Source organism: Giraffa tippelskirchi, chromosome 5, assembly GCF_054371585.1.
Source record: "Giraffa tippelskirchi isolate mGirTip1 chromosome 5, T2T-mGirTip1v1.2.pri, whole genome shotgun sequence".
In the NCBI taxonomy this organism is placed as follows: domain Eukaryota; kingdom Metazoa; phylum Chordata; class Mammalia; order Artiodactyla; family Giraffidae; genus Giraffa; species Giraffa tippelskirchi.
The window spans coordinates 25,623,208-25,686,154 of NC_137279.1; the positions used below are offsets into that span (position 1 = coordinate 25,623,208).

At 41.4% G+C, this 62,947-nt stretch overlaps 3 long non-coding RNA genes across 3 annotated transcripts; 1 reads left to right on the plus strand and 2 right to left on the minus strand.

The window, feature by feature from the left end:
- Nucleotides 1–3,810: 3,810 nt before the first annotated feature.
- Nucleotides 3,811–19,925, minus strand: LOC145504553 (uncharacterized). Its single transcript, XR_014052295.1, has 5 exons — nt 16,758–19,925; nt 7,993–8,038; nt 7,352–7,512; nt 4,921–5,031; nt 3,811–4,114 (listed from the first exon to the last, which is right to left on the minus strand). It is a non-coding gene; the product is annotated as an uncharacterized LOC145504553 (long non-coding RNA).
- A 6,446-nt stretch (nt 19,926–26,371) lies between these two features.
- LOC145504554 (uncharacterized) lies at nt 26,372–34,644 on the minus strand. The gene is made up of 4 exons (XR_014052296.1): nt 34,536–34,644; nt 28,187–28,624; nt 27,955–28,068; nt 26,372–27,677 (listed from the first exon to the last, which is right to left on the minus strand). It is a non-coding gene; the product is annotated as an uncharacterized LOC145504554 (long non-coding RNA).
- Nucleotides 34,645–34,728: 84 nt separating this feature from the next.
- LOC145504555 (uncharacterized) lies at nt 34,729–42,646 on the plus strand. Its single transcript, XR_014052297.1, has 2 exons — nt 34,729–34,835; nt 41,190–42,646. It is a non-coding gene; the product is annotated as an uncharacterized LOC145504555 (long non-coding RNA).
- The last annotated feature ends 20,301 nt before the right edge of the window (nt 42,647–62,947 follow it).

Consider the following 62,947-nt stretch of genomic DNA (forward strand, 5'->3'; position numbering starts at 1 on the left):
CACAATACTCAGTTTTTTTTAAGGCAGGGTTGTTGAATTTGCTAAATGTCTGGAATCCTGACTGCCTGTTTCTAAGTGGTAAAACTAACAGGAGAGGACTTGAAACTATCCATTTTCTAGCAGTAAACTAACCACATCCACCTAGTCCCACAGACTCCCAGGCCATCCACTATGTCAAGTGTCAATTTATACATGCAACCCGCAGGAGACTATTGGGACCAAACAGACTGCCAAGAGCACTGGAACTTTAAGGAAGCAACTCCATCCTCTCTTCCCTTAGAGATGCTTGGGGACCAAGCAGTGCTGAAGTTAACTGTTTGTGAGGTAGCAAAGCATTGTTTGGGCTTCCCTGGTGGCTCAGACGGTAAAGAATCTGCCTGCAATTCAGGATACCTGGGTTTGATCCCTGGGTCAGGAAGATCCCCCTGGAGAAGGAAATGGCTACTTGCTCCAGTATTCTTGCCTGGAGAATTCCACAGACAGAAGAGTCTGGCTGGATGGGGTTGCACAGAGTCAGACACGACTTAGCAACTAGCACACACATAAAGTGTCGTCTTAACCCTTTTTTTTCTTTCAACCTGGGAGAACCTAAAAACAAGACTTAGTTCTGCTTTAATGAACAAAGAATGAGTAACTTAACCTCTTACTCTTTCCATCTTTATTTTAATTCATATTGATTTAGTATCCAGGGTTACTCCTGACAAGTGCTTTGATGGGGCATAATGCATATTCTGACATAAAAACTTTGCTGATCTGAAGTCCAGTGGAAGTAGAATTTCTCTGAAATGAGCTGGATCTTAGCACATACAGTTGGAGCACACAGTTATCTACCTGTGAGCATCAGAAAACTTGGTGTTCCCTGACAGTAAGCGTTTCTCTTTGCTCTTCCCCAAAGCTTGAAGCTAGGTTAGATGTAAATATACCTTGTGACATCATTACCACAATCAAGCTAATTAACATGTCTATCACCTCACATGTTACTTTTTCATGTGCACGGCAAGATTACTCACTGCCTTGGTAAATTTCAAGTGTTCAATGCAGTATTATTAACTATGGGCTTCCCAGGTGGCACAGTGGTAAAGAATCCACCTGCCAATGCAGGAGACGCAAGAGACATGTATTCCATCCTTGGGTTAGGAAGATCCTCTGAAGTAGGAAATGGCAACCCACTCTAGTATTGCCTGGAGAATTTCATAGACAGGAACCTTATAGTCACCATAGTGCACATTTGATCTTAAGAATTTATTCATCTTGCATAACTGAAACTTTGTACCCTTAGACCAGCATCTTATATCAAAACATGTTGTACACTTTAAATTTATACAATTTTTACTTCTCAATTATACTTCAATAATGTTGAGGGGGAAAACCAGGTTAGGATGTATAGTAGATCCATGGGCTTTTTATTTAATAAATACACAGGATGTAACCACAGTTCATGAGTAATAAGCAGGATAAGTGTAAAATCTCTTGGAGAAGAACAAGGCTGGTGTAAGGAATGTAAGATTTTGGCCCATTGGCCCAGCACACATGATTCAGGCAAAATGCCAACCTGGATTCACCAGCCATTAATCCTCAGCACTTTTCATCCTGGGGGTCATATTATCAGACACAGGCACAAAGCACCCAATGTTTTCCTGCACCCAAGGGCTCTAGGCCACCACACAGAGTCCCATGCATCTTCCTGAAACCTTGTTCCTCCCATGTTCTTTCCTACCCCCTTCCCTCCTACCGCCTTTAATTTTTACAGATGGGGAATTAATTTTCCAGTCACAAGGGGAATGTTCCTGAAGGGATGGTGACCCTCCGGATGCTACCTGAGAGGTTGTCTCAAATAAGTGCTTGAATACAACCTAAACCACAACAGCACCCTGTGGGTAAACTCAGGAAGGCAAAAGATGTGCCGAGTGAAGGGAAAGCTTGAGCCTTCCTTTTCCTTCCCTTCCCAGCCTTCCACAGAGCATCTGGACATGAGACTGAGGCTGTGTACAGGGCTGGTTGGGCAGGGATTGTGGGGTGTGGATGTTTGCCCAGCAAGACCCAGGGACAAAGGACACTGACGGGCTAACAGGGTGTTTGGGGTTGCTGGAGAGATACACCCTCTTGGGACAGAAATAATCTGCTCATTCCTTCATTGCAATAAACATATATTGTCAGACCTTGCTCTGGGTCCTGGGGATACATAGCAAGTAAAATCAACAAAAATCCTAACCTGCTGGAACTTTAACTCTAGCATGGGAGACAGACAGCGCCCAAAATAAACAGATAAATCATAGTGTGTGTAGGAAATTAGGGGGTGGAAGAGGCAAAGGAGAAAAGCAGCAGGGGAAGGGAAGAGGAAGAGCAGGGCAGAGGGACCACAGAGTTGCTTTGGTTAGGCAAGGAAGACCCCACTGGGGTTTGAGCAAAGCCCTAGAAGAGGCAAGAGAGGGATGCCAAGTGAGCATCCGAAGGAAAACATTCCAGGCAAAAAGGAAATATCAAAGGCCCAAGTTAGGAGCATGTTTGGGGTGTGGTGGGGAAGCAGAGAAGCTCAGAATGACGGAGCAGAGTGAGCAGGGAGGAGAACGGTAGGAGGTGAGGCCGGAGAGGTGTTGGGGCCCATCTAAACAGAAGCCATTGGAAGGTCCTGAGCAGAGGAGTGGCATAGTCTGAATTATATTTCAAGACACTCACTCTTATTTCTGGTTGGGAACTGGCCAGATAAAAAGCCAGTGTGATCATCCATGCAAGAGCTGATACTGTTTTACTGTTTTACTGTTTTACTGTTTTCCTCTGTCCATGGGATTTCCCAGGCAAGAATCCTGGAGTGGGTTGCCATTTCCTACTCCAGGGGATATTCCCAACCCAAGGATCAAACTCGTGTCTCCTGCATTGGCAGGCAGATTCTTGTATACATCCCAATCCCAATCTCCCAATTCATTCCACCCAGGCATCCAATTCTCCTCCTTACACAGCACTTCTGTTGTAAGTCTTAACTGTAATGGTACCTCCATGACCTCCCACAATCTAGCTTCCACCCATCCCATTGATTTGCTCTGATTTGCAGCTTCCCCCATTTGTCAATCAATGCCAGCGGCCTCTACTTGGTCTTGTCCTAGGCAACGAGCCCCAGCAGTCAGCCCTGTGGACCTCCTTCTTGCTCTTGGTTTGCCCACCATGTTACCAAACCAGTTGCCCCTCTGGCCCTCTGCTTGCTGCTCCACTGGTTCTTTTCTTGTCTTTGTTTCACCCTCTTCCTCACAGTCATATCTAAGCCTCACTATTCGCTTCTCCCTTGGAAAGCTTATCTACTCTCACAGCTTCAATAACCAGAAGCTCCAGGAGGGCAGGAGTCTGTTAGGTTCTCTGCTACGTCTTTGGCCCCTGGAGCAGTGCCTCGCACATAGCCAGTGAACAATTCTGTCACCCTTTATGTACACACTGCCACACTTCTCAAGATCCTTGAGCAGAACCTTATCATTATCACAAAGTTAAACATCTGCTTTCCATCTCTCCCTGCTCTTACCTGATCTGTATTCCATGATTGGGACCTTCCCAAGGCATCTTTTTGCACATTTAACCACTACATTCTAAATCTGCCCCAGTGGCTTCCCACAAAATAACGATATTCAGAGCTTCTACACGTTTTCAGGGGGATGCTATCACATTTGTACAGCCACTTTTGTGGAGTGGAAAGAGCTGGAATTTAGACCCAGATTCTAGTGGCTTTGGTTCCAGGCTCTCCCATTTCCACCATGGAGGAAATGCATTAATACTTTTATCTTTCTAGGCTCTTTTGATTGCAAGGAACAGAGACTCACCCAGGTGTCTTCATGCATTGCTTCATATTCTATGGCTACTTGTGAAAGCAAGGGTGAAAAACCCTAGGGGACCCCCCAAGCAGTAGCAAAGCACAACCACAAGGAAGTGAGAGTGTTCTCAACAGTGCTGGGTTCTGCATTATCTTGACACTTCCATCACTGCACTGGACGGTTTTCATTTGTTGCTCTGAGTCTATTCTCCATCTTTCCTCACCTGGCTCTGTGACCAGGCAGGCCGACCTGAATGGACCAGTTCTCTTGCTTTCCTGGTTCTGGTTGGGTTTGGCTAGTGGGAGGCACTGAGAGGTGATCTGGGAAGCAACAGAAGAGACAGGTTGGGGTACTTATTCCTCCAGCTCCTTCCTTGTCAGATCAACATGTTACTGGTAGTTGTATTTCTTTACCAAAAGCCACAGCTCCTGGGACTTGCCTGGTGGTCCACTGGTTAAGACTCCATGCTCTCCAATGCAGGGAACACAGGTTCAATCCCTGGTTGGAGAACCAAGATCCCATATGCCACATGGCTCGGCCAAAAATTAAATAAATAAATAAATTTTAAAGTCACAGCTCCTGTTGAATAAAGCTATAGGTCTGGCCAGGTTCCAGTACCAAATCCCTCCTCTTGCCTAATTAGGACTGTGGGACTCCCATGGTTGTTAATCCCAGGAGCCTCACTGTTCCTTGGTTTCCTTAACTCTGTGTCACCGTTGGTAAATTATCCCTTTATCCAACTCTTCTCCATCCTTCTTTTGAGGGTACCATATGTTTCCAGCTGGGACCCTGACTGGTACAGCCACATGGGTGTTTGTCAGTGTACAAATATGAGGGTGATTTAACCCCTCGTTTTCCCTGCCACTACCAACCAACAAACCAATTCTATCTTCTGGGCGTCTATTCTACGCTTCCTGGCTTCTGCTTATTTACAACTTGTTCTGACTCACAACTCCCGTGACACACGGTCCAGTGGTGTCCCCTTGAACACACCTGCCTCCCCCCACTTTGACCTCCTGTCTCTGTGTGTCCTCTCAGCTTTGATTCCTGCCACTAATAGTCTGATTCACTCTCTATTTCCAAGACCTATAATGTCCAAAGAAATCTGCACAGCCTGGTTATTCACCATTATCTTGGTTGGTCAGAACTTCCTGTGCCAGGTCACAGGTGGGTCACAGACCACTGTAGGTCCTCCATCTCCTAGTCATTGCCTCTTCCTGGTTGGCAGAAGTTGGTTCTGGAAGAAAGAGCATGGGAAAACCATATGTTTCAGAGCTTTACTGTTTTTTATGTAAAAATAATACTTATATCCTAGAGTTGTTATCAGCCTTAAAGGAAATAATGAATGTTTAGGGCCTGTCTGAAAACACAGCTACTGCTCAATCACTAGCAGCAATTATTCCAAAGATCACTTCTTACTTCTATTACCATAGCCTCATTTACTCTTACAACATCCCTGTGAAGTAGGCAAGACAGAGATTATCCCCATTTTACAGATGACAAAACTAAGGTTCAAGCAGTTGCCTAAAATTATAGAGTTACAAAATGCCTGAAGCATCGGCAATGAGCAGGTGTCTCTGGCCCTCCATTGTTTAAAGTAAAAGTGAAAGTCACTCCATCATGTCTAACTCTTTGCAACCCCATGGGCTATACAGTCCATGGAATTCTCCAGGCCAAAATACTGGAGTAAGTAGCCTTTCTCTTCTCCAGGGGATCTTCCCAATCTGGGAATTGAACCGGGGTCTCCTGTATTGCAGGCAGATTCTTTACCAACTGAGCTAAAAGGGACAACCTTTTAAAATCAATGCCTTTTATCGGCTCAACAGTAGTATATTTTGAAAACACAGTTTCTTCAGTTAGTAGAAAATACAGAACTTATTTCTTTTTAATTTGGAAATGTTTTTAACATACAGAAAAATACAGAGATATACACATTTCCCAATGAAATGCACCCAATTCAGGAGAATGGTCCCTCTGGGAAGAGAAGAAGGAAGAAACTGATGTCAGGAGGGTACCTGACAAATTTTTATTTCTCAAAAAAAATTGTATAATAAATATGAGAAAATGCTAGGGTTTGCTAAAGCTGAGTGGTAGGTATATGGGGCTTTGTTATTACTCTCTGTATTTTTAGCAAACCCTAGCATTTTCTCAATGAATTAATTTGGGGGATATTTAAATATGCAGACTTGACTAAGAATTACTTGGCATCTTTCTTATAAGTGTGATACTCATAGAAAGAAGGTCTAAAGTAATTGGAATTAGTGGCCAATAACTTTACAGTAATTCTTTGTCTCTACCCATCCATTTTCCTTCAAATAACCATCTGATTTTTTTTCTATATGAAAATATTGGAAGGAAATACATTTATTATTTTCAAAATGATAGAAATATTTTGCCTACATTTCATGAAAACATTTTTGGAGCTACTTAATTACTTCCAATAAAAATACAACAGTGAGATTCAGAGTCAGCATTTTTTCTAAGTACAAAGTGATATATCAGATGTTGGAAGAGATTTTCTAACTTGCAGAAGAAAAAGAATTTAAAAATATGAAGTTGGCTCCTGAGAAAGATCCTTCTGGTAATCCACAGTCCAAAATATTTATGAAGCAAATGTCAAAAATGAAAAGATTCCATAATAGCTATGTTCTCTGAAATGAAAAAGAACTGCTATGCACACAAAAATTAAATTCAACATTTCCCTCTTTTAAACAAAAAGTAAGGAGTTCTTGATGTTGATTGAGAATTTCTCCACACATCATTTTTTCAGTGCCATTTTCAGAAAGTTGAGGCTTTCTTGCCTGTCCAATGGTTAGGACTTTGCCTTCCAGTGCAGGGGATACAGGTTCGGTCACTGGTTGGGGATCTAAGGTCCCACATGCCTCAGGGCCAGAAAATCAAAACATGAACAGAAGCAATATTGTAACAAATTCAATAAAAACTTTAAAAATGGTCCACATTGAAAAAAAATCTTAAAAAAAAAAAGTAACACTCCAACCTCACCTGTAGTGGGTTCAACTGTGGCCCCCAAAAGATATGCCCAAGCCCTGTACCTCCATCCCTGTGCAGGTGACCTTACTTGGAAAAAGGGCTTTTGCAGACATAATTAAGTTAAAGCTCTATCTCAAGATGAGATCTTTCTGATTAACTGGATGGGCCTTAAATCCAGTAACAAGTGTTCTTAGAAGAAGAGGAAAACACAGACAGAAGCGGTAAAGCATAATGGAGGGCATAGGAAGATGGAGGTGGAGGTCAGAGTTGATGCAGCCACCAGCCTAGCCACACCAGGGAGCCTTAGAAATAGGAGGAGGCTGGAAATCTCCCCTCGAGCCTCCAGAGTGAGATTCACCTGCAGACTCCTTCATTTGAGACTTGTGGCCTCCGAAACTGTGAGAAAAAGAACTTCTGTTGTTTTAAGCCACCCATTTTGTGGTCATTTGTTACAGCTGCCCTAGGAAATACAATACATCCCCCCACCATCCCCGCCGAGTAACCCATCTGCAAGGGCAGCTCCCCTCTGCCCATCCAGCCCATCCCAGATGGAAAGTGACACACACCTCTTCCACTCTGACCTTGAGCCATTCCCTTGATTCTTCCAAACAATGGTTTGGCAGCCACCACGCTTCCTCTGGGACAGACAGATGTTACTAAACCTCCCCATACTGTCATTCCAATTTTGCACTCACATTGGAAGAATCCATGGTGAAAGAAATGTGACCTAAAACAATAGGCAAAGTCAACCCTTGCAGGATGAGTGGAACACAAAGGCAAGTCCAGCTGTACTCACCTCACCACCCTTTGTGGTGACTAACCCAGAAAGGCTTCAATGAAAATAAAACCCCTAAGTCTATTGAGTGAGCATTCAACAAATATTCACCCAGCACCTCTTATGAGTCAGGCACTGCCATCGATGCTAACAAGGAGATGGAATTATTCTAATGACTCATCAAACGTGCCAATGATAATAATCCTTTGGGTCTGGTGGCTACAGGAGAAACTGTTTGGGGTCTGAGAGGCTCTCTTCAGTCATAGACCTCCAACTTACAATGGCAATGGTTTTCGCAAGTTGTTGTTAGACAGTGGTCACACGGCTACACAATACCAGAGATGGTTGTGACAAAATTAAGAACTTGTCCGTGCCCGCTCACCTCCCTCCTCTTCATCTACTCCTCCCCCTACCCCAGGCTCTTAGTCTTGCCTCCATTTCCATAGGCCTGTCCTCAGTAGACTGCTAACAGATCCACCTAAAAGGAAAAAAAATAGAGTAGAAAGAACCACCCTCAAGATCAAGGATGGGAAAATCTGGGACTCCCCCAGCTGTCCAATGGTTAAGACTTCACCTTCCAATGCATAGGATTCGGGTTTGATCCCTGGTCAGGGAGCTGAGATCTCACATCCCTAGTAGCCAAAAAACCAAAAAACATAAAACAGAAACAATATTGTAACAGATTCATAAAGACTTTAAAAGTGGTCCACATCAAAAAAAAAAAAAAATCTTAAAGAAAGGATGGGAAAACCAGACTTGCAGTTTACTCTGTAAAAATTAAAATAACACAGTCCACCCCAGCTCATAACACTGCATCTGAGGAAAATAGATAGTATGTGTGGGAGTGTTTTATAAATTATAAAGCAATATCAAACAGTCAAAGGTGTTGTTATTTATTAGGCAACCATAGCATCCAAGCACATGCTAGATTCTCTTACATGAATGCATCTAGTCCTTCCAATAACCACGAAATATATCACTGTTGCCCTTTCTTAGGGCTTCTCTGGTGGCTCAGACAGTAAAGAATTGGAATGCGGAAGAATCTGCAATGCGGAAGACCTGGCTTCAATCCCTGGGTCAGGAAGATTCCCTGGAAAAGGGAATGGCTACCTACTCCAGTATTCTTGCCTGGAGAATTCCATAGACAGAGGAGCCTCAGGGCTGCAGTCCATGATGTCGCAGAGTTGGACACAATTGAGCAACTAACACTTTTTTTAGGTGGGAAGCCAAAAGTTGGAATGATTGAAATTGCCCAAGGCCAAGTCATAGTGGGTGAAGGAGCTGCAGCCCCACATCCATGGCTTTTTCACTATAGGCCACTGGGCTCTAGTATAAGGTATTATATCTATAGAAGCTCACTCAGATGAATTTTTATGTTTCATCTAGAGAAATAATGGGGCTTCCATGGTGGCTCATATGGTAAAGCATCTGCCTGCAATGCGGGAGACCCAGGTTCAATCCCTCAGTTGGGAAGATTCCCTGGAGAAGGAAATGGCAATCCACTCCAGTACTCTTGCCTGAAAAATTCCATGGACAGAAGAGCCTGGTGGGTTACAGTCCATGGGGTTGCAAAGAGTCGGACACGACTAAGTGACTTCACACTAGAGAAATAAATTGTTTTCAAAATCTAGGAATATCAAAGGAGTAACACTGATGGTGGAAATTCAGGCACTGGGACAGGGAGTAAGATGTGGAGCCCTACACCAAGGTCATAGGTGTGGAGCCTTGTACCAAGGTCACAGGACAAAAATTTCTGAAATTAATGCAGCCCCATAGCAACTGTTGCCATGAGCCTCCTGACGTGAACTGGCCAGTTCTCTGACCCCATGTTAGGTAAAATACCCACCCTATTCACTACCCTATAGCATCCTAACCAACCACCTAATGCCACTCTTCCGGTAGGAATTTTCTGTCATGAGGCTATAAATTGGCTACTAGCCTGTGAAAGGGGTCTACTCTCCCTTGAGCCAGCCCACTCTTTTAACAGAGTCTTATGCTCTAATAAACTCTATTGTCTTCTCATTCCACATCATGACTGGAAATTTTTTTCTAACCCACGCAGGGACCACAACATGAGAGATCTTTTGAATGGAGACCCTCCGAGGGTGCCTGAAGTCATACCATGGAAGCCACCACCTGCTTCCTGCACACACCTCCATGTTTATGTCACAACCTGGGATCTGGCTTCATAAAATCTTACTCTTTGGTGTAACCCAACTCATGGGGCACCTCTCCTGCTGAGGAAGGTCAAATCATTGCTCCTGTGAGTTCTGCAGCCATGAAGCCACGGCAGGAGCACACACACTGATGGCCCTGCTCTCCACTCACACCCCACCCAGAGAGCCACCCAAAACTCAGGTGTGAGGCAAGTGGAGCTCTGGAGGCCTTTGATATGACCCCATTCTCCAGGTAGTTCAGGTGGTGAAGAATCTACCTGCAATGCTGGAGACCTGGGATCGATCCCTGTGTCAAGAAGATCCCCAGCAGAAGGGAATGCCAATCCACTCCAGTATTCTTACTTGAAGAATTCCATAGACAGAGGAGCCTGGCTGGCTATAATCCATGGGGTCACAAAGAGTCAGACACGACTGAGAGACTAGCAACATCCTCCGGGGAAGGACCTGACAGAGGAGGTGGGGGCTAGGAGTGAGAGAGGGGAAAGGCAGAGAAGGAGGTTCTGGGAAGGAAATCTCACTTTCCTAGGTTTGGGCTCAAATTCCACACTTCACAGCCCCATGTCCCAAATTACAATTCTCATACTTCCCACTCCAAGAGGCATGCCTGGAGCAAAATGCAAGCTAATCAAGCTTCTTCGTTGCCCCTGGCTGTACTGACATGGGGTCAAGGCTAGGTGTTCCAGAGAGACTACAGCCATTAAAAGCTTGATGTCCCAACTCCAGGGCTTAAGATCTGATTTGGAGAAGCAATTACAGGGTAAAGCAGTACTGGTTTGACAGTGTGGTCAAAACCTTTTGATCCGTAGCAGTAAAAAATGTGAGTGCTCACTCCCAGTGTAGTATTAGATTCATTCACATGAAACTGTCATTTTTGTAGGATTAAAAAAAAAAGTTCAATGTCTTTGTGTAACCCAATATATGTTTATAAATTGCATACATTGGGTTGGCCAAAAAGTTCATTCTGGTTATTTGAAGGATGTTAAAAAACCTGAATAAAACCTTTTGGCCAACCATGGACCTCTGCCAGATTTCATAACAAATGTTAGAAAGGATTCATTTCTTTCTTTTTTGAAGAGACAGATTGAATAAAAAGAAGAGTTCTCAAACCTTCCTTTTGTATCCCAAATGATCTTGGTATGCCCCTCACCCTCCACCCCCGACTCTGTAGATCACTGTTGCAGACAAAGAGGTCTCACCTCAATCCCCAGAGGGACTTCCAGATGTGATCATTTTAGCATGCAAACCTTTAACATCCTGCTGTCCCTCTCCCCTAGGGCCCCATGTACAAAGCACTACCGTCTACAGGGAGAAAGTTCTGGGCCCTCAGGTCAGACCACCCTCAGTGACCCAAGACCTGAAAACAGTTCCCAGCTAATCCCAGCCCAGCCTGGGTCACCATCTCGGGGTGGGTATGAAAGGTAGCCACCGTGAGCAACTAGATGGAGGACACAAAACCCAGGGGGTCACCAGAAGAGCAACACAGGTCTGAGTCACAGCCTGTTCAGCCCTCCAGCTGTGGTCTGAGTCCACTCAGTAAACAAGCCAGGGTCAACGATAGCTATGGGCCTCTTTGTCTGCATCTGTAGGTTTAGGCATCAGACCAAACCCACAGACTCCTCCCAGTGACAAACAGTTGGGTGAACATACAAATATCTCCATTCAACTCCTTGCTTGCTAATTTCTCTGAGTTGAGGAGCACAACACTTAAAAACCCCTGTGCAAGGGACTTCCCTGGCGGTCCAGAGGCTAAGATTCTGAGCTCCCAATGCAGGGGGCCCGGGTTCAATCCCTGGCTTGGGAACTAGATCCCATATGCTGCAACTAAGAGTTTGCACACAGCAACTAGAACCCAGAGCAATCAAATAAATAAAATTACAAAAAAACCCACCAGAACCCTGTGCAAATCAATTCTGAGCTGTTTTAACAGGCTAGGCCCTTTGTATTTTCATATAGTTTCTGGTGTAATATCCAGCATCCAGGGGGTTCATACCCATCACTTCTGGTCTGGAGGATCTTGGACCTGGTAACTGAGTGTCCTGGACACAGAGTAGGAAGGAGCATGGGGGAGGGGAGCTGGTGATTGTTATTTAATCAGGGAGGGGGATGGTCCGCGGCATTCAGCAAAGAGGTAAAACATTTAGAATCAATCCCTGTGATTCTTGAATCCAGAGTATCTCATCCTCTTCAATGGGTCCATCAGACACCTTGAGAGAGGCCATGGAAACCAAAGATCTTCTGGAAAGAAGGCCCCAACATCCTTTGAGACTTCCAAGATCTCTTTACAGTAATCAGAGGGAAGCCCTGCCAGCCACTGCCCAGGCCTGGGCTTCAAATTAGAAATAACATCTGAATATTACTTCAGGCAGAAGTCCTCATACAAACAGCTGGTTTCATATTCATGATGAGTCCTAAAAGGAGAGGCTTCCCTGGTGGCTCATACGGTAAAAACAAAAAGATACACACAGTCCAGTGTTGACTTATATGTGGAAGAAATTCAGTAAAAGCCAATGATTACAGGAAAGAATAGACTCTTTGACGGCTTCAAGAAAGACTCAAAATTATGTTTAAAACATTACACACATATGGCAGAATCTGTTTTAAATAGAAATGAGAGAAAACACAAATTTGCATCCAAATACCATAGTCCAGGGAAGCATCTCAAAATTTCTTTTGATGGCACCTAATTTATTCCGACACATCACTGAAGCTTAAACTTTGTTCTCTGGGGTCTCTGGCTAATACTTTTACACCAGAGTTATAGTGCCTCCTTATTTAAGAAGAAGACCAAAGTCTTGACCTGAACCCTGCAAGTCAGGACATGCATTGCAGATCTCTCCAGAGGATGCAATTTTGTGTGAAGAGACAAGCTCAGGGTACTTATTTTATTTAAAATAAAACAAATGATGCTCAATTTTCAGAATTTATATTCAATCCGTCATCAATCGCCATTTATCCTGAAAAGCCACAATTGCGCTTGAGTAATTTTTCAATGGAAGAAATGGAATCTGAATTTTACAAGTACTTGGATCATAGCTGACAAACTAATTTTGAAATGTCCTTCATTTTAAGAAAAGGGGACTCTCCTACACTGTTGGTAAGAAGGTAAAAGAGTGTAGCCACTGCGGAAAATAGTATGGAATTTCCTCAAAAACTAAAAATAGAGTCTCTATATAATCCAGCAATCCCACTCCTAGGTATATATCTGGACAAAACTCTAATTCAAAAAGATACATGCACCCTTATGTTCATAGAAACACTATTCACAATAGTCAAGACGTGGATACAACCTGAACATTTGTCAACAGATGAATGGATAAAGAAGATGTACACAGTGAAATGTATATACACAGTGAAATGTCAGCCATAAAAAATAATGAAATAATGCCATTTGTAGCAACACAGATGGACCTAGAGATTATCATACTAAGTGAAGTAAGTCAGAAAGAGAAAGGCAAATACCATATGATATCAATTGCATATGGAATCTAAGACACAAATCAACCTATCTATGAAGCAGAAACAGACTCACAGATATAGAGAACAGACTTATGGCTGCCAAGGGGTAGGGTGAGTGGTGGAGGAATGGAGTGGGAGTCTGGGGTTATCAGAAGTGAATTATTTATATAGAATGAATGGACAACAAGGTCCTACTGTATAGCACAGGGAAATATATTCTTACCTTGATAAACCAGAATGGAAAAGAATATAAAAAAGAATGTATGTATGTATATAACTGAATCCTTGTGTTGTATAGCAGAAATTAACACAATATTGTAAATAAACTATACTTCAAATAAATAAATAAAATACCCTCTATTTTAAAGAGGTCTGACTGTAGACAACTGGTTTGTAGCACATGTCATACTGGGTTCGCCATACAGGTTCAACAGCACCCAAACTGGTCTATAGTAGAGGCTTTCTACTCCAACAAGATCAGTCCTCAATCATAACCTTGGATGTCACAGCAATATCAAATTGCCATAAAAGTTTCTTAGTACTTACTTTCAATTTCTGCACTTTTTGTCATGAGAAAGTAACAGTTTTTAGACTACCACCAGTCCACCAATGAATCAAGTACAACACCCAACTCTCTCTTTTTTAACAGATGACTTCATCCAATCATTCATTTACTCAGCAAATAGCAGCTGAACATCAGGCATGTACCAGACACCAGGGCTAGAGGAGTGAATACTTCAGTGAAGGTCCCTCCCCAGACAAACACAAACATGCAATATAAATTCAGATTGTGACAACTGGTACTCAGAAACACAAAGCAGAGAAAGGGATGAAGAGAGGAGGATGGTAAGAGTGCTATTCCGAGACACAGTGGGCTTGGAAGACCTCTGAGTAGGTGGAAATGGTTTACATCTGAGTCAAGAAATGAAATGAAACATGGCGGGGGTGGGCTGTGTATGGTCCTGAGAGAATTTTGGTGTTTGGAGGAAAAGAGAAAAAGGCCAGTGTGCCTGGTGGACTGAGTGAAAGAGAGAAGAGTTAGGAAATGAGGACATGTGGGACTTCCCTGGTGGTCCAGGGGTTAAGACTTTGCCTTCTAATGCAGCGCATGAGAGGTGAGCTCCTGGTTAGGAGACTGAGGTCCCACATGCCTTGAGGCCAAAAAATCAGAACATACACAACAGAAGCTATACTGTAACAAAGTCAATAAAAACTTTAAAAATGGTCCACATCAAAAAAAAAAAATCTTAGAAAAAAAGGAAAATTAGAATGCAGAAGTGAGGGGTGGCTAGATCACATAGGACCTTTAGGTAAGAAGTCTGGTTAAGACTTTAGACTTTATCCTGTGTTACGAGGAGCTGTTAGAAGGTTTGGCTCAAGAGAGTAAGTTTGATGGGCAAAAAAAAAAAAAAAAAAGGTTGGACCCAGTTAAAGTGAATAAATCTATAGGAATGACACCCAAGGTTCCTCATCTTATGACATTCACACCCTGTGTAGACCTCTCCAACATAAAATAGGTCTGAGCTTTGTAACTAATAGAATATTGTAGAAATGAAAGAGTGTGACTTCAGAGGTCAGTTCATAACAGTCCGTGCAACTTCCTTCTTGTTTTTACTCTTGGGCAGAGAGTGAAAGTCAGCTGCCACGTTGTAGAGATGCTCAGATGACCCTCTGGAGAAGTCCAGGCCCAGGGATTGAACCCTCATCTCCTGCATTGGTTGGTGGATTCTTTACCACCTAGCCACTAGGGAAGCCCCTGGAAAAGTCCACATGATGGATAACTGAGTCCTTCTAACAACCAGCACTGACCAGTCAGCCACGGATGGTTTAGCACCAGCCACCACTGCCACTGACCACAGCCCAGCCAACAGCCTGACTGTAACCTCTTGAGAGATTCTGAGCCAGAACCTCCCCACTAAGCAGCTCCCAAGTCTCCAGGCCATGGAAACTATGAGATAACATGAGGTCTTTTAAGATGCTGACCTTTGAAGTAACTTGTTATGCAGCAACAGATAACTGATACAGGGAGTACTTTTGGAATCTTGGAGACTATTATTCAATGCAACATACAGGGTAAGGGGATCCTGCAAGAAAAGCTGACTGGTACACCAAGGTGAATAGCACTTTGAAAGGGTGCCAGCTCCAACCTATATCAGTGAGAATTGTAGAAGGCAAAATGAAAGTTGCATCGGGGAGATGGAATAAAATGCAGAGGTTGGCTGTCACATGGAATACTTGGGAAAGTTCAGGGAAGAACCATTTCCCACTTAAAGCAATTTCTGAAAAGAGAATAACCAATCCAGGTTGGAAATAAGGCTGGAGAACTGTGAGTAGACCACTATTCATTCAAACAGTATTTGCTGAGAACCAACTGTGTTCCAAGAATGTGGACAATATCATATACTAACAAATATATGCGGAATCTAGAAAAATGGTATGGTGAACCTATTTTTAGGGCATGAATATAGACACAGATGTAGAGAACAGACCTATGGTCACAGCGGAGGAAGGAGAGGGTGGGACAAACTGAGACAGTAGCAATGACATATATATGCTACCATGTGTAAAATGGATAGCTAGTGGGATGCAGCTGTATAGCACAGGGAACTCAGCTTGGTGCTCTGTGATGACCTAGAGGGGTGGGAAGAGGGTGGGAGGGAGGCTCAAGAGAGAGGGACATATGTATATGTATAGCTGATCCATGTTGTTGTACAGAAGAAACCAAAACAACATTGCAAAGCAATTATCCTCCAATTAAAAATTTAAAAAAATGTTTATGGAACGATAAAAAATTTTTTCTTTATGCTCAAAAAAAAGAACGTGATAAGTGTCAGAAATGGAACAGGACACATCCCATTTGGATGGATGTTTCTGTCATGGGGGTTGGAGACACCAATAGTTATCAAATAATCCCACTAGCAACTAGGAGGTGCAGGTGGGCAAGTACATTGAAGGAGAAAAGGATATAAAAATACACGACAGGGACATGAAAACTAGCTTGAGGAAGTTTTCCTGAAACTGAAATGTTTGTGTTGGATCTAAAGGAGACCTTCCTGAAAGGCTTCCTGAAAAAGTAATGTTTGAGCTGGATCTGAAGGTCTAGCAGGATTAGGAGGCATTGACAGGGGAGAGGAACATTCCAGTGGAGGGAGCAGCATGGAGGGAAGCCCAGAGGCAGAAAAGATAGGCCTTTGAGGAACCAAAGGCCGGTATGGTTGGATGCAGCGAGCAAGGGGAGTGAAACCAGACAAGGTCAGGCAGTGGGTAGGGCCAGGCCAGGCCCAGCCGCATAGCATGTTAAGGATTCAGATTCTTTTTTTTTTTTTAATATTTGAGATTTTAAAAAATTTATTTATTTTTTAATTGAAGGATAATTACTTTGCAGAATTTTGTTGTTTTCTGTCAAACCTCAACATGAAGGATTCAGTTTTTTAACCTAGTAGCAATAGGAGACCAGAGAGTCCTGGTTCTGCCACCGGTTCCCACTAAGATCAATTGATATTATATTGACTCTCCAATTTGTTTTCATGTTTTCTTCCCATCGTATCCATTTGGGACACCAACCTAGTCCCCAGATGAGAAGACTGTTGGTTGACAATGGTAGAAGATGGTGCCCAGAGGAGGCTCAAGTTGATGCTTTCGAATTGCGGTGCTGGAGAAGACTCTCCAGAGTCCCTTGGACTGCAAGGAGATCAAACCAGTTAATCCTAAAGGAAACCAGTCCTGAATATTCATTGGAAGGACTGATGCTGAAACTGAAGTTCCGATATTTGGTCACCTGATGCAAAGAACTGACTCACTGGAAAAGACTCTGATGCTGGGATAGATTGAAGGCAGGAGGAGAAGAGGATGATAAAGGATGAGATGGTTGGATGGCATCACCGACTTGACAGACATGAGTTTGAGCAAACTCTGGGAGATAGTGAAGAACAGGGGAGCCTGGCGCCCTGCAGTCCAAGTGGTTGCAGTCGGAGACGACTGAGCGACTGAACAACAATAGCGTTGCTCTGGGTTGGAGCTTTGGATGAAATTCAGCCCATCTATTGTTATTTCACAGAGTCTCCTGCAGGAAAAAGGCTGTGTCTCCAGCCTTGCATGGAGCCTGAGAACCCAAACAAATATTTGCATGCATTAACTTTCCTAAATTTGTCAGATGATGTTCAACATAACCTATGATGGATGTTAATTCTTCTTCAAAACAAGCAGTTTTCTTGCTTCTGAATGTGCATTCAGGAAATGGAAACGATCATTTCTTCAAGTGAACCGTTGCTCTGGAAAATTATAACATTTCATGCTGCTATGGGGACAGTTTGTCCACAACTATAGATTTGCATGCCAAGGCAATGTCATTGGGAAATCAATTGCATGCTCAGTTGCTCAGTCGTTTCTGACTCTTTAAGACCCCATGAACTGTAGCCCATCAGGCTCCTCTGTCCATGGGATTCTCCAGGCAAGAATACTGGAATGGGTTGCCATTTCTTTCTTTAGGAGATCTTCCTGACCCAGGTATCGAACCCCCATCTTCTGCGTCTCTAGCATTACAGGCAAATTCTTTACCACTAAGCCACCTGAGAAGCTGGGAAATCATGGGGTTGTAGTGAAAGAACTTTGACATTGCCAGCAATCATTAAAGCAACAAGTCTGGCTGTCAGAGGGGGCAGAGGGACACAGAAGCTACACCATGTGGTGCCAAATCTCCCTGGCTCCCAGCTCATTGGTGATCATCTCCAAACTCTGAGAGCAGATATCATAGGATGAATGCTGCTGTAGCCAGTGAGGACAGTTTGATCCATAATGAGATACTGCACCTTCCTCTGGCCATTGTCACTGCACAGACTTGTCATCTGTAAAGAAAATGGGTCATCTGTGACTGATTCCTCAACATCCATTATCCCTGAACAGTCATTCTAGGTCAGTCTCCTCATCAGTGACTGATTGAGAACAGCTGTGCTGTGCTCAGTCTCTCATCGTGTCCGACTCCTTGTGACCCTATTGACTGTAGCCACCAGGCTCTTCTGTGCATGGGATTGTTCAGGAAAGAATAGGTTGCCATTTCCTTCTCCAAGGGATCTTCCCAACCCAGAGATCGAACCCGAGTCTCCTGCATTTCCTGCATTGGCAGGCAGATTCTCTACCACTGAGCCACCTGGGAAGTCCCTGATATAGAACAGGTGTCAGAAAAAATCCAGACTGCAGAGAAGACAGAGGAAGTCTTCTGGGGCTAGGGCCCTCGGGATAAGGAGCTTTAATTTTGAGATTCCATTTCTTCATCTGCGTCTTCCTTAAAGAGCTATTTTTGAGGATTGGTTTCCTGCTTATTAAGAAATAAAAAGGGTCGTTTCCCTAGAACAGTGACTTTCAAACTTTTTGATCTCAGGACCGCTTTGTATTCAAATATTATTTAAAACCAAATACCTTTTGTTTAGGCTTCCCAGGTGGCACTAGTGGTAAAGAACCTGCCTGCTGATGCAGAAGATGTAAGAGATGGGGGTTCGATCCCTGGGTGGGGAAGATCACCTGGAGTAGGGCATAGCAACACACTCCAGTATTCTTGTCTGGAGAATCCCATGGACAGAGGAGCCTGGTGGGCTACAGTCTGTAGGGTTGGGAAGAGTCAGACACGACTGAAGTGACAACACACATTCATTTCAAAATACAGTTTAAAAAAACCCATGATATAGTAACGTAACTAGCACGTTTTTAATGAAAAATAACTATATACTCCAAGACAAAAACAATTTTGCGAGGAGTGACATTGTTTTTCATTTTTGCAAATCTCCTAATGTCTGATATAACAGAAAACAGCTGGATTCTCATATTTGCTTCCAAATTCAAGCTGTCGGTTCGGGGTTGAAGTACATGAAGAAAATCACGCAGATAAGTGAGAAAACAGAGCCCCTGCCTCTTAAAAGGCTTCCAGGATCCCTCAGGAATTCTTGGACCACATTCTAGTATGCTCAGAATCACTACTCTGAAAAATCAAATATCCACCAGTTGATCCAGAGACAAGGTACTGTGTTTGCTAGAAGAGAAGTCTTCCAGATAGGAGTCGAAACCGAGGGTAGTCGTCAGTTAGATCTAATAAACTGGAACTTACTTAATAAATAATGAACTATAACCTGTCTTCGATGATTGGGTTCACTTTAATTGTTTTACAAATACTTGCGTGTCCTCCAAGCCTCATGTAGCCAAAACAATAAGATGTTTGCCGGAGTTGTTTTTCAGGAACTTGGAGTCAGCTGTGTCCAGTTTGAGCGTGAGCCTGTTGAGTCTGGTTAGGACTACTGACCCTCCAACTGGTCTTGCCCAACAATCCGCCCTCAGAACATGCTAACACTCCGTTTTCTGAACATCCATCACATGAAGAAGCCTGTAGCTCAGTTTGCACCTTTGCAGAAAGACAATAACCTCACCTTCCAATCACCTTTCCCCTGAATCTTTATCCCACTAGTGTTCTGAGCCCCAAGCCCTGAGGGAGACAGATTTGAAATTTATTCTCTCATCTCTTCACTTGGCTGCCTTGTAAGTTAAACCCTTTCTCTGACGCAAATCTCAGTGTCTCAGCAATCGGCTTGCTGTACATCAGGCAAACAAACCTGATTGGTTAACCATGTAAGTTGGATGTCCAGTTACAGAACAGAAGTCTGGGGGTTTTTAAAACTAATCTGTCAACAGACTTCCATGCTGTCATTTAGTTTAGAACATACACTGACATTCTGATGGACAATGCCTGTGGTACCCTGACAACTGATTCGAGGAATCACAGGATCTCAGGGTCAAAAGGACTCTAGAATTCTCTGCCAGCTCTGTGTCCTATGTTGTAGTTCAGGTTCTGTTCAAGCACCTCCCATAAGAGGACATTTGCTGCTCATGGGACAGTTCAAAGAAGCAAGGGGTTTGGGAATCACCTGAACAAAGTCTTAACCTACCATTAAGGAACTTCCCAAGATCACACAGTTCATTGTTGACACAACCCAGTGTTTGCTTACTTGGTATATTAACTGTTTTTGAGCCCAGTTTATGAAATCATTTGTCCTTGTATGTGTTTACACTGAAGAAATATTTCCTTCTGGAAATAAACCAACCACTTAGTTTTGCATGGTATAATTTAAGCAGCCGTAGCAAGTCTAGGAGCTGTGGGACACTCCTACTAAATGAACTGTTTGAATCGGCCTGTTAAGTTAAAAACAAGGATGGTTTCCAAAACAAGCGTTTCTTGAGTATGTATTGAAGACACTGCAGCTCACATGGCCAGTTGGAGCACTCCCACCTGTCTTTGAATGGCCCTACCCTTAACCCCCTGCAAAAGTCACCGTCAGCAGCAGTGGGCAGGAAACTTCCTGTCCAGAAGATCCACCCAGTGGCGAGATATTGATCTTCCAAAATCTTTTTGGCAAAGAGCCTCAATGATTCTGTTTTATTTTTTACATTTTTATTATATAAGTTTTCATAACAAAAACAGTGAATAGGATAAACCCCCATAGACCCTTTCCTCCAGTTAGTAATTTCAACACTTTCATTTCATCGCACTTGCTTTATCAAACCATTCTTTATCCCTCCCTTCTTCCTTTCCTTCTTTCCTTCCTCTCTTTCTTCCCCCCTTTGGCATTTAAATCTTATCCTCAACACTCTTGTCATTTTGCCTTGAAAAATTTCTGTAGATACTTCTAAAATTTAAGGCCATTTTCCTACAATATCATTGTGTCATTTAACTTACACATTCCTTAGATGTACTAATCTATTTATACTCTAATTTCTCCACTCATTGTCTCTGATGTCCTATGGCTATGAAGTTCTTTTTTACTCTGGAACAACCGCTGCCTCTTCCCTCTGTTCTTCTTATGCCCTTGACTTGTTTTAGAAACTGGACCAGTTTTTCTATAGGATGCCCCACATTCTACATTTGTTTCATTTTTTTATTCTGAAGTCCTTTAACATATTGGTTTGTCCCTTGTTTCTCCTGTAAACTAAAGCTGAGGTCTAAAGTCTTGATTAGATTCTTTGGCAAGAATATCTCACAGTGGTACTTTCTATTGTATTCTATTTATGGATGCACTTTCTATTTTATCTCATATCATCCAATCTGGTTGTCCTGCATTTAGTGATGCAGTCTGATCCCTCTATTGTAAACTTCCCGGTCAATCATTCTCCATTAGGTTTTGCATCAGTTCAATTTCTGGACCAATTATACAATTAGAAGTTGAAAATAGCGATTTTTTTCTACCACTTAAACTCTATTATTTCTTCTAAGTGCATTAGCTGGAATTATCTTGCAAAAAAGAACTTTTCCTCATCATCTAGAGCTATTTAGGAACCTGAAAATACAGTTCATATAGAACAAGCAGGATAAATGCTTATTTCTTTCCCTTTAATGATCAATTCTCAGAGTAAGGAGTTTGCTCTGGTCTATAACAAATACCAGACTGGGTTAACTAGCTATAACAAATAGCACAGACTGGGCTAACTAGAAGACACATATTTTTTTACAGTTCTGGAAGCTGCAAAGTCCAGGATCAAGGCGCCATCAGATTCAATATCTGGTGAGGATCCTTTTCCTGGCTTGTAGACGACCACTTTCTTGCTGTGTCCTCACATAATGGAGTGAAACAGAGGGAGCTCTGGTCCCTTCCTGTTTTAGTGCCATGCAGTGCTCAGTCACTCAGTCATGTCCGACTCTCCAATCCATGGGGATTCTCCAGGCAAGAATACTGGAGTGGGGTGCCATGCCTTCCTCTGGGGGATCTTCCCAGCCCAGATATCGAACCCACATCTCCCACATTGCAGGCGTATTCTTTACTGTCTAAGCCACCAGGGAAGCCCAAGGATACTGGAGTGGGTAGCCTATCCCTTCTCCAGGGGATCTTCCCAACCCAGGGATTGAACTGGGATCTCCTGTTCTTATAAGGACACTAATCCCACCATGGGGGCTCCACTTTCATGACCTCAACTAAACCTGAGTTCCTCTCAAAGTCTCCACCTCCAAAACCTTCACATTAGGGGTTAGGGTCTCAACATAGGAATTGGGGGAAATACAAACATTTGGTCCATAACAGTGTTGGTGCCCCAGCTACCAGTAGTGGCTTCAGTGAATTTTGTAGAGCTACTATTTCCATTCTTCGTTCTCGCTCTGATTATTATTGTGAACCCATTGATTCACATATATATACATTTGTTTGTTTGTTTTTTAGGTTGCAGCACGTGGGATCTAGTTCCCTGATCAGGGATCAAACCTTGGCCCCTGCATTGGGAGCCCAGAGTCTTAGCCACTGGACTGTCAGGGAAGTCCCTCACTGTGGTTTTAATTTATGCTTCTCTACTGACATGATATTGAGCATCTTTTTATATGCTTATTTGATATCTATATATCTTCTTTGGTGACTTGAATGTTTAAATCTTTTGCTCATTTTGAACTGGATTGTTTGTCCTATTATTGGTTTTTAAGAAGTGTTCTTTGTATACTCTAGATACAAGTCTTTTAAAAAAAAATTTTTATTTTGGCTATGCTGGGTCTTTGTTGCAGCACTCAGGCTTTCTCTAGTTGTGGAGCGCAGGCTCTAGCGCACGCCTGCCCAGTAGCTGCATCACGCAAGCTTAGTTGCCCTGCAGCATGTGGGATCTTAGTTCCTCGACTGGGGATCAAACTCAAGTCCCCTGCATTGGAAGGTGGATTCTTAACCACTGGACCACCAGGGAAGTTCCCTTATATATTTTTTTTGTGTTAATCAGTTCCAGTCGTTATTCTTTTTGACACACAGATTGTCCCATTTCGGGCCATGGCAACCTCACAAACTTGAGTTTTTGACATGGCCCCATTAGTCTTTAATGACATCCTTCCTTCTGGCATGAGAAGCCCCAGGATCAACTCAAACATTTCCTGCTTCAAATTTGAACGCAGCCATTTCTCTACAAAGCCCTGTTTGTTTTAGCAGGAAATGGCGTGTTCATTGCTATCAAGCTGTTATGCTTCTGTTAATTTATTTAGGAAATACATATTTTTCAAAGAGAAAAAACCTAAAATATTCACAGTGATTTTTCTGCTTCAAATTTAACATCACTGGGGTTTTTCTTAACTTCTTTGATTTTATATTTGTGTGTCTTTTCTGTTATACTATAAATCTTCATTCCTAAGAACAATTTTTATTGCTGCAATGACTCATTAAAATGTGATACATATATAATAATTTCAAAATTGCAATGCCAATATTGCTATTAACAAGGTGTTGGGACCGGCCGACGAGTCAACGTAGGCACAAACGCGGGATTCCTCGGCTGAGAAAGAAACAGACACAGAGACACAGAGAGACACAGACACAGACACAGCGGGGGTTGAGAGGATCACTGCAACCTGTAATGCCAGTGATGCTTGTTTATTTTTACACACAGAATTTTATACCCTTATACCAGGAAATTCTTATACAACACAATCATCAAAAATCACCTAAGTAACATGCACCAAAAATCACCTAAGTAACATAAAGCTATCAATCAAGATCCCATGATTCTGTATCTCAGGACTCAGGTATCACCTAGGCAACATAAAGCTATCAATTAAGATCTCATGACTCTGTATCTCAGGACTCAGGTTGTATCTCAGGACTCAGGTCATAAAAGCCATTTGTCCTGCATCAGATGCGCTCCAGGGGCTGCAAGAAGTTTCCTTAGTAATCAATAAGAGGTGACGGGACAGAGAGCTATGTCTGGACTTGACCCTTGAGTTAACAAGGCAGCTCCCAAAGCAGATCCTGCTTGTTGTCAGGTTGCCCCCCGCACAAGGCTATTGAATCAAGTTTACATTTTCTTTGCAGTTTGATTTTTTGACCTTAGAATATATCCCAGTAATGATGCACAGTTCAAATGTTACATTCAAAAGTGACTTGAAGTAGCTCTAATATCTTTGTGATATGACATCAAGTTGACATGTAATTTAGTACTAGCTTTTATTTGTTTTCAATTTTTAGGGAATGTTTCTCCCCACTGCCCTTCTCTCCTTTTGATTTAATTTTCTTTTTTGAATTTGTAAAATAATTCCTGATTCCAACCTCAAAGCTTTTTAGCAATATATATTCAGAGAAGCCTCATTTCCTTTCCTGTTTCTGCCTCTCATTCCCCCTTTTTCCCAATATTTCTCCCATTATTCGTCCTTCTTGCTTTGAAAAAGCAAGAAAATACGAGAAAGCGTGTGTATGTATGTGTATTTCCTCCCCACCTTCACTCAAAAGGTGATATACTAGGACTTCCTTGGTCCAGTGGTTAAGAATCCATCTTGCAATGCAGAAGATGAGGGTTCCTTTCCTGGTCAGGGAACCAAGATTTCACCTGCTGAGTCTGAGCATCAGAACTACTGAGCCCATGTGCCACAGCAGAAGATACTGCATGAGGCAACGAAGATCCTGCATGCAACAACTAAGCCCCAACACAGACAAATACATAAATAGATATTTTTTTAATGTGCTATACTAGATAAACTGTTTATCAGGTGATATTTTCGTTTCTCTTGCCAATATATCTTGGATAGCCCTCCATATATATATGTATATTGAGATGTTGCCTCATCATTTTCATGATATGTTGTGCTCCACTGTGTGGGTTTTTCATAATTTAGTCAAACATTTCCTTATTGATGGGTATTGGGTTGTTTCCAATCTTTTACATTATAATGAATATTGCAATGAATAACATAAACATGTCATTTTCTTTGTTTGCAAATATATCACCAGAATATATATATTCCTAGTATGTTCTAGGAATATATAAATATATATATGTAATAAATATATTTTATAAATAAATGTATAATTTATTTATATTTATAAAATATTTATATTTACAAAATATTTTATATTTATATTTAATTATATATTTCTATAATAATATATAAATATATATTTATATATTTATATATAGAAATATATATTTATATATATTATGAAATTTAAGATATATATTTTATAATATATATTATATATTTATTATATAATATATATTATATAATTATAATTATATTAATTATATAATTATAATTATATAAATATATAATAAAATATAATATATAATAATACAATATATATAATATACAATAATATAATATAATATGTAATAATATATTATTATAATTACAACAATATATTATTATTATTGTAATAATATTTATAAAATTTTAATATTTAAATTTATAATTATATATAATATATTTATAATTATTAAGATATTATAAATATTAAATAATATTAAATATTGAACTAATATAAATATTATTGTTAATATTAAATATTACCTGCTGGCTCAGACGGTAAAGCGTCTGCCTACAATGCGGGAGATCTGGGTTCAATCCCTGGGTCGGGAAGGTCTCCTGGAGAAGAAAATGGCAACCCACTCCAGTATTTTTGCCTGGAAAATCCCATGAACTGAGGAGCCTGGTAGGCTACAGTCCATGGAGCTGAAAAAAGTCGGACATGATGGAGTGACTTCAACTTCACTATTATAAATTAATAAATATTAATAATATTTATTTTATTATTATTTGTATAATATTTATAATAATCATTATAATATACAATATTATTAATATATAATAATACAGTAATATAATATGTAATATAATATATATTATATATAAATATATATATTTCTATATATTTCTAGGAATAAGTATATTCCTAGAAATAGAATTGCTGCATCAGGGGATAAATGTATATGGAGTTTTGCTAGATACTGTCAAATGGTTCCCCATCTACCGAGAATATAAGAGAATTGCAATTCCCCCCCATATTTGCCTATGGTGTGTGCTGTCAAAGTTTTCACTTTTTGTCAGTTAGATAGGTGAGAAATGTTATCACAGTGTGGTTTTCTCATTTTGTGAGTAAGGCTGAGCATCTTTTCATATCTTTAAAGACCATTCACTTTTCATTTTCTATGAAGTGTTTGAAGCTTTCATCCATTAGAGTAAAAATCAGTGGAAGCTCCCTGGCAGTTCAGTGGTTAAGATTCAGCCCTTTGACTGTCGTGGCCTGGGTTTAATCCCTGGATGGCAAACAGAGCTTCCACAACCTGCATGGCATGGTCAAAATAAACATAAAAAATAAAATAAAAATCACTCCTTTTCTTCTCAACTTTTGGAATTACTCTCTATAAATTTTTTATCTGTGATATAGGTTGCAGCTATTTTTTCCTGTTTATTATTTGTTTTTTGGATTTGCTTATACTATTTTCATCTTTTAAAAAGTCTTTGTTTTGTTTTTGGTAGCTGAATTCACAGTCTTTTTTTTTTTTATTGCTTCTGGATTCCAAGGCATAATTAATAAGGTTTTTCTCCCCTTCTACATTACAAAGGAGTTCACCTACTTCTTTTCTTGCATTTACATAATTTAATTTATAATTTAGATCTTTGGTTCACCTGGAAATTATCTTGACATACTACACGAGTGACAGAATATTTTCTTAGTGCCTGTGATTGCTTATCTTTTCGACTCAGTTGAAATGATAGGTGTTCTGACTCATTGGATATTCATCATTAACATAGATAACATCTTTTTCTAAATTTTCAGCACCTTATCATTGATAGGTTAAAATTCAAGAATATTCTAAAGGTTACAAGTCAACATTATGGGGGAGAGTTGTTAGCTTCTTTCTATCCTGTCATTTTAGAGCTGTTTAATTGTACTAGTTACATTTCTATCTCAATACCAGTGCAATGCATAATGTTATACAGGAAGCCAGAAAGAGAAAACTATTCTTCTCAGCCAAGCTGCTGAGACCATCTGCTTCCCCTCGATTTTGGATGCAGTATCATATACCAGATACAGCTGGGGATAGAAGAATCTAATATTTGCTGTTGACAAACACAGTGGCTCACGCATGTCACAAAACATTGCCCCTAAAGGACTTCCTTGGTGGTCCAGTGGTTAACATTCTGTGTTCCAAATGCAGGGGGCACAGGTTCAATCCCTGCTCAGGAAAATAAGATTCCTCATGCCACACAACATGGCCAAAAATAATAGTAATAATTGCCCCTGAGAACATTTTCTGACTTGTAACCCCATCGGAGGAATTGCTGTTAGTTACTTTTACTAATGCTGAAACTGACACTTTAGATACATTAATTCAGAATAATCATGCAATGGATATTTCTGAACTTGGTTCAATGATTTTTAAAGAATTTATAATGATGATAGCATAATTAAATGAAACTCAATTTGTGAAAATTTCCTAAATATTTTGAAAGGTGATATATGCATTTAACTCAAACAGAAATGGAATTATCAGCATACTTTTATCAACAGATGAAACTTTTCTTCTGCACTTTTTTTTGTCATAAAATCTGTGATTCTTCACCTCTTGAAGATAACAGAAGTTATCAACAGATTGCCGGGCATGAACTTCTGTGTTGTTTTTTCAGTAATGGTGAAAGACCCCACATTTGCCAAACACTTTCAGGGGCCTCAGTAAGGTGGTTGAACCACTGCCATAGACTTCAAGGAAGTTCATCTAAGAAAAAATCAAAATGTCAGCCTTAGGGACTTCGCTGACGGTCCAGTAGTTAAGACTCTGCCCTTCCACTGCAGGGGCGCAGATTTGATCCCTAGTCAGGGACCTCCGGAGAAGGAAATGGCAACCCACTCCAGTACTCTTGCCGGGAAATCCCCATGGACGGAGGAGCCTGGTAGGCTACAGTCCATGGGGTCGCTAAGGGTCGGACATGACTTGAGCGACTTCACTTTCACGCATTGGAGAAGGAAATGGCAACCCACTCCAGTGTTCTTGCCTGGAGAATCCCAGGGACGGGGGAGCCTGGTGGGCTTCCGTCTATGGAGTCGCACAGAGTCGGACACGACTGAAGCGACTTAGCAACAGCAGCAGCAGGAGCAGCAGGGACCTCCTGTGTGCCATGAGGCATGGCAAAAGTAAAAAAAAAAAGTCAGTCTTGGCCTGATTCATGCTATCCTCCCTTCAACCAAACCCACTACGGAATTAAAGTTAAGTAATGCATTTATTACCAGTAAAGTGATTGATGGTGAAGGAGCAGAGTGAAAGAGCCAGCTTAACACTCAGCATCCAAGAAATGAAGATCATGGCATCCGGCCCCATTACTTCATGGAAAACAGAAGGGGAGAAGGTGGAATAGTGGCAGATTTCCTCTTCTTGGGCTCTAAAATCACTGCAGCTGGTGACTGCAGCCATGAAATCAGAAGTTTGCTTCTTGGCAGGAAAGCTATGATAAACCTAGACAGTGCGTTGAAAAGCAGAGACACTACTCTGCCAACAAAGGTCTGTATAGTCAAAGGCTACGGTCTTCCCCAGTGGCTCAGATGGTAAAGTGTCTGCCCATAGTTCAGGAGACCCGGGTTTCATCCTGGGTTGGGAAGATCCACCCCTTCAGACAGACAGGGTGCTGCAGTCCATGGGGGAGCAAAAAGTCGGACATGACTGGGTGCCTGAAAAACAACAAAAGTGATTGCTAACTAAAAATGACATTAGTGAGTGGGTAGAAAGATCACCCCACAAAAAATATCACAAGGAAGGCAATAATAAAGAACAGAAATAATTGGAAACAAGTATTTAGAGAGAATCAGTAAAACCAAAAATAAGTTCTTTAAAAAATGTATCATATTGACAAACTTCTATGATTTGGAAAAAAAAAAAGAGAGAGAGAATTTACAAATAACCAATATCTGGAATCAAAAGGAAAACATACACTAGGAATTTCCTGGCAGTCCAGCAGTTAGGACTCCATGCTCTTCCCTGCCGAGGGCCTGGGCTTAATTCCTGGTCCGTGATCCCACAGGCTGCAGGCCACACTGTCCCCCCAAAAGGATACACTATCAGTATCATAGATATTAAATAGAAAATCAGATATGATAAACAAAAGTATGGCAATGAATTTGAATATTTACACAAAATGGACAAACTGTTAATAAAAGAATAGCAAAATTGACTTAAAAGGACCAAACTCCTAGTTATAAAATAAATAGGTCTTCCCTGGTGGCTTAGATGGTTAAGAATCTGCCTGCGATGCAGGAGACCTGGGTTCCATCCCTGGGTTTGTAAGATCCCATGGAGGAGGGCAGGGCAACCCACTCCAGTATTCTTGCCTGGAGAATCCCCATGGACAGAGGAGCCTGGCGGTCATGAAGAGTCGGACACAATTGAGTGACTAAGCACATAAAATAAATAAGTCGCAGGAATGTAATGTAGAGCACAGGAGATAGGCATGCTCAGTCTCTCAGTCGTACCAGTCTCTTTGCAACCCCCTGGACAGTAGCCTACCAGGCTCCTCTGTCCATGAAATTTCCCAGGCAAGAATACTGCAGTGGGTTGCTTTTCCCCCTCCAAGGGATCTTCCCGACCCAGGGATTAAACCCACGTCCCCTGCATCTCCTGCACTGGCAGAAGGATTCTTTTACTGAGCCGCCTGGGAAGCCCACAGGGGATATAGTCAACATTGCTTTTGCTATAGAGGGTATAATCTATAAAAATACATTTCAGTATGCTGCACACCTGAAACTAACATAATATTGTAAGTCAACTATACTTCAAAAGATTTTTTTTTTAAGAACACAGCACCTGAAAGTTTCTACAACCATTGAAGAAATTGAATTGGGAGTAAAAATGTTTTCCATTATAAATTCCAGTCTCATAGTTCTAATGAGGTGGATGAACCTAGAGCCTATTATGCAGAGTGAAGAAAGTCAGAAGGAGAAAGACAAATATCATATATTAACACATATATATGGAATCTAGAAAGATAGTAACAATGACCCTACTTGCAGGGCAGCAAAGGAGACGCAGACATAGAGAACAGACTTTTGGACACAGTGGGGAAAGAAGAGAGTGGGACAACCTGAGGGAATAGCTCTGAAACATATACATTACCATATGTAAAATAGATACTCAGTAAGGAGTTTGATATATGATGCAGGGAACTCAAAGCCAATGCTCTGTGACAAACCAGAAGCATGGGATGAGGAAGGAGGTGAGAGGGAGGTTCAAGGTGGGGCACATATGTGTACCTGTGGCCGATTCATGTTGATGTATCGCAGAAGCCATCACAATATTGTAAAGTAATTATCCTCTAATTAAAATTGTTTTGAAAAGGAAAAAAAATTCCTGACTCAGATGGCTTTCCTGGTGACTCTCACCAAACTCTCATACAAGACATTATTCTAATCTCACACACAATCTTTCAAAGAAAAGAGAATTCACCAACCCTATTCTGTGAGGCTAGCATAACTTCAACACTAAACTCAAAGAAGACAGACAAGAAAGAAAGAAAATAAGCTAGTCAATCTATTCCTGAACCTGGAGATAAAAATTCGATTAAAAATCATTAACAAACCAATTCGAGCATTCTATTTAAAATGGATAAAAAACCAAGTAGAGTTTATTTTTTTATACCAGGAGTGTTAGTTTGGTTTATCCTTTAAAAAATTAATGAATGCATTCACAACACCTGAAAGTAAGGGAGAAACATCAAATATTGGTTCAATACATGCAAAAAAGCATTTGCTAAAACTTAATACATATTAATGATAAAATTCAGCAAACTAAAAACCCACAGCAAATGCATTAATAGTGAAATGGTGAAAAGTCTTTGTTTGCTATCAGGGACAAGACAAAGATCTAATCATTGCTACTCAACATTGTAAAGGAGTCCAGAAATACACAGTAAGACAAGAAAAAGAAAAATACAGTGAATTGAGAAAATATAAATAGGAAACAGAGGGAGAAGAACTCTGTGGTATTGGATTGAGAGTCTAATGGTAAATTCATATGAAAATAACATAAATGCTAGTTGTATCATATGTGTTTATGTATCAATATTTATTTTTGTTGTTGTTCAGTCACTCAGTTGTGCCCAACTCTTTGCAACCCCATGGACTGCAGCACACCAGGCTTCCCTGTCCATCACCATCCTCCAGAGCTTGCTCAAATTCATGTCCATTGAGTTGGTGATGCCATCCAATCATTTCGTCCTCTGTCATCCCCTTCTCCTCCTGCCCTCAATCTTTCCCAGCATCCGGGTCTTTTCTAATGAGTCGGCTCTTCGCATCAGGTGGCCAAAATACTGGAGCTTCAGCTTCAGTTTCAGTCCTTCCAATGAATATTCAGGACTGATCTCCTTTAGGATTGTCTAGTTTGATCCAAGGACTCTCAAGAGTCTTCTCCAACACCTCACTTCCAAAGCATCTATTCTTTGGCACTCAGCCTTCTTTATGGTCCAACTCTCACATCCATACATGACTACTGAAAAAAACATAGCTTTGACTAGATGGATCTTTGCTGGCAAAGGAATGTCTCTGGTTTTTAATATGCTGTCCAGGTTGGTCATAGCTTTTTTTCCAAGGAGCAAGTGTCTTTTAATTTTATGGCTGCAGTCACCATCTGCAGATATTTTGGAGCCCAAGAAAATAAAGTCTGTCACTATTGCTATTGTTTCCCTATCTATTTGCCATGATGATGGAATCAGATGCCATGATCTTAGTTTTTTGAACGTTGAGTTTTAAGCCAACTTTTTCACTCTTCTCTTTCACTTTCATCAAGAGACTCTTTAGTTCCTCTTCACTTTCTGCCATAAGGGTGGTGTCATCAGCATATCTGAGGTTATTGATATTTCTCACAACAATCTTGATTCCAGCTTGTGCTTCATCCAGTCTGACATTTCACATGATGTGCTCTGCATATAAATTAAATAAGCAGAATGATAATATACTGCCTTATCAAACTCCTTTCCCAATTTTGAACCAGTCTGTCATTCCATGTCCAGTTATAACTGTTGCTTCTTGACCTGCATGCAGGTTTTTCAGGAGGTAAGTAAGGTGGTCTGCTATTTCCATCTCTTTAAGAATTTTCCACAGTTTGTTGTGATCCACACAGTCAAAAGTTTTAGTGTAGTCAATGAAGCAGAGGTAGATGTTTTTCTGAATTCTCTTGCTTTTCCTATGATCCAACAGATGTTGGCAGTTTGATATATATACAAATTTATATATTTGTATCGGGCCTCCCTGGTGGCTCAATGGTAAAGAATCTGCCTGCTAATGCAGGAGATGTGAGTTCAATCCTTGAGTCGGGAAGTTTTACTGGAGAAGGAAATGGCAACCTACTCCAGTATTCTTGCTTCGGAAATCCCGTGGACAGAGGAGCCTGGTGGGCTACAGTTCATGGGGTCGCAAAGAGTCATGACTTACCGACTGAGCACACACACATACATGTATATGAATGTCAAATTGTAAAATAAAAAGAGTTCTGGCTATCTAGCCTTGTGGTTTCCTTCAAGCAGGACTTTAACCACACAAATTTGGGGATTAATTTTTTTTCAGTTTTTGAAAGATCTTATTTTTAGAACAGCTTCACGTCACAGCAAAACTGAGCAAGAAAGAGTACAGGGATTTCTCATATAGCACCTGTCCTTACACATGCATGGCCTTTCCCCTTTATCAACATCCCTTGCCAGAGGGACACAGTTGTTAAAACCGATGAACCTACCCAGACACATCATAAGTCCATAGTTACATTATGGTTCACTCTTGGTATTATACCTTCTATGGGCTTGGGAAAATGTATAATGGTATGTATTTGTTGTTGTTTAGTTGCTCAGTCATGTCCGACTCTTTGTAACCCCACAGGCTGTAGCCCACCAGGCTTCCCTGTCTGTGGGATCTCTCAGGCAAGAATACTGGGGTGGGTTATCATTTCCTTCTCCAAATGACACATATGCACCATTATAAGATCATACAGAGTAGTTTCGCTGCCTAAAAAATCCTCTGAGCTCTCCCTAGTTATCTGTACCTCCTAAAAACTGTCAATCACTGATCATTTTACTGTCTTTTCATAGTTTTGCATTTTACAAGCATACGTGGGGATTAATATTTTTTAAGATTGCCTTTGTCTTTAAGATCTCTTTTGTTGTTCAGTCGCTCAGTTGCATCCAATTCTTTGCGAGCCCGTGGACTGCAACATGTCAGGCTTCCCTGTCCTTCACCATCTCTAGCCAAAACAAATCACTATGTGTAAGATTCCAGAGTAATAAAAATAAGCTTCTGTCTTAGAAGTGATAATGAAATCAGAAACTTCTAGTGTTGAAATAGACTTTAAAGTTTGTCTCGTTGAGAAGGAAATCTTTTCTGTTTGTAAGTGCAGCTGGGGTTGGCAGGCTTGGAAGACCTGCTTCCTCCACACTGGAAATAACATAAGGGCATGATGTCAAACAAAGAGGAATGACCCACTTAGGGTGACTGATCTGAGCTGATTCAATGTAATTGCATGTTTACTACATGGTATCCTAGCACCAGCTAGTGGCAAGAATTAATGAAGACTTTAATTGCCAGGAAGAATAGAAAGACATTTGTCAAAAGGAAATCTAACAGTTTCTCAACCATTTTTAGGTGCCTTTCATAGTACATAGAAGGGGAAAAAGTGAAAATAGTGACAGATTTTATCTTCTTGGGCTCCAAAATAACTGCAGATGGTGACTGCAGCCACGAAATTCAAAGATGCTTGCTCCTTGGAAGGAAAGCTATGACAAGTCTAGACAGCACATTAAAAAGCAGAGGCATCGCTTGCTGATAAACGACCATATAGTCAAAGCTTTGGTTTTTCCAGTAGTTATGTACAAATGTGAGAGTTGGACCATAAAGAATTGATGCTTTGGAAGTGTGGTGCTGGAGAAGACTCTTGAGAGTCCCTTGGACAACAGGAAGATCAAATTAGTCAATCCTAAAGGAAATCAACCTTTAAGATTCATTGGAAGGACTGATGCTGAAGCTCTAATACTTTGGCTACTGGCTGCAAAGGGCCCACTCATTGGAAAAGACCCTAATGCTGGGAAAGACTGAGGAAAGGAAGAGAAAGGGGTGACAGAGGGTGAGATGGTTGGATAGCATCAGCAACTCAATGGACATGAATTTGAGCGAACTCCAAGACATATTGAAGGACAGGGAAGCCTAGCATGCTGCAGTCCATGGGGTCGCAAAGAGCCAGACACAAATAGTACATGATTTTTATCCTCTCAACTAAATAACACAAAAATCTTGATTTTAAATGCTTAAGAGTGCTATTTAGCTAAAAATGAATGAGCAACTTACACGGTAGGGTTGTCAGAATTCCTGGAGCAAAGCCAGGATAGGAGTGGCTAAGGAAGGCGATGAAAAACCTTTGGATTTGGAAAAAAAAACTACCCTTGAATATGTACAGCTGCAGGGAGTGTGTAAGTACATACCAGTGTCTTGGTATCTCACCCTGAAGGATATTCTAGCTATCCTTGAGAGCAATTATTAACCATTGGAACACAGCCCATGTATCACATCCAACACCCTGTGATGGAAAATCTAGAATTTCAAATAGACTTACCAATCACATTCTGAGCCAGCTCTGACACTGTCTTGCAGGGTCTAAATAGACAAAGAATTAAGGACTTCAATGGCAAAGTTAACATTGGTAACTAGCCTGCTTGGCCACTGTCATGAAGCTTACTTTTGTGACTCAGTCGTGTCCAGCTCTTTGTGATCTCATGGACTACAGCCCGCTAGGCTTTTCTGTCCATGGAATCTTGCAAGCAAGAATACTGGAGCATGTTGCCATTTCCTACTCCAGGGCATCTTCCGGACCCAGGGATCGAATCTGTCTCTCCTATGTCTTCTGCATCAGCAGGCAGGTTCTTTACCACTAGTCCCACATGGGAAGCCTGTTTACACACCCAGAAAATCTGTGGAGTCCAAACACATGTAGTATTAGTTCATGATGGTCATGAGGAAGGATTAAACTGGATGCAGTGCTCATAGATTTGGACACAACTGAGCAACTAACACTTTCACTTTCACTAATGCTCATCTTCTGTGACTATAAAGGAAAGGACTGGAAAACACACTTTTGTTAGCCAAGGGAGGTTCCTGTCAGACTAAAATCCCAGAAATAAGAGTTACCTTTGTAAAAGTTAAAACACAGTTCAAAAGATTGTTACTGAAGGATAAAATTTACTGGTAAGACTTTTGTTCTGTAGTGGTCCTAGGATCTAACACATATTTCAAAAAAGACACACAAGCCTACTGTGTAATTTTATACCAATAAATTATGTGTGTGTATGTGTGTGTGTGTGTGTGTGTGTGTGTGTGTGTGTATTAGTCACTCAGTCGCATCTGATTCTTTGATTCCATAGAAATCTTGCCTGGAGAATCCCCAAGGACAGAGGAGTCACAAAGAGTCAGATATGACTGAGCGACTAAGCACACACACACACACACACACACACACACACGGACTATAGCCCGCTGAGCTCCTCTGTCCAAGGAATTCTCCAGTCAAGAGTACTGGAGCAGGTAGCCATTCCCTTCACCAGGGGATCTTCCTCACCCAGGGATTCTACCTTGGTCTCCCATATTGCAGGCAGATTTACCATCTGAGCCACCAGGGAAGCCCTGTGTGTATATATATGAATATATTTATAACATCCAAATATACAGTGGAGTTCCTATGGGTGTACTTTTGCCTTCTGAAAGATAATTGGCTCAAAGTATATAACAATATTGAAAGGTTGTTGCTGAGCCATGAAAGATGCCTGAATTCTTGGCCTCTGGAGGAGAGGAATTCAATCCAGGGCCAGTGACGAGGGTTGATCGCTCAGAGCTTTTGTGTAATAAAGTTTTATTAAAGTATAAAAGGGATAGATAAAGCTTCTGACATAGACCTCAGAAGGGGACAGAAAGAGTGCCCCCCTGCTAGTCTTTAGCTGGATGTTTTATGTCTGTTAGAAAGCTATTAATCAGATAAGAGAGATACCTCAAGGCTGAGGCAGTTTCACCAGGCCCCTCTCCCACAATACGCATTTTTGCGATAGGATGGCATGAGGTGTGTCCTCCCCCAGCCATAAAACAATTGAAATGAATACTGGTTTGTTGAGCTATTATCAGCCCAAGGTTTGAGAAAAGAAAAAAAGTTAGTCTTAGGTGGAAACCGTTTTGAAGAAAGGCAAATTCCAAAGCAAATGCATAGTTTCATTAACATAGCTTAAGAAAAACATTTCCATGAGAAAAACGCATTGGTTAGCTCAAGGTTTGAGAAAAGTTAAGCTCAGGTGGAACCAGGTGTCACCATGGCAGCACAGAATTTTAAGAGAAACCTCCTTTTAATTTTGTATAGAGAAGGAAAAATTCCTGACACTTGTAGTTTGTTTCCTCCTGCCACTTAAGGGAGAGATAAAAAATGTCTGACACTTACAGCCTATTTCCTCCCTTTGGAAACCCCTGGCCATCCTGCCTGTTACCTTCTCAATATTTTTTTATTGCGGTATAATTGCTATACAATGTTGTTAGTTTCTGCTATACAGCTATGTGAATCAGCTATATGTGTACATATATCCCCTCCCTCTTGAGCCTCCCTTCCACCCCTCTAGGTCATCACAAAACACTGAGCTGAGCTCCCTGTGCTATACAGCAGCTTCCTATTAGCTATCTATTTTAAACATGGTAGTGTTTATATGTCAATCCTACTCTCCTAATTCATCTCACCTTCCCCTCCCCTTCCTGTGTCCACAGGTCCATTCTCTACATCTGTGTCTATTCTTGCCCTGCAAACAGGCTCATCTGAACCATCTTTCTAGATTCCATACATACATGTTAATATATGATAATTTGTTTTCCTCTTTCTGACGTACTTCACTCTGTGTGACAGACTATAGGTCCATCCATTTCAGTACAAATGACCCAATTTCTTTCCTTTTTATGGCTGAGTAATATTCCATGGTAGATATGTACCACATCTTCTTTATCCATTCCTCTGTTGATGGACATCTAAGTTGCTTCCACATCCTGATTATTGTAAACCATGCTGCAATGAACATTGAGGTTTGTGCCTCTTTTTGAATTATGCTTTTCCCAGGGTATATGCTTTTTAGACAATGTCCTTTAATGACTGTTGCTTATAGGACTTTCAGTGTGGCTTATAGGACTTTCAGATGTTAAAGACTCCCTTCTTGTTGAGTTCCATTGTGATGGTAAGCTCTTCTGGAGCTCAGCTGCTACTCATAGGTGGAAAAGAAGCTCACAGACTCTGCATCTCCAAGAGTCAGGCAGATAGAGTCTCAGCAGCCTGCATACCTCCCTCAAGACCAAAATAGGAGAATCACTAAACACAGTCACAGCCAAGCCCAGCTCTCCCTCCAGTTAGAGTCCTATATCGTTGCTGCCTCCATACCTACCTCAGCCCCAGTGCCTAGGACTCCCAGTTCACCGAGTCTACAGTCAGTAGGACCACAGTTCCCATCACATTCATACCTCCCTTTACTCACTGGTTCATCTGTTTTTTCAACATATGCTTACTTAAAATCACTATGTGTTAATATACAGTATTTGTTTTTCTCTTTTTGACTTCCTTCACCCTGTATGACAGACTCTAGACCCATCCACATCTCTAAAAATTATCCAATAGTTCATTCCTTTTTTATGGCTGAGTAATATTCCATGGTATATATGTATGACATCTTCTTAATCCATTCATCTGTATATACATGTACAAATGCATATGAAGACCAGGTTGGTCTTCCCAGGTGGCGCTAGTGGTAAAGAACCTGCTTGTCAGTGCAGGAGACATAAGAGACATGGGTTCGGTCCCTGGGGTCAGAAAGATTCCCTGGAAAAGCAAATAGAAACCCACTCCAGTATTCATGCCTGGAAAATCCCATGGACAGACAAGCCTGGCAGACTACAGACCATGGTATCACAAGAGTCAGACACAACTGAAATGACTTAAGACGGATATGTACCACATCCTTATCTATTCATCTATATCATATATTAAGGCATATATGTGGAATCTAGAAAAATGGTACAGCTGAACCTATTCCCAGGGCAGGAATAGAGATGCAAACGTAGAGAAAGGACATGTGGACGCAGGGGGGAAGGAGAGTGGGATGAACTGGAAGATTAGGATCGACATACACTACAGTGTGTAAAATAGATAGCTAGTGGGAAGCTGCTGCATCACACAGGGAACTCAGCTTGGTGCTCTGTGATGACCTAGGTGGGTGGAATTGGGGAATAGGGAAGTGGCAGAGAGGTCCAAAAGGAAGAGCATACGTGTGTGTATGTGTGTGTGTGTGTGTGTGTGTGTAGCTGATTCAGCTCATTGTACAGCCGAAAAGGACACAACATTGTAAAGCAATTATGCTCCAATTAAAAAATAATAAATAAATAAAACCACTATATGGTGAATGCTGACCTTTCAGAGATAAAACCCTCAGAACCTGTCCTTACTGGCTTCACAGTTTAGCAGCAAGAAAGATACATCAACTGACAAACAAAACACAGTGAAGGGAAATGTTCTTTAATTTCTAAATCACGCTAGCACCAGAATAAGAGATTTACATGGATGACCTCATTTAATTCTTGCACAAAAATGTGGTGAATACCAATACCATCTTCATTTTACACGCGCAGAACAAAAAGAGGCTCTAGAAGGATGACTGATTTGCCACAGGTGACAAAGTTAGAAGTGGTAGAGATAAGAGAGGATGTCATCTGACTCCAGAGTCTGTTCTAATGCATCTCTAACAGGCAACTTTTTTTCTTGGCCCAGCAGCATGCAAGCATCTTAGTTCCCCAACTAGGGATTGAACGTGGGCCCTTAGCAATAAGAATTCAGAGTCCTAACCACTGGACTGCCAGGGAATTCCCTCTAACAGGAATTTTTAAAAAAATAAATTTAAAAACTTCTCTCATCTCTAACCCAAAATAGATTTATGTATTATTCCATATTGACATATATTAGCCCGGAATCATAAATTGCTATGATGCTGGGAAGGAGGAGAAGGGGACGACAGAGGATGAGATGGCTGGATGGCATCACCAACTCGATGGACATGGGTTTGGGTAGACTCCGGGAGCTGGTGATGGACAGGGAGGCCTGGTGTGCTGAGATTCATGGAGTCCCAAAGAGTCGGACACGACTGAGTGACTGAACTGAACTGAACTGAACTGAACTTTGGTTTATAATTCAAATACTTCCTTATTTATTTTGTGGTTCAAATCATTCCTTCCAGCTTTGGCCATTGGGAGATCGTGCAGCTGGCTCATGTATTCTTCTGACATATCCTTATTGCTGCATTTTTTTATTTATTTGAACACTGTCTTATTTTCTGGTGCTCACCATAAGATGCTTCAATCTCATCTTCTCTATTTCCTTGTTGGTCATGCTTAAAAACGGAATTAATTCTATTTGAGCAGGTGAACTGTAAGCCACTGTATGTAAAGTAACACAGATTTGTGGCTATACAGGCAGTTTTCATAGTAATTTATTTCTGAATTTCCACTTTCCTTTCAGACGGTGTTAGCAGGCCTCTGAATTTGACCACAAATCTATGATTCGATTTGAACCCTTGACCTAACCGGGGCACTGATTTACACAAACAGAATTCCCTGGTTGCCCAGTGGTTAAGACTCTGCACTCCCAATGCAGGGGATATGAGTTCAACCCCTGCTTGGGGAACGAAGATCCTGCATGTTGCACAGAACAGTCAAAAAAAAAAAAAAATACACACGAGTTTCCCTGGAGGCTGAGCTGGTGAAGAATCCACCTGCAATGCAGGAGACCCCGGTTCAATTCTTGGGTCAGGAAGATCCCTTGAAGAAGGGATAGGCTACCCACTCTAGTATTCTTGGGCTCCCCATGGACAGAGGAGCCTGGTGGGCTACAGTCCATAGGGTTGCAAAGAGTCAGACATGACAGAGTGACTAAGCACACACATAAGATTACAATAACAGAGTTAGTTCATTTCTTTCCATTGGTCCCCAAAATTGATGAAACTATCAGTCTCATAATATCACACTCACTATATTCTACATTTTGCTTTTGTTAAACATTTCTGGAAAAGTGCAAACACCATTCCATTGCAGCAACATGAAAGTTTAAATTAGTTGTTTTGGAGAAAAATGAGACCAGAAGAACACGCCCCTCTATGACATCTGCAGAGTTCCTCAGCCTCAGAACTATGGGTGTTTGGGGCTGCATGCTTCCCAATCATAGGGGCCATCTTGTCATCATGGAATGTTTAGCATCATCCCTAGCCCTACACACTAGATGCCTGTTGGATATGGATGTGTGTGTGCTCAGTCGAATCCTACTCTTGGCAACCCCATGGACTGTATCCCACCGGGCTCCTCTGTCCGTGGAATTCTCCAGGCAAGAATACTGGAATGGGTTGCCATTTCCTCCTCCAGGGGGTCTTCCCAACCCAGGGACTGAACCTGCATTTCTTATGTCTGCTGCATTGGCAGGTGGATTCTTTACCACCCAGTCTCCTGGAAAGCCCCACTAGATGCCCATATCACTCACCAAGTTGTGCCAATCAAAATGTCTCCACACATTGTCAAACATGCCCGTTTGACAAAATCACCCCCCAATTGAGAACCACTGTTAATAATAATGTCAACCCAAGAGCTTTCTATGTGCAGCATTGCTGCAGAAAGGAGACACCATAGTCTTGAAGTAAATAGTGGTTTACCATGTCAGCTGATCTGCTTTGATTGCCTGAGCGGGACTCAACTGGACAAGTCTGGACAAAGGCTACCTCCCAGGACCAACAGGGGTGGCGCTTGGGTAATTTGAAAAGCGATTAAAAAGGCCGGAAGGTCACTCTGGTTCACTTGTTCAGACACCTGCATCTGGTGGGTGGGAGCTTGCTGTGTGGCCCTGGCCCACTGCCAGCCCAGGTGACTGCAGTCTCTACCATCTTAGTTTCCCTTCCAATTTCCGTTGTGCACAGTGCCTTTCTTTACTTCTGTTCTACCCTGCATGACTAAACCATAATTATTCTCTTAGCTTCCAGCGATTAGTTAGAGGATATTAATCTGCGATTTGTTTGTACTGTTTAAATCAGCAAAGCACTGGAGGATGAAAAGGGCAACTTGAGTTTCCCGGTTTGGCTCTGTGGGATGTAATGGTAGAAAGAAAAATTGCCTTTAAATAATCTTGCTAAACGAGAAGAGTTAACCAATTGTTCATAAATCTACACAGGGCTTCCCTAGGTAAAGACCCATCCTAGAGGGACTGAGACCAAGCCAATCACAATGTCCAGCACTCGCTGTTCATACGCATTTGCTCCTGCTGCTGCTAAGCCGCTTCAGTCGACCCACTGGAGTGGGTTGCCATTTCCTTCTCCAATGCATGAAAGTGAAAAGTGAAAGTGAAGTCGCTCAGTCGTGTCCGACTCTTCTGACCCCATGGACTGCAGCCTACCAGGCTCCTCCGCCCCTGGGATTTTCCAGGCAAGAGTACTGGAGTGGGTTGCCATTGCCTTCATATGCATTTGAAGGACCTACTATCCTTATGTAACATCTTCACCCAGCTTGCCTCTGATCAGATGCCTTGCCCTTTCAGGAAACTGCACCATTCTCTAGACTTTTCTTAATCTTTGTTCCCAGGTAAATACTGTCAGCCCTGTATTTTAATCCCAGTAGAGGCCTGTCTCCATGCAGCAACAGAATGGGATAAACCATGGGGAACTTTGGAACAGAAAGTTTGGGTCCCAAGAAATCCTTCAGTTCCAGGCAAACTGGGTTGACTGGTTACCTTAATTCTTTGAAGGCAACCTTTGTATCTCATCTCCAGTGACCTCTACCCTCTCTTTACACACCTCCCACCGTTAGGTCAGGAAGTGATATTGCATGTTTTGTTGTTTTTGTTGTTGTTCAATCGCTCAGTCGTATCCGGCTCTTTGCGACCCCATGGACTAGAGCTCACCAGGCTTCCCTGTCCCTCACACTCTCCTGGAGTTTGCTCAAACTCATGTCCATTGAGTCGATGATGCCATCCAACCATCTCATCCTCTGTCACCCCCTTCTCCTCCTGCCCTCAATCATTCCTAGCATCAGGATCTTTTCCAGTGAGTTTGCTCTTCGTATCGTATCGGGTAGCCAAAGTATTTGGATCTTCAGCTTCAGCATCTGTCCTTCCAATGAATATGCATCTTTTAAATACCTGAATGAGAGGAAAACGGAAGTTAGCTGCAACTCTCTGGATGGCCACGAGAGGGCGTACCATTCCGCGTAAACAGTGCTCCACATAAAGGAAGGAATATTCCAGGTTAGGAGGATCAAGTTAAAACGGCAGTCAGTGAGTGCCCTAGGGGTAGAAATTTTTAAAAAGTCAATTCAGGATCATTTATGCCTCTTAAAATAACAAAACAAAAACCAGTGCTCATGAAATTGATGCTCCAGGGGACTTCCTCAGTGGTCCTGTGGTTAAGAGCCGGACTTGTAATGCAGGGGACATGGGTTCCATCCCTGGTCAAGGAACTAAGATCCCATATGTTGTAGAACAACTAAGCCACATGTGCCACAACTACTGAGCTGGGGCACCACAGCTAGAGAGTCCGAACGACACAAAGAAAGATCCACATGACATAATGAAGATTCCATGTGCTGCAACTAAGACCCACTGTAGCCAAATAAACAATTAAAAAAAAAAAAAAACATGGAGAGAACAAGATGGAGGAGGGGTAGGTGGACATGGAGTATATCTCTCTCCAGGGATACATCAGGAATACACCTTTAGACACAGAAGTGCATGCAGAACACCAGCTGAGAGCGGACAGGAGTACCTGACCAGCAGAAAAGAAAATATAGAACCATGCAAAATTAGGTAGGACAATGAACTAGGGGGAAAAACAAGTGTTAGTAGGACTGGACCTGCCCATGGTGGGTGAGGGAACTGAAGCGAGGGTCCGATCCCCACATGAGAGCAATTATCTGAGTCAGGGGAGAAACATTTAAGGCTGAGAATGAAACAGCTGATCTGTGGCAGCCTAAATGGAATGAGAACCAGACAGTCCTTGCTGCAGCCGTACATACCCCAGACGGGGACGCAAGTCCCCTGGGAGGCACAGCGGCTGGGAGCTGGAGTTTAGGTATTGCGGAGGAATCCCAGGGCGCGGGCTGCTGTTGACTGCGGAGAGATGGATAGAGGGGATGATCGAGGGGATGTGAGGGAGGAGATTGTAGTGGGAAATGCCTGTGGAGGAAAGCTGGGCAGCCATGGAAGCAAAGCAATACTGCTGAGTCACACGTAGGGGGTGGAGTCATCACCATAGCGTCTCTCTCCCCATATACCAGCATCGGCAGCTGAACAATAGAGAGGCTGGCCCATCAAACGCCTGGCACTGAACTACAGAGGAGGACCACACCCAGGGTGCCCCTTTAAGTGCCTGACGTGCGGAAAAACAGGGAAAGACCCCAGGCAAGGGAGCCCTCCAAGTGCCTGAATGGATGGTACTATGGAGAAAGACTGGCCAAAGGGGCCTTCTGATCACCAGCTACAAGAGGCTCGAAAAAAGACTCTGATAGGGCCATAACTCCTGTAGCAGAGGCAGTCTGTGTCCCTGCACACTTGGCACCACCAGGGGCCCCACAAGCCAAGCAGCTGTGTCACCTTCACGCTCAACTCTCACTGGGGCAGAGCTACCACAGGCAAAAAATGTCTGGCGTCTATGCGCACAGGGTCGCTTCGGTCGTGTTCTACCCTTTGCGACCCTGTAGACTGTGGCCTGCCAGGCTTCTCTGTCAGGGAGGGAGGTTTTCCAAGCAAGAATACTGGAGCGTACTGGTTGCCATACCTTTCTAGAACACTATATTTCCTGCTGCCCTAGCTCAGAGACATCTGGGACAATATCAAAACACTAACATTCGAATTATAGGGGTCCCAGAAGAAGAAGAGAAAAAGAAAGGGTATGAGAAAATTTTTGAAGAGATTATAGTTGAAAATCTCCCCAATATGAAGAAGGAAATAGTCAATCAAGTCCAAGAGGCACAAAGAGTCCCATACAGGATAAACCCAAGGAGAAACATGCCAAGACACATACTAATCAAACTAACAAAGACTAAACACAAAGAAAGAATAATAAAAGCAGCAAGGGAAAAGCAAGAAGTAACATACAAGGGAAACCCCCATACACTTAACAGCTGATCTTTCAGCAGAAATTCTGCAGGCCAGAAGGAAATGGCAGGATATATTCAAAGTACTGAAAGGGAAAAATATACAACCAAGATTACCGTACCCTGCAAGGATATTATTCAAACTTGATGGAGAAATAAAAAGCTTTTCAGACAAGCAAAAGTTAACAGAATTCAGTACCACCAAACCAGCTTTACAACAACTGTTAAACGGGCTTATATAGCCAAGAAATACAAGAGAAGAAAAAAGATCTACAAAATCAACCCCAAACAATTATGAAAATGTAAATAGGAACATATATATCAATAGTTACTTTAAATGTAAATGGATTAAATGCTCCAATCAAAAGACATAGACTGGCTGAATGGATACAAAAAGAAGACACATACATATGCTGTCTACAGGAAACCCACTTCAGACATAAAGACACATATAGGCTGAAAGTGAGAGGATGGAAAAATATATTCCATGCAAATGGGAGGCAAAAGAAAGCTGAAGTAGCAATACTCATATCAGACAAAATAGACCTTAAAATAAAGAAGATTACAAGAGATAAGGAAGAACACTACATAATGATCAAGGGATCAATCCAAGAAGAAGACATAACAATTGTAAATATATATGCATCCAACATAGAAGCACTTCAATACATAAGACAAACACTAACAGAAATGAAAGGAGAAATTAACGGTAGCACAATAATAGTAGGAGACTTTAACACCCCACTCGCACCAATGGACAGATCATCACAACAGAAAATTAATAAGGAAACACAAATCTTAAATGATACATTAAATGAGATGGATCTCACTGATATCTTCAGGACATTCCACCCAAATGTAGAAGAATACTCCCTCTTCTCAAGTGCATATGGAACATTCTCCAGGATAGACCACATGTTGTGTCACAAATGAAACCTCAGTAAATTTAAGAAAATTTAAATCATTTCAAATATCTTCTCTGACCACAGTGCTGTGAGACTTGATATCAGTTACAAGAAAAAACTGTAAGAAACACAAACACGTGAAGATTAAACAACACATTTCTAAATAACCAACAGGTTACTGAAGAAATCAAAAGGGACATCAAAAAATTTCTAGAAACAAATGACAATGAAAACACAACAACTCAAAACCTATGGGATGCAGCAAAAGCAGTCCTAAGAGGGAAGTTTATAGCAATACAATCCTACCTCAAAAAACAAGAAAAACATCGAATCAGTTCAGTTCAGTTCAGTTCAGTCGCTCAGTCGTGTCCGACTCTTTGCGACCCCATGAATCACAGTACGCCAGGCCTCTCTGTCCATCACCAACTCCCGGAGTCTACCCAAACCCATGTCCATCAAGTCGGTGATGCCACCCAACCATCTCATCCTCTGTCGTCCCCTTCTCCTCGTGCCCTCAATCTTTCCCAGCATTAGGGTCTTTTCCAATGAGTCAGCTCTTCGCATCAGGTGGCCAAAGTATTGGAGTTTCAGCTTCAACATCAGTCCTTCCAATGAACACCCAGGACTGATCTCCTTTAGGATGGATTGATTGGATTTCCTTGCAGTCCAAGGGACTCTCAAGAGTCTTCTCCAACACCACAGTTCAAAAGCATCAATTCTGCGGCACTCAGCTTTCTTCACTGTCCAACTCTCACATCCATACATGACCACTGGAAAAACCATAGCCTTGACTAGACAGACTTTTGTTGGCAAAGTAGTGTCTCTGCTTTTAAATATGCTATCTCGGTTGGCCATAACCTTCCTTCCAAGGAGTAAGCGTCTTTTAATTTCATGGCTGCAATCACCATCAGCAGTGATTTTGGAGCCCCAAAAAATAAAGTCTGACACTGCTTCCACTGTTTCTCCATCTATTTCCCATGAAGTGATGGGACCAGATGCCATGATCTTAGTTTTCTGAACGTTGAGCTTTAGCCAACTTTTTCACTCTCCTCTTTCTCCTTCATCAAGAGGCTCTTTAGTTCTTCACTTTCTGCCATAAGGGTGGTGTCATCTGCATATCTGAGGATGGGTCATGGTGGAGAGGTCTGACAGAATGTGGCCTACTGGAGAAGAGAAGGGCAAACCACTTCAGTATACTTGCCTTGAGAACCCCATGAACAGTATGAAAAGGCAAAAAGATAGGACACTGAAAGATGAACTCCCCAGGTCGGTAGGTGCCCAATATGCTAATGGAGATCAGTGGAGAAATAACTCCAGAAACCATGATGGGATGGAGCCAAAGCAAAAACGATACCGAGCTGTGGATGTGACTGGTGATAGAAGCAAAGTCTGATGCTGTAAAGAGCAATATTGCATAGGAACCTGGAATGTTAGGTCCATGAATCAAGGCAAATTGGAAGTGGTCAAACAGGAGATGGCAAGAGTGAACGTTGGCATTCTAGGAATCAGCGAACTAAGATGGACTGGAATGGGTGAATTTAACTCAGATGACCATTATATCTACTACTGTGGGCAAGAATCCCTTAGAAGAAATGGAGTAGCCATCATGGTCAACAAAAGAGTCCAAAAGGCAGTACTTGGATGCAATCTCAAAAATGATAGAATGATCTCTGTTTGTTTCCAAGGCAAACCATTCAATATCACAGTAATCCAAGTCTATGCCCTGACCAGTAATGCCGAAGAAGCTGAAGTTGAACGGTTCTATGAAGACATACAAGACCTTCTAGAACTAACACCCAAAAAAGATGTCCTTTTCATTATAGGGGACTGGAATGCAAAAGTAGGAAGTCAAGAAACGCCTGGCGTAACAGGCAAATTTGGCCTTGGAGTACAGAATGAAACAGGGCAAAGGCTAATAGAGTTTTGCCAAGAGAACGCACTGGTCATAGAAAACACCCTATTCCAACAACACAAGAGAAGACTCTACACGTGGACATCACCAGATGGTCAACACCGAAATCAGATTGATTATATTCTTTGCAGCCAAAGATGGAGAAGCTCTATACAGTCAGCAAAAACAAGACCCGGAGCAGACTGTGGCTCAGATCATCAGAGTGCCTGAAGAACTATGGACAGAAGTTCGTGACATTGTACAGCAGACAGGGATCAAGGCAATCCCCATGGAAAAGAAATGCGAAAAAGCAAAATGGCTGTCTGAGGAGGGCTTACAGATAGCTGGGAAGAGAAGAGAAGCGAAAAGCAAAGGAGGAAAGGAAGGATATTCCCATCTGAATGCAGAGTTCCAAAGAATAGCAAGGAGAGATAAGAAAGCCTTCCTCAGTGATCAGTGCAAAGAAATAGAGGAAAACAACAGATTGGGAAAGACTAGAGATCTCTTCAAGAAAATTAGAGATACCAAAGGAACATTTCATGCAAAGATAGGCTCGATAAAGGACAGAAACGGTATGGACCTAACAGAAGCAGAAGATATTAAGAAGAGGTGGCAAGAATACACAGAAGAACTGTACAAAAAAGATCTTCATGACCCAGATAATCACGATGGTGTGATCACTCACCTAGAGCCAGACATCCTGGAATGTGAAGTCAAGTGGGCCTTAGAAAGCATCACTACGAACAAAGCTAGTGGAGGTGATGGAATTCCAGTTGAGCTATTTCAAATCCTCAAAGGTGATGCTGTGAAAGTGCTGCACTCGATATGCCAGCAAATTTGGAAAACTCAGCAGTGGCCAGAGGACTGGAAAAGGTCAGTTTTCGTTCCAATCCCAAAGAAAGGCAATGCCAAAGAATGCTCAAACTACCACACAATTGCACGCATCTCACATGCTAGTAAAGTAATGCTCAAAATTCTCCAAGCCAGGCTTCAACAATACGTGAACTGTGAACTTCCAGATGTTCAAGCTGGTTTTAGAAAAGGCAGAGGAACCAGAGATCAGATTGCCAATATCCGCTGGATCATCGAAAAAGCAAGAGTTCCAGAAAAAACATCTATTTCTGCTTTATTGACTATGCCAAAGCCTTTGACTGTGTGGATCATAATAAACTGTGGAAAATTCTGAAAGAGATGGGCATACCAGACCATCTGACCTGTCTCTTGAGAAACCTGTATGCAGGTCAGGAAGCAACAGTTAGAACTGGACATGGAACAACAGACTGGTTCCAAATAGGGAAAGGAGTACGTCAAGGCTGTATATTGTCACCCTGCTTATTTAACTTATATGCAGAGTACATCATGAGAAACGCTGGGCTGGAAGAAACACAAGCTGGAATCAAGATTGCCGGGAGAAACGTTGAATAGACAGCCTAAATTTATACCTAAAACAACTGGAAAAAGAAGAACAAAAAACCCCCAAAATTAGTAGAAGGAAAGAAATCATAAAGATCTGAGCAGAAATAAATGAAAAAGAAATGAAAGAAACAATAGTAAAGAGTAATAAAACTAAAAGCTAATTCTTTGAGAAGATAAACAAAATTGACAAATCTTTAGCCAGACTATCAAGAAAAAAAGAGAGAAGAATCAAATCAACAACATTAGATATGAAAAAGGAGAAGATACAACAGACAATGCCAAAGCACAAAGGATTTTAAGAGACTATTATGAACAACCATATGGCAATAAAATGGATAACCTGGAAGAAATGAACAGATACTTAGAAAAGCTCAATCTTCCAAGACTGAACCAGGAAGAAATATGTTATGAACAACCCAGTTACAAGCACTGAAATTGAAGCTGTGATCAAAAATCTCCCAAAAAACAAAAGTCCAGGTCCAGATGGTTTCACAGGAGAATTCTATCAAACATTTAGAGAAGAGCTGATGCCTATCCTTCTGAAGCTCTTGCAAAAAATTGTAGAGGAAGGAACACTTTCAAACTCATTCTATGAGGCCACTATCACCTGATACCAAAACCAAAGACAACACAAAAAAAGAAAACTACAAGCCAATATCACTGATGAACATAGATACAAAAACCCTCAACAAAATTTCAGCAAACAGAATTCAGCAACACATCAAAAAAGTACCACGATCAAGTTGTGTTTATTCCAGGGATGCAAGCATTCTTCAATATACACAAATCAATCAATGTAATACACCATATTAACAAATTGAAATATAAAAATCATATGATAATCTCAATAGATGCAGAAAAAGCCTTTGACAAAATTCAGCACCCATTTATGATTAAAACTCTTCAAAAAATGGGCATAGAAGGAACATACCTCAACGTAGTAAAGGCTACATATGATAAGCCTACAGCAAACATTATTCTCAATGGTGAAAAACTGAAAGCATTCCCCCTAAGATCAGGAACAAGACAAGGGTGTCTACTTTCACCACTATTATTCAACATAGTTCTGGAAGTCCTAGGTACAGAAATCAGAGAAGTAAAAGAAATAAAAGAATACAGATTCAGCAGTAAAGCTCTCACTGTTTGCAGATGACATGATAGTGTACAGAGAAAACCCTAATGATAGTATCAGAAAATTACTAGAGGTAATTAGTGAATTTAGCAAAGTTGCAGGATACAAAATCAATACACAGAAATCACTTGCATCTCTATATACTAACAAAGAAAAATCAGAAAGAGAAATTAAGGCATCAATCCCATTCACCACTGCAACAAAAAGAACTAAATATCTAGGAATAAACTTACCTAAGGAGACAAAAGATCTGTACACAGAAAATTATAAGACACTAATGAAAGAAATCAAAGATGATGTAAACAGATGGAGAGATGTTCCATGTTCCTGGGTAGGAAGAATCAATATTGTGAAAATGACTATACTACCAAACACAATGTATAGATTCAATTTGATCCCTATCAAATTACCAATGGCATTTTTCACAGAACTAGAACAAAAAATACCACAATTCATATGGAAACACAAAAGACCTCAAATAGCCAAGGCAATCTTGAGAAAGAAGAATGGAGCTGGAGGAATCAACCTTCCTGACTTCAGATTATACTACAAAGCTACAGTCATCAAGACAGTGTGGTAGTGGCACAAAAACAGAAATACAGACCTATGGAACACGATAAAAAGCCAAGAAATGAATCCATGCACCTATGGGTACCTTATTTTTGGCAAAGGAGGCAAGAATATACAATGGGGCAAAGACAACCTCTTTAATAAATGGTGCTGGGAAAACTGGACAGATACATGTAAAAGAATGAAATTAGAACACTTCTTAACTCCATACACAAAGATAAACTCAAAATGGATCAAAGACCTAAATGTAAGACCAGAAATGATAAAAGTCTTAGAGGAAAACATAGGCAGAACATTGGGTGACATAAATCAAAGCAAGATCCTCTATGACCCACCTCCAAGAGTAACAGAAATAAAAACAAAAGTAAACAAATGGGACATGATTAAACTTAAAAGCTTTTGCACAGCAAAGGAAACTATAAGCACAGTGAAAAGACAACCCTCAGAGTGGGTGAAAATAATAGCAAATGAAACAACTGACAAAGGATTAATTTCCAAAATACACAAGCAGCTCATACAACTCAATACCAGAAAAACAAACAACCCAATCAAAAAGTGGGAAAAAAACCTAAACAGACATTTCTCCAAAGAAGACACACAGATGGCTAATAAACACATGAAAAGATGCTCAACATTGCTCATTATTAGAGAAATGCCAATCAAAACTACAATCAGATATCACCTGACACCAGTCAGAATGGCCCTCGACAAAAAGTCTACAAAGAATAAACACTGGGGAGTGTGTAGAGAAAAGGGAATGTTCTTGCACTGTTGGTGGGAATGTAAATTGATATAGCCACTATGGAAGATGGTATGGAGATACCTCAAAAAACTAGGAATAAAACCACCATATGACCCAGCAATCCCACTCCTAGGCATATACCCTGAGGAAACCAATATTGAAAAAGACACATATATCCCATTATTCATTGCAGCACTATTTACAATAGCTAGAATATGAATCAACCTAGTTGTCCATTGACAGATGAATGGAGGATAAAGAAGTTGTGGTACATGTACACAATGGACTATTACTCAGTCATGAAAAGGAATGCATTTGAGTCAGTTCTGATGAGGTGGATGAACCTAGAACCTATTACACAGAGTGAAGTAAGTCAGAAAGAGAAAGATAAACATTGTATTCTAACACATATATACAGAATCTAGAAAAATGGTACCAAAGAATTTATTTACAGGGCAGCAATGGAGAAACAGACATAGAGAATAAACTTATGGACATGGGGAGAGGGGAGGAGAGGGTGAAATGTATGGAGAGAGTAACATGGAAACTTACATTACTGTATATAAAATAGATAGCCAATGGGAATTTGCTGTATGGCTCAGGAAACTCAAACAGGGGTTCTGTATCAACCTAAAGGTGTGGGATGTGGAGGGAAACGGGAAGAAGGTTCAAAAGGGAGGGCATATGTGTATGCCTATGGCTGTTTCATGTTGAGGTTTGACAGAAAACAACAAAATTCTGTAAAGCAATTATCTTTCAATGAAAAACTAATTTAAAAAAAGAAATGAAATAAATTGACGCTCCAGTCTGAGTACCACCAGGTCCCTGAAGCCTTGAATCTATTATTCTCAGTCCTCACAAAGATCTTGCCAACTGGGAACTGTGGTTAAGTAGCTTAAAGTCACAAAATTGAGTGATACCTCACAAAAACCACCATCTTTCCACTATATCAAATCACCCTATTATTTCAAAGAGCCATGAAATGGGAGCATTCAAAACTGTTCCCTTGGGGCTTCTCAGGTATCTCGGTGGTAAAGAATCTGCCTGTCAATGCAAGAGGCACGGGTTCGATCCCCTGTCTGGAAAGATCCCACAAGCCACGAAGCAACTAAATCCAAGTGCCACAACTATTGAAGCCTGTGCTCTAGAACCTGGGGAGCTGCAACTATTGAGCCCACACACCGCAACTATGGAAGTCTGCATGTGCTAGAGCCCATGCTCCACAACAAGAGAAGCCACCGAAATGAGAAGCCTTTGCACTGCAACGAATAGTAGTCCCTACTCGCCACAACTAGAGAAAAGTCTGCGCAGCAACAAAGACCCAGCATAGCCAAAAATAAAATAAAAATAAATGCATTAAAAAAAAAAAAACCAAAAAAACCTGTTCCCTTGACTTAAGACGGGGAGGGGGCTGTGATGCGGATGATGCCTGAAGGAAATCTTTGTCCATGCCCACCAAGTGGAACCTGGTGGGGGCGGGGGGGGGGGTTGGGCATCACTTCCCAGTGTGCACACCAACAAGAGGCTGGGTAGGAAATGGGAGCACCCTGGCCCCAGAGTGATGGGGAGGCAGGGATCCCCAATGTTTGTCCCTTTCCTTTTTCAGGACAGCTGAGAGCAGAGGTTATTATCAGTGCTGCACCATGTTTGGGAACTCAAAGAGCAAAGCAAATGTGACCTTAGACACAGAGTCCGGGGCTGTTCAGCATGAGAGCTAACCAAGGAGTCCATGATGGAAACCCAGGGAGGAGAGCCAGGTGGAAAGGCATGGTGCTTCAGGCACCCAGCCACCTGTGACTGCCGCCTGCCAAAAGGAGCTGGCAAAGCCAAGGCAAACTAAATTCAGAACTGAAATACCAAGCATACCCCTAGGGGGAAAAAGAAATACATCTGATGGTCGATGTTAAAGCAAAGACAAAGAGCATGGCAATTCTACTTATAGGCAAATTAAATGTCTTAACCCTGGGTTGGTGGGGAGGTGGGGGTGGGCTTTGCTTAGAAATCTAAATTCAGTTTGATTTAGATTCCTTGCTGCTTATCACCTTACAGATGTGTTCAGGAGTCCTGGGGTTCACTTGTTCTTTCCTCTCTTTTTTAATGAGAAACCTCAGCAATAGGTTTCACTGTGCAATAGAATTGATTTTCTCTTTTTTTTTGTCAGTCTCTACCATTTTGGCAGTCGCAGCTTGGGAGACCTGCTGAGCTGTCAGGGAAAGGGCTCATCTTTGCATTACTTTAACCAAGACAAATATGGTTTTAAAAACTATAAACTAGATTACCGTATCAGTCCCAACTTACTTGGCTTCCACCAAATGAACAAGGCTAACATTTCTGAATTGCAAATAATCCTTTCCCGTGGATATATTTTTATCCAGGGCAATATCCCTCTAATTCAAGGCTTGAAAAATGAAGCCCACATGATTTCAAGAAGATGAGCACTTTTAAGTTGCAAAGCATGTTGCAGCCTAAAAAAGAAATATATAGCCTTCCAAGAAAATCATCTCTCCGGTAACCAGAGGAAAAAAATTTCTGACTGACAGCTCTTTTCCAGTGCAAATGAGAGTGACAGCAAGAAGAGGTTAAAAATTCTCATTAAGTGTGATGGTACTTTTACTCTTTCCATGTAAATATTGTTGTGTAATCTGGTCTCGCCCTTCCAAAAGTCACTCATGCATACAAAGACGCTCAGTTTTTAATACACGTGTTCTCAGTTCCTTTCCTAAGTCCTGTAGTCTTTTCTTTATAACACCCTTCTCAGAGGAGCAGACAGTGTGATCTATGACCAATTTCAAGATGGAAGCACAGAAGAGCAACCAAAGTATTTGCCCATAAACCAGCAAAAGGACCAATGTGTTTACATAAATGAAAGTCTTATCCCGTTAAAATTTTTTTTCAACAGGCATCCTGAAAAGGGGTCCAAAAGACATACTTCCAAATAGAACTGGAATGTCGTAAATCCACTGTGGAAGGGGATGGGACACAAGGGGAAAATTTCAGTCTGGGTTTCTCAAACTAGCAGCACCTGTAGGATGTTTAATGGCTTTTTGATGTACAGACAGCTCTCCAAATTTATTTTAAAATTCAGCATATTTTAAATTTTATTATAGTTCTTTACGTTGTAAACAAAATAAAGCACATTTCTAAAATTAAGAATAATACTTGTTTTTGTACTTCTCTGGTGCCACAGTGGATAAGAATCTGCCTGCAGGGGACATGGGTTTGATCCCTGGTCCGGGAAGATTCAGCATGCCACAGAGCATCTAAGCCCATGCACCGCAACTACCAAGCTCTCATGCCCTAGAGCCTGTGCTCCACAGCAAGAGAAGCCACTGCATTGAGGAGCCTGTAGCAGGAGTCCCCGAGAGAGTCAGTGTGCAGCAGCAAAGACCCAGCACAACCAAAAAAACCAAAAAAAGAATAATAATTGTTTATATCGGTGAATAGAATAGTGCTGTCCCTTCTTTTAAGAAGGTACCCATAGTGTGTTAATGATGGGTAGGTTGAGCCAAAAGTCTGGCTCCAAATTCAACCGGTTTCTGTTTTTTTTCATTAGTTGCTTTATTGGCCAGTGGCAAAACCAATACAATGGATATGAGTTCAAGCAAACTCAAGGAGATAGTGAAGGACAGGGAAGCCTGGTGTGCTGCAGTTCATGGGGTTGCAAAGAGTCGGATACGACAGAGTGACTGAACGACAACTTTCGTTTGCCAGTGATAAATCCCAAATTAGCTTAATCTAAAAACAATTTATTGGCTTGCATAATCAGAAAGTTCAGAGGTACTCCAATTTTAGTCACGACTGGATCTAGATGCCCTAATGAAGTCATCAAGAATGAGTCCCTCTTCACCTCTTGACTCCGTTTTTCTTTTTGGTTTTATTTTTCCTGTGTTACCTTAATTCTAGGCCCTCTGTCCACGTGGCAAGAAAGATGACCCCAAGCTACTCTAGACTTACCTATCTTATTAGGTAAGGTATCACATGATATATGCATAATATATTAATATACATACCTTATTGTCTATGTTTCCAAAAGGACAGAAAATATCTCCTTCAACAAAAATTTTGCCCAAGCAAAGGGACTTCTCCAGTGGTCCAGTGGTTAAGACTCTGTAGTTAACACTGCAGGGGCCACAGGTTTGCTCCCTGGTCAGGGAATTAAGATCCTACATGCTGCATTGTAGGCCAAAAAATTTTTTTAAAGAAATAAACCTTAGAAAAGTCTCCTGAAAGGCAGATCCATGACAGACTCATCCTCCTAGATCTAAACCAGTGTCTGTCCCAGGAAATGCAGGAACCCACTGGGCAGGCCTGGATTCCTCCCCATCCTTCAGACTTAGTATGGCAGCCACATGAATGACATGGTTTGGGTGCAAGGAAGGGCAATTTCTCATAGAAAATTTAGGACATGAGTTTGAGCAAGCTCCGGAAGATGGTGAAGGACAGGGAGACCTGGTGTGCTGCAGTCCATGGGGTCTCAAAGAGTTGGACACGACTGAGCAACTGAACTGATATATATATAGATATATAGATACATATAGATATATACACACACACCTCTTATTGCCATTACTGCCCTCATAAAATGATGCTTACTGCTATGAGTGAAATTGAGCCCCCGAGAAGCAGTATGTTGAAGTTCCAACCACGCCCACTCATATCTCAGAATTTGACTTTATTTGTAAATAGAGTCACTGCAGATGTAATTAGTTAAGAGGAGTTCATACCAGAGCAGTGGAGAAGGCAATGGCACCCCACTCCAGTACTCTTGCCTGGAAAATCCCATGGACGGAGGAGCCTGGTAGGCTACAGTCCATGGGGTCGCGAAGAGTCGGACACGACTGAGCGACTTCACTTTCACTTTTCACTTTCATGCATTGGAGAAGGAAATGGCAACCCACTCCCGTGTTCTTGCCTGGAGAATCCCAGGGCCGGGGGAGCCTGGTCGGCTGCCGTCTATGGGGTCGCACAGTGTTGGACACGACTGAAATGACTTAGCAGCAGCAGAGCAACTGAACAACAACAGCAAATTAATATCAAAAGTGGGGCCTAATGTCTGGCAGGGAAAAACAACACTTGTCCAGTTCATAGACTAAATGAGAAGTTCCTCACTAACAGTTTGCATTGTTGAGAATGGCAGTGGGTGGCTCACTCGGAGTGTAATGAGCAAGCTAGAACAAGGATCAGGAATCACGGGCAGGTCTCCCAGAAAAGCTACTTTCCAGGGCTCATTCCCGGTCTACCACACCAGAATGTCACTTTCATTCTGGAAGATTCCCATTTCCGCTTGGGAAGGAGCCGAGTGTGAATTCCTGTCCCCTTTTCAGTTGCTGTTGGCATAGCAACCATTTCTTCCTGTTGCCTTCTGAAGCATTTGGATGTGATATTAAGATTATTTTCAACAACACATCAATGAGTTATTTCTTCAGTGAGTGTAGAAAAGTATTGTTTTTTTTCAGGGGAAAAAAGCAATCACTTAACTTTTGAACCATGTGCACCAGATTTTTGTTGCTGGTTTTCAGTTGCTCGGTCATGTCCGATTCTTAGCAACCCCATGGACTGTAGCACACTAGGCTTCTCTGTCCATGGAATTCTCCAGGCAAGAATACCAGAGAGGTAGCTATTCCCTTCTCCAGGGGATCTTCTAGACCCAGGGATCAAACCCGGGTCTCCTTTTTTGCAGGCAGATTCTTTACTGTCTGAACCACGAGGGAAGCCCAGCAAGTCAAGAGATACCTGGAGTAACAGACAAATTTGGCCGTAGAGTACAAAATGAAACAGAGCAAAGGCTAACAGAGTTTTGTCAAAAGAACATGTTGATCATAGCAAACATGCTTTTCCAACAACCGAAGAGATGACTCTACAATGGACATCACCAGATGGTCAATATCGAAATCAGATTGATCATGTTTTTTTGCAGTCAAAGATGGAGAAACTCTATACAGTCAGCAAAAACAAGAACTGGAGCCCCTTATTACAAAATTCATGCTTAAATTGAAGAAAGTAGGGAAAATCACTAGGTCAGTCAGGTATGGCCTAAATCAAATCCCTTATGATTATATATTGGAGGTGATGAATAGATTCAAGGGATTAGATCTGGTAGACAGAGTGCCTGAAGAACTATGGACAGAGGTTTGTAATATTGTATAGGAAGTGGTGACCAAAGAAATAGAAATGCCCCACAATTTGGTCTCCTTATAAATCCAAATCTCTTATGGACTTAATGTTAAAGACCATGCCGTTTCATCTTCAGGTAAGAAGTTCCAGCTTGTGGAATATTCCACTTAAGCACAGCACCAATCATGATAGAAATGGTCTTTATTGGATTATCAAGTTTATGGAGAACTGTTTTCGTTATCATTCAGTTCTAAGAATTTCTTAATTTCCCTTTTTCATTTTCTCTGCATCCTATAGATTGTTTTAAGATATAGTTTTCCAGACATACGGTATTTTTGTAGTCATCTTGCATTCTGAAATTCTAATTGCATTATGGCTGAAGAACTTGGTCAATATGGTGTATGTGATCTTGGTTCCTTTGGAATTTATTGAGGGTTCTTTTATGGCCTAATTCATCGTCTACTTTTTTGGATATTTTTTCCATATGTACTGGAAAATATGCAAGAAAAAGATGGTGTGTTCTTTTTTTTTTTTTTGGTGCCTTCTCTTTCACTATATATTATGCCGAGCAAAGATCTGAAAATTCAAAAAGTGCAATTAATAAATTCAAGATGTATAAATATCTGTAGTATTACATATATATGCATACGTATCATATACAGCCATGCCTCAGCCCAGCAGGGACTTGTGGTACCCTCAAACACCAGTGACCCAGAATTTCCACAGGGAAAGGAAGATAATCATTGTTTAAGAGCATTTCGGGGAAAAATCGAGAGCAGAACTTTGAAATCTCTCCTCCCACCTGACCCCTTAGTGACACTGCCGTGACACTTCCACCACCCAGGCTAGAATCACATGTACCCACAACCACATCAAGACAAGTTTTAGCCAGAGTTTCCAACGTTTTGTTGCTGTTTTCTGTTCTTTATAGAAGCCACATCTTTGTGGCTTGTTCATTTTTTAATAGTTTCTGCAAGGTTGGTTTTGGGAGGAAAAAAAGAGCAGCTCGTATTATCTTGCCATTTTGACACTCTGCAGATCAAAGAAATGTATTCACTTAGCATTCTTTTCAGAATCTTCTGGGAAACACTTGCTGTTGGTATATTCCAGAGTACTTCCTGTTCATTTTATTGCACACTATGCTCAAAGTATGTAAGTCAACAACAGACATCTGACTGTCTTTACAACTGAAAAGTTGAGATATAATTCACATACTGTACTTCTTTAAAGTTCAAAATTCAGTGATTTTTAGCATATTTACAAAGTTGTACAACCATCTTCATTATCAAATTCCAGAAATTTTTCATCACCCCCAAAAGAAATCTCATGCTTATTTGCAATCACTCCCCATTTCTCTCTCTCCCTAACCCTGGCAAACATTAATCGGATTTCTGTGTTATGAATTTGATTTACCTATTCTGAATATATATTATAAAAGAAAGCACACAAATGTGGTCTTTGGTGCCTGACTTCTTTCACCTAATATTTTCAAGATTCATCAGTGCTTCATTCTGTTTTATGACTAAACAACATTCCATTGTATGAATTACAACACGTTTTGTTTACTTGTTCATTACTTGATGGGTGGTTTGCACTTTTGGATATTACACACAGTGCTGTATTGATTATTCATGTACAAATTGTTGTGTGGACATATGTTTTTGATTCTCTTGGATATATATCTAAGAGTGGAATTGATGGGTCCTGTCATAACTCTGTGTTTTAACTTTTGAGGAATTGCCAGTTTTCCAAAGCTGCTGCACCATTTTCAAATCCCACCAGCAATGTATGAAGGTTCCCATTGATCTAATTGCTCCCTGCCAACACTTGTTATTGTCTGTCTTTTTGACGATAGCCATTCTGGTGAGTATGAAGTGGTATCTCACTGGGGTTTTGATTTGCATTTCCCTATGACTAATGAGGTAGAACAGCTTTTCACAGCTTATTGACCATTTGTAAGTTTGGAGAAATCCCTTCAAGGCTTTTGCCTTTTTGAAAAATTGGGTTATTTTTCTCTTTATTGTTGAGTATATGTTCTGGATTCTAGACCCTTACCAGATATATGATTTGCAGATATTTTCTCCCATTGTCTGAGTTGCCTTTGTACTTTCCTGATAATGTGCTTTTGATGGACACAAGTTTTAAATTTTGATGTAGTCTGAGTTATCTTTTTTTTTTCCTTTAGTTTCTTTTGTTGTCACGTCTAAAAAACCATCTACTTGAGTTTCATTTCATGAAGATTTACTCTTACATTTTCTTCTAAGACCTTTACAGTTTTAGCTCTTACATTTAGGTATTTGATCATTTGATCCATTTAGAGCTGATTTTTGTGTTTGGTGAGAGAGGTAGGGGTTCAACTTCTGTCTTTAGCCTGTGGCTTTTCAGTTGTACTGGGCTTCCCAAGTGGCCCTAGTGGTAAAGAACCTGCCTGCCAATGCAGGAGATGCAAGATATGTGGGTTTGATTCCTGGGTCAGGAAGATCCCCTGGAGTAGGAAATGACACCCCAATATTCTTGCCTGGAAAATTCCATGGGCAGAGGAGCCTAGTGGGATATAGTCCGTGGGACCACCAAGAGTTGGACATGACTGAGTGACTGAGCACACATTCACTGTTCCAGCACCATTTATTGAAAAGACTATTCTTCCCCTATTGTCGTGGCTGGCACCTGCATCAAAAATCAATTAACCATAAATATATGGGCTTATTTCTGGACTCTCAGTTCCATTCTACTGATCTATGTCTGGCCACAACAACTGAGCCCACACTCTTGAGCCCTAGAGCCGCAACTCCTAAGCCCACGTGCCCAGAGCTCATGCTCTGTAACAAGAGAAGCCACTGCAGTGAGAAGCTACACGCCACAACGAAGAATAGCCCCCACTCATCACAACTAGAAAAAGCCTTCGTGCAGCAACAAAGACCCACTGCAGCCAAAGAAATAAATCTTCTATTTTTAAAAGAAGAATAATAGGTCATATTAGGAACATTAAATGACCCATTGGGCTTCCCTTGTGGCTCAGCTGGTAAAGAGGAGAAGGGAAAGGCTACCCACTCCAGTATTCTGGCCTGGAGAATTCCGTGGACTGTATAGTCCATGGGGTCACAAAGAGTCGGACATGACAACTGAGTGATTTTCACCTTTACTTTCGATTTCAAATGAGTCATTTGAGTTTGATTGTTAAGATTTTTTTTTTAATGAATTTTACCTTCAATACTTTTCTCTCTGAAATTCTGAGAGAATAAGAATAAATTGTTTCCCTTATTTTTATTACCTTGGCAAGATGTAACGTCAACTTCAGTCTCATCTAGTTTCTTTCTCTGCATCAGAGTGAGGGACGCTCTTCAGGTTAATTTTCACACTACACTGAACTCGTCATCTCATCTTTCATTTATTCATTCTACAAACATACTTGAGTACCTGCTATAGGTAAGGCACAGTGACAGATACAGAGGAGATAGAAAGGGTATCTCTGTTTGGTGAGCATCTTGCTAGTATGTGACAGATGTGGTGACAAATGCTTCATATACATTGTCTCTGTCTTCACAATCCCCTGCTGAGGCAAGTTTATTATTATGATCATACCTTTGGTATTATTCTTGTTATTCACTGAGGCCTAGAAAGGTTGAGTGGTTTGTCCAAGATCATCCAGCTAATCAGTGGTGGAGATAGGATGCAAACACAGGACTAGCTAAGTGCAGAGTCCAAAACAGCCCTGAGAACTAGAGCCGGCTCTCCATCTTACAGAGGTAAGTAACTCACAGTCCTTACCCTCCTGCTTCTAATAGCTTCCTGGGAACAGACTGACATATATACCAAGTAACTGGAGGACACATGTTAACACAAGGGTGGTTTAGAAGAGACACACATTCCAGGGGATCCAAAGAGGGCTTCCACCTGGGGGTCAAGAAAAGCAGTAAGCTGAAGGCAGGAAGAAGAAGGAGGAGAAGGAGAATAAGGAGGATGAGGAAGAGAAGAGGAAAAAGAAGGAGGAGGGGAGGAGGAGGGGAAGGAAGGAAGAAGAAGAAGAGTAAGAGGAGGAAGAGAGGGAGAAGAAAGCAGTAAGTTGAATCTTGATGGCTGGGGACACTCCGAAGCAGTGAGTGAGGGAAGAATATTCTGAAGAGCAGTAGTGTTGAAGTGATGCAGGTGCATGATGCATTTGAGGAAATGTGTAAACTGTCACTCACTATGTCTGCATGTGGGGGGAGCTAAGGCTGGATGGGGAGATGGGAGCAGATGCCGGGAGAGCAGAGCAGAGGAGGGGACAGTTTGAGATGTGAAGGAGAGGATTGGGAGGGGTGGATTTCTGCACATGAGGAAGATAACCATCCAGGCTGACAGCCATTTCATGATTGTCTCTGTGAAGTTCGGCTGGGTCTGGAGAAAGTAGGGACCTGAAAAACTTGTTCCTCACCCTTTCAGCTCAAGGTTCTGGATCTAGACTTTCATATGTGATTGAGATATGGTTAATTAGATCCTTAAATATCTAAGATTTAAGACAGAATGAAAGTTGTTCTTGAAAACCTTTACAGAACTGGAAAGTGGGTGTTCACACCCAAATTCACTTTTCAGATCTGACTAAATGAGGGTAATTTACTAATCCCATCAGTAGCATCTATTGTATGCAGGGTACTGTGTGACAGGTTTTGTGACAGGTCTAAACTTAGCCCTGGACGCTGTCCTGAGATCATTAATAGTCTAGAGAGAGAGAATGACATGTATACTGATAATTAGGATTACAAGGTAGGAAGGTGTAAACGCGATAAAAGCAGACCATGAGCCCTAGGAAGTACAGGGAGTTTAGAGGTGGGGGTGGGAGGGGCAGGATTTCTCTCCACCATGGGATGAGAAAGGGCCAGGGAACGGCTCACAAAGAGGCAAGTGAAGACCGAATAGGATGTGAACACGTGGACCCACAGGAGAGGGGTTTCTTGGGAGAAGAGCTGGGAAGGAAAGCAGTATGGAGGAGGGGTAGGGATGAGTCAGAGGGAATAAAGAAGACAAGGCTGCAAGGTTAGTTAGTGATCCTCACTTTCAGGGAGAGCAGACTGTGCCTTAATCTACTGACTGTGAATTCCAATCCCATAGAGCCAGGACCAGGGTCTGTCTTGCTTTCATGAAATTGACACTGAGTGAATGGATGAATCTACACTAACTAAACCTTACTTGGACACCTGGTCAGTTTAGTGATAAAGTAAGCAACTATGTAATGATTCTGGCTGAGTTAATCTAAATGTGAACAGGGGGTAAAATCAGACAAAGAAGGCAAAGTGAAAGGAAAAACAGGGTAAGGTACATCAGGTTCTGTTCCTAGGGAGTTTCAAGAGAAAAAAGTTATTTTAAGAGTAGATAATTTTACACTTGGTGCACTATTTATTTGTATTCTTATTTTTGCTTTTAGATGCAATCTCATATAATATTTTTCCTAATAAATGCTGTGTGTGTGCACATGTATGCTGGAAAAAAAAGAACTTTCTTCTAGAAATACATTTCTTTCTACTTGTTGATAATAGTCTTTAAAGATGTTTATAATAAAAAAATAAATTAATGTGTGTTATAAAATATTCCAAAGCAATAACAAATTCTCCCAAACTTCACATCAAGACTTGTCTGAAAAAAAAAAAAAAGACTTGTCTGAGTCTCACATGTTAATCTGTAGCTAAACACGTGAAAATGCTAAAAGAGGTATAAACATGATGAAGCTTGTCTTTTCTTTGATTTAATGCATTTTTTTCCTTTTCATAAAATAATCCTCACTTAGAAGTTCACATGCATGGATAAAGAACAAAGTGTAACCAAGTACAGAAGATTCAACAGCAAGCATTTATTTCGTGCTACACTTTAAGGAGAAATACTGTAAGTGTGTGAAAAACCAAGTTAATCTGCAATCATAGCCTCCAATAGAAAAATCACTGACAGGAAAAAAAAAAAGAATTCTAGCTGTCAGTTCAGTTCAGTTCAGTCGCTCAGTCGTGTCTGACTCTTTGTGACCCCATGAACCGCAGCACGTCAGGCCTCCCTGTCCATCACTAACTCCTGGAGTCTACCCAAACCCGTGTTCATTGAGTCGGTG